We start from the raw sequence: 72,089 nt of genomic DNA, 5'->3' as shown, positions 1-72,089 counted from the left end.
TAGCTTCTTATTGTATATAAATATATATATATATATATATATATATATATATATATATATATATATATATAAATATATATATGGATAGCTTCTTGGCCTTTTGGCTAAGGTATATAGAATGGCAGATAAAAGAACATTTCTTCTGAGAAGCAAGTGCTATTATTTAGTATTATAAGAGAACCAACAAACAGACTAATTCAGAATCTGGCTCCACCACAAAAAATAAACTCTACAACCAAACAGATGTTAAAGAGCCACTTTAAAACAAACTTTGTCACACACTACACTGATGAACTGTAGTAGTGCACTGTGAACTATGAATTTGATTTGAGTCTTGATGTTGTGTCTTTCGGCTTATCCCAGTTAGGGGTCGCCACAGTGGAACTCCGGTCCGCTAATGTTTGGTAGTGGCTTTTTACGTGCCGAGTTACCACCCCTGAAGTACAACCTTCAACGAAGGCACGCCCATTCACGCATGCAAAGTAGTTAAAAACATATACATGAATATCATTTTTTCTTACTGAGTTCTTAACCTTAAAATTGAGTTGCATAGTTCAAATACAGGTCTGCAGCACCCAGAGCTTCAGCCGTTACAGCACCAGTACTTATTAGTTATGACCACCCCTCCTGGTATGATTGTGGAGCAATTTCCTGTGCTTTCTCCTGCTAACATGGTGCACTTGGGCATTCTGAGACAGTGTGGCAACTGGCTAATGTACACAGACAACCCTCTCCTCTTACCTCCCAACACTCATACATGTGAGAGATGTACTTATATCACCAAACTAAAAGCAGTGCACACTCCAACCAAGACTGGACTAGCTGGTCAAGAGGAGAAGGTCAACACCTGCAACTCACTACATAGAACACACAGCCCTCCAAAACACCAACCACCACAACCCACACATAGAAACACAAACCATACACCCACCTTCACGGAGGCTCTCAATAAAAACTTACCCAAACAACAGAGACTGCTGAGACAAAAAACGCACTCCACCACAATAGCACAACACCAACCCCAGAACACATAGCTCCCCATCACAGTGTGCCCCTCAACCTAAGCCCTTAAAGCAAAACACTTTGTCCAATGTACTAATCATAGAAGGCTCAACTGTGAGATACACTGAGGTCTCACTCACTAGGATGAACAAGAAGAAGGTGACTGTCAGTTGTCTATCAGGTGCCAGGATCTGCCACATAACACATGCACTCATGTCACTCTACAACAAGTACAAATATGACTCAGTCATTGTCCACGTGGGTGTGAATGACCTGAGACGTACCTCCCTGGACTACATGAAAAGAGAAGTGATGGAACTGTCGGATTATGTGGCTCAGGGAGGTATGTCCCTAGCCCTGAGCAGTATTCTACCATCACCCAGACTGATACCACAGTATGAGCAGAAAATGATTGAATTCAACTGGCTAAGTTTCTGATGTCATTCTAAGGGGATCCAGTATCTGTCTACCTGGGGCAACATGATCGACAGACCTCGATGCTTTGCCAGAGATGGCTTGTATCTGTTACTCCTGAGATTCCAGATACTGGCTAAGGCTCTTGCCACCCCTACAGTGCTTTTTTAGGCAGGGTTCCAACGACCAAAATGTCCCTGTAACAGCTACAAACAAATGCAATCTGAGGGTCATACTGCTCAATGCTAGAAGTCTAAATCTCCAGATGCACTCGCTCGAAGCTCTCCTCAAAATGGAGAATGTCGACATCTGTGCTGTAACAGAGACCTGGTTTAAAGAGGCAGAAAGCACCCCTGTGCTCCCAGGCTACAACTCATTCCATGCCTTTTGGCCCAAGAATACGGCCGGAAGCTCCAGAGGTGGTGGTGTCTCCATATTCTTAAAGGATAAGCACACCTCTAGACTGGTAACCCAGCATAATGCATCTGAGACACTTCAGGTAGAACTAACACTGGGTAAGATGGTGATACAAGTTATAGCCTGTTACAGAACCCCAAACGTGTCCCTAGACTCTCACTCCAAGTTCCTAAGCACCCTGGAGTAACCCAATACTCTCATACTGGGTGACATCAACTACTCTTCCATCAACTGAGAAAACTATTCAAGTACCAAGGCCCAACGCTTTCTGGAATTTATCAATTCCAATGCCCTGGACCATCTCATTCTGACCCCCACTAGGGGAAGCAACATCCTCGAACTGGTTATCACCAACATGGGAGAATGTTGCTGCACACCTATAGTCAATCCCTCCCTGGTTAAATCCGACCACAAACTGATCACCATGGAAATATCCATCTCACTTACAGCCCCTGCTAAGGTGACCACCCCAAAAAACTTCTCTAAAGCCGAATTTTGGCTCCTAAAAACAGAGGTGGCAAACTTCACGACACCCATGCCAATAGAAAATAGCTTCATAACTGCAGAATCATACACCAATGCACTGTGCGAGCACATACACAAATGCATGGACCTTGCCATACCAAATAAACTAAGACACTCTCCTCCAAAAAAAGGAAGCCAATCCGGTGGTCCCCTGTCATCAATAAACTCTACAACAGGAGGAATAAACTGTTGCAGAAAAAAATAAAGTCACAAGATTGGAAAACCTCTCTTATCAGTCTCAACAAAATGCTGAGATCCGTTATCAAATCCTCTAAAGACAGCTATGAAGCCAGAATTGCGACTGACACCAAAAACAACCACAAAGTCTTCTATAGCTATATCAAAAACCTCCAAGGCAATACCCAGATTTGCTATGAGTTATTTGCACAATGGCACCTCCTATACTGAGCCAACAGATATAACCAACATACTGGCTGACAGTTTCAGTGCCAACTTTACCCCTCTCTCCACCCACAATGGTCCTATCAGTACCAGAAGAAAGCCTAGTACCCACCATTTCTGCAGCACAGGTAAAGGATGCATTGTCCAAAGTCAAGAATACAGCATTCATGGGACCTGATAATATACCTGGCTGCGTCCTACATGAGCTACAAAACAAACTGGCACCACATCTATGTGCCCTGTTCAATCACAGCCTTACCTCAGGCTATGTCCCTAACGAATGGCGCACTGCTACAGTCATCCCACTCCATAAATCGGGAGCAACTACAGACCCTGGTAACTATCGCCCCATTTGCCTGACAAGTCTGGTATGCACAGCTATGGAGCGCATCATCAAGGACCTGCTTAACAAATATATAGGCAATCTCCAAACTCTTGAGCCCACACAGTTTGGCTTTGTCAAGAGGAGATCCTGCCTGCTGTACCCGGTTGACTTCTTCAAGGCAGTCACCAAGCCTGTGGATGAGGATAAGGCAGTGCATACAGCCTGCCTTGACCTGGCCAAGGCCTTTGATACCATTCCCCACTCAAGCATCACTGATAAACTCAGCAAACTAGGCATCAATCCTTACATCATAGGTGGGTTGCAAATTGGCTCACAGACTAGACCCACAGAGTGAAAGTTGCGGATTCCAAGTCAGACTGTTGACCAGTCACGAGTGGAGTCCCACAGGGCTCAGTCCTGGGCCCTCTCCTGTTTGGCATCTACTTCTCAGAAGTCCAGGCCAACACAGAAGGCTGACCAAGTTAATTGTTGACTACAGACTAGGAGCCATTATCAACTCCCCAAGTGATGCAGACATCCTACAAAAGGGCCTCTCTGAGACCAATGACTGGTGTTGGAACCACGGCCTGAAGTATAATGCCAAAAAATGCATTATCATCCCCTTTAGAAAAAACTCAGTTCCCACGAATTACCACACTGATGGGAGCCCACTGAACACTGAAGAGGCCATAAGACATCTGGGCACCCAGGTCGACAGCCACCTCACCTTCGACCGCCACATTGCCACTGTGATCAGAAGGTCCTTCTACGTGACACATCTTATGACCAAAGCTTTTGCATCCAGGAAGAAAAAGGTCATCATCCCTTTCTACTCATCCCTCAATAGACCAATGATCGAATATAACACCTCATTTGGCATGTACCTGACCAGACATTTACAACAGCTGGAGAGGCCACAAAAGTACCTTACTAAAAAATCCTAGGCTTTAAACACATGTCCTACACAGACAGACTCAAGAAACTTCAGCTGTTCTCAGTCTCTTATCGTCTACTTAGAGGTGACTTCTGCATGACTTACAAAGCCATGTCTGACCCAGCCCTACTTGAAATGCTACACCTAAAGAAATCCCAATCCCCCTGTGCCACATGCTCCAGAGATTACAAACTCATTACCACAATTAAGAGAACATGCTGGAGGGACAGGCTCATTTACCAAAGACTGCCCATACTCTGGAATAAGCTTCACATTCATCTCAAGAAGAGCACCTTGTTGGCCCTATTCAAGATAAATCTTTACGAGTGGATGGGTAACAAACAGAAAGTTCACCTCAGGGATCACTCCAGTTGCCCTACTGTATAGGGGCACTGTGAACTAACATCAGGTGGCACAGTGCCTGGGCAATTTATTTTGGGCTAGGCTTGTAAAGGCTCCAGGGCCATTAGACTAGTACACACCTATGAACCTATGAAGCTTGTCAGACAGAACTATTTTTGGAATTAAATGTAGTATTTCCAAAGAAATTCAAGAGTGCTATATGAATGGGTATGCAACAACAGAGGAAGCACTAAATAAAGGTTATTATTATATGCAAAACGGAAATACTGGTGAGTTACTAAACAGTAAAACACTTTGTTATCGCTATGATGGTTACAGTGATGTTCCACAAATCTGTAATTATATAGGGGCTAAATGCCATAAATGTGAAAAAGTCAGGGCACAATAAATGAGAATGCTACAATAAAGTACATTGTCAACATAAAAGTAAAAATAAAACTTTATCACAGCAAAAATACTAAATATATTTGGCAATCACATGAAATAAACACTGAATTGCTAATGTTTTCACTAAGTTCTTAAAACAGGAAGGAATCATTTGCTTTTATTGTGAATCATAAAACAGCGGGCATGGAAACTGATACAAGTACTGCACTATATATACTGCATCTGAATGAATCTCTCCTGCCCTTTTTCCTAAGAAATGTTTACAGTATTAGTTTCCAAACTGGGTGTCATGGCAAACGTGGGTTTTGCCTAATATCAAGTGGAGTAGAGCGAACAGTTAGAATAATGGTGCAAGGTGGTAGTGAACAGGACTGCCAACCATCTTAGGTTTAGGAACTGCCCATAAAAAGAAAAAATCCAAAACCTGAAAATGTCCATAAAGGCTGCAAAAAATACTAGGTGTCTGTAAAAGGAATGAAATGACATACCATGGTCAAAGGGACTGGAGTCAAAGGGGAAAGATGCACTACAGCATTAAGGATAGTTGGCAACCCTACAAATTAATGGTGTAGTCCCATCTATCATGGTCACTTATTTCAATGAAAATCATGTTTAATGGGTAAGTATTGACTCAGCGGATTTGTGACATATTAGCACCAAGTGTTTAAGGCATGAAGAAGAATTTACAAGACTTGTTTTCTAAAAGTTGCTGCTGATTGGGAATCAAAAGAAAATGAAAATGAGTCGAATAACTAAAGAGACTTCATCAGAACAAGACATATAATTGAATGACTTCAAGTAATGTTTTATGATATCATCACTTAAAACAACCCGTAACACATCACCATATTTCAGTACTCGTTACACAGAGACATGATGGTTTGCCTTAATTTTTATACAAATTGTCTGATATAAGCTGGATGGCTGATTATCATACAACAGAATCAGCCAGTATATTCCTTTACATTTGAATAATGCATCATGGTTTTGCCTCTTGGTGCCATTTTTACTCTGGCAAAAAAAAAAGTGTATTTGTGTAAGAACTTACCATAACAGTAGATGTTCAAATAGATCAATTTTACAATAATGCTAATTTATGGAACACATCTTGTCAAGGATTCTATAAATCTGACCAGTCTACAAAAGCTTAGACCCCTTAATCTCAGTCTGTATGTCCGACCTACGATCTATGTAGAATACTATGTGCTGGCATGTACATATAGGCACAAAAATCTACAGTGCTTTCTTACCCCATGAAAAAAGGCAGAGACTAAGGATCAATGAGGACAGACTCAGCCACAAATAAGAGAAAAGGATGGAAAGGTTTTGTGTTTTCTTCTTGGCCACAGAGAAATAGAGACAGAGAGAAATATGGAGTAAGGAGGGAGGGTCCATATACTGCAACAGTGACCTGTTCAATATCTCTGTTATGGTAACTTTTCACACATCATTAGATCACTGTTGCAGTAAAGCTGACTTGTGGGACAATTCTCAGAGATTTAGGGAAAAGGATGGAGGTTTGAGGAACAGAACTAGAGTCCAGCAGTCTTTGAAGGATAGGTTTTGAAATGGGTAATAAAAGTTTGAATGGAGAACCAAGTAGCTGCATCCACGATAAACTTAAGAGTCAAGACTCTTGGATAAAGCTCCAGGAGAAGCTACTGCTCTTGTAGAATGTGCTTTGACCTGTCCTTGGAGAGACTTACCATGAAAGGAACACCAGAAAGAAATGGAAAATGAAACCCATCTAGACATATTCTGTTTCAAATCATGAAGACCCACCTGCTTTCCCTCAAAGGAAATAAACAGCTGCTCAAACTTTCCAACAGTTTTTGTCTTGTCCAGGTAGAATCTTAGCTACCTTTGGATATTTAGTAAATGAAGGACTATTTTTATTTTGAGGCTTGGGAAAAAATAAAGGTAGATGGAAAGATTGATTTATATACTTTTCATTGACAACATTGGGCATAAAAGAAGTGTTAGTCCAAAGGCTCACCCTGTCTCTATGGAAAAAAAAAAAACAGAAAAGGAGGAATACACATTAGAGTTTGTATCTCAGAAACCTTTTTGCCAGATGTTAAGGCCACAAGTAATACTGTTTACAAAGTGCAGAATTGTAAAGAAGCATAGCAGCATGGTTCAAAGGGTTAACTTTTTAAGCAGAAGGTTCAGATCCCAAGGAGGAGGGAATGAGTTCTTGGGGTGCCTGTTATGAAGGATGCCTTTAAGAAACTGACCTCATAAATTTAAGAAAAAGAGAGCAAGAGATATCGAATATTTGGCAGGAAGGAAGAAATGGCTGACAGAAACACCTTTATACGGGTATATACTAGACCTGAGTTGAGCAGCTCACATATTGGAGATCAAGGAGATCCTTGCTTGGTGAAAGTTGTGTTCTCTGTTATGGCACCGTGCAAAAAAATCTCTTCCACTTAGAAGTACAGACTTTTGTTGCTGTAGGTTTTCTAGCCCCCTTTAATACCTGTAACACATCCTCAAGAGTAAAGGTGCCTAAAAGGAATTTGAAGCTCATCTAGACTATGACGTTGAATTTCTTTAGGTTTGGATGAATTAAGGGAACCCTTTTGTTATGTGAGCAAGCCCATCCTGTGTGGTAACTTATGACTGCCTCTGGCCAGAGGAAAAAGACGGTAGATTCAATGTTGTCTGGAACAAAACGCAGCGAACAGTAGTATTTTCTGACTGTCTTTCTGAATCTCCAGAAAGACCTTTGGAATGAGAGGAAATGGAAGGAAAGCACAAAGGAAGTACATTTTTTGTGGAAAGGAAAAGGTGCCAGTCTTCAAAGCTTCTTTGAATGAAGCCCTGGGTTAAAACAGATTGAGCTGACTGTTCACAGTGGAGGCAAACAGGTCTATCTGGGAAATTCCACATTGATGGATAGTTTAAAGGAAGACCCCTCTATTCAGCATCCTTCTGTGAGGGCCTACTCAAGTAATCTGCCATTTAATCGAGTTCTGAAGGTATGTATATAGCTTGGATATATAACTTTTGGTTTATTGCAATGTCCAAAACCATCACTGCAAACCTGCAAAGATGATAAAACTTTACTGCCCTCACCAACTTGTTGATATACCATATGACTTTAAAGCTATCATGCTAAAAGTATTCAAAAGACATCTGAGAAATGGCAGGGACTGACTGGACTGCAGATTGAATTTCTTGAAGTTGATAGTGAACCCTACATAGGAAAATAAGTTGATTGTGAACTGCAAGTCCTGGAGAATCTTTTGAACTGAAGTGACCTGAAGATGAAAATAATTCAAGTACAGATAATACATGGAGATAACCTGTTGCCGACAGAAAACTATGACAGCAGCTATGCACTTTTTGAAAACCCTTTATACAGTGAAAGCCCAAAAAGTCAAAGCAGTAAACTGAAAGGGATATCCTAAAGCACAGAACCTTAACAATTTTCTGTAGTATGGATGAACAGAGATATGCAGAATTGGTCTCCAAATGTCTTCTTTTATTGAAACAAGAACAGGCTGGAGTAAAAACATTTTCCTGTTTGATGAGGGGAAATAGGCTTTATAATTCCTTGAAGGAACAGGTTGGGCATAACTGGAAGGACCAGATGTTAGTGGTTTGATGGAACTTGTGGAATTCCTGAAGATACTGGAGAAATTCCAGTGGGGTCTATACCCATTCTTTACGGGATCCCAATTCGGAAGCGCCACTCATCAGAAAGCTGAACTTCATATGGTCTAGACTATATGATCAACTTTCTGAAAAGTCGAACTGCGGGCCCCCTTGCAACCCTCCATACCCCCTGCATATTATATATATACCAATTCCCAGATCACACTACAGTGGGGGAAAGGGTAAATTCCTAGGCCCCCACTGTACCTTGATCTCCATTCAAAAGCTTCTCCTTTTCGGAAAGTCGATCATATGGTCTCGACCATATGAAGCTCAACATTATGATGAGTCAAATTTCTGAATGGTGATTGTGGTACAGTGGACATCTGGGAATTTATACTTTTCCCCACTTTAATGAGATCTTGGAATTGGTATATATACAGTCTTACTGAAAAGTTTGGAAAAGTTAGACTGAGGAGGAGGGAAAGACAGAAGGAGGAAGAAAACAGACAGAAATTGGAATCTTAGTCAGAGAAGGATCCCTTGGATCTCTTGAAATCAAACATGGATTTTCTTGCCATTATTTACGCTATTTACCTCCTTTCTGCTCCGAAGATGTTTGGGTTTTTGGAAAAAAGGACCACACTTGAAGGAGAGGTTCCTCTGGAACTTGGGAATGGGGGAAAGAAAAAAAACTGCTTACAACCTTGCATTATATTTAAACTTTTCCATAGCTTTTTGGAAAATGTCAGGAGAAAGAGATCTGAATAAGTTAGACATATCTATAGCAGCATCCAATAACTTGGCCTTAAAATGACCATGTAAAGACTGAGGGTGAATACAGGAATACCCTCTCAGAAATGATCTTGCAGCAGTGGCTCTGAAGGAGGTATCAGCAGCATCATGCTCCCACTTGATGGAATGTCTTGCAACCTGTGTAGTAGAACAAAGCTTATTTAGGAAAATAAGTCTTCTTATTAAAATCAGGTAAGATTGTCATTAATTTAGTCATACTATGAAAAACAGAAAGTATGTACCTAATCACATGGGTCTGGTAATTAATGGCACGAAAAAACAAGGTGGCAGAAGTACAAACTTTCTTTCCATACCTGTCCATGGCCCTACTATCCTTGTCACTTGGTAAGGCACTGACGGAAATGAGCAATTTGGAAGCTTTCTCTGAATATCCAGAAATAAATGCTGGGTCAGAAGAGATTTTGTATAAGCACTTATGGGTGTCAGGTATTTATTGAACCTGTCTAGTTTCTTAGGTGGAGGAGGCTGGAATTCAGGAGCCAGAGAAGCAGATAAAAATATGTCTTCTAAAATCTCCAAAATGGGGAATAGAAGATGGTTTAGGAATGTGCAAATGCAATAAGTCATAATATCTTTTCCTTTGTTATTAATACTTGCTTGCCTCTCAGTAAAGTGCTGCATCATTTTATGGATAGTATCACCAAAGGAAAGTTCCTCCTGAGGTGAGTCTGAAGACATAGTACTATCTGTTTCGTACCATAACCTGTGGGAGAATTAATTTAAGAAGACTAATCAACAGATTCAGACTCAGGTTCTGAAGAGAATTCTTCTTCAGAGGAGGATTCCCTCTTTCTTTTGTGGGAAGTAGAAGCTGAGGAAAGATAAAACTGGGGCGGATGTAAGGACATAAGGGCTTTAAAAAGTCCCTGAGAAATGTTAAACCACTCTTGCAGACAATCCATAGGGAAATGTGCAGCAGGACGGTAAACAAATTACTTCATATAGTCTTATGTATAAAAGACTGACAAACTTGAAACTCCTGGAAACCTTACCCTTGCAAGGGAGATGTCAACTGCAGTCGCAGTTCCCTCTCCTTGATGGCATGAAATAATATTTCAGAAAAAATACACGGAAAACAGAAAGAGTTTCCAATGCAGTACTTAACTGCTTGCAACGAATGTAGATGGAACAGGCCATATAGCTGACAGACTGTGACTCAGATTTAAGAGTGGTGGCAAGAAAGTTCTTAGGATTTTTGCATTCTATGTCCCTCAAGTACTAGCAACTAGTCTTGGGCATAGGATGTAGGTCAGACATACACTGCAAGAGGAAGGTGTCTAGGCTTTTGACCAACAAAAAATAAGTACTCTCCGTGGTATCTCCGAAGTCTCAAAACAACCAACTAAAGTGTAGTGGGTCTAAAAACAAAACAGTGTAAGAAACTTCTCTGTGTGGAAGATTTTTAGTCCATATATTTCTAGTTAATCACTGTATATTATAATCTAAGACTTTTGCAGTTCTGGGCAGTTAGTCTTTGTAAGTACTGTTTTTACTGAAGTTGTTTGGTTTACCCTGACCTAATTGAATAATTAAATAATTCGATTATTGTTCACAAAATAGGTCAGCTGGGCACTCAAAGCATATATAAGTGTTTTAACATATTTTTGTATTTGTCTGAAGAAGTGCATGTATTTGTATGCATGACAAGCGATACAAGTAAAACAAAAATAGAGTAATAATTTTCTCACAAGCTTTCTAAATATATATATACTTTTTATCAGGCATGGGAGTGGTTTATTGTGCTGTAAAACAAAGTGTTATTGATACACATGTTAAATTCACATCCCTTCCCCCATCAGTGTGACATTCGAGCTGGACCTGCCCTACCTAGTAGCTGTCATAATAATATATATAGCCCTAATGTACTTTAATGCTACATCTTATTTAACCAAATTATTAAGTAGATTATTAAGTCTGTGATTTTATACAAGGCAATGTACTACATGGCTGGAAATATATCAACCTTAGTTCATTTTGCGATCAAAAATTATATATAAATATATACATATACATTTTGCATGTAAAAATCAGTTTCTATTTTCATAACCTATTGTTAACAAAGATTGCTTTCGTCCTTCTAGACTTCTTCAGGTCTGTGTACAAGAACCCTAAAAACCTATATAATTGTATAATTAGTTAGTATTGTTATTACCATCATTTTGAATAAAGTGGAAAAAAAGAGAACCAGAAAAAAATAAAAATAAAAAAAAATATATGTATGATGATGGAAACAAAATATACACTTAAATTTCAAATGATTTAAAATAGTATTTAAAACCAATTTGTAGAAAAAAATAAATAAATAAAATACAATTAGTCATGTAAACAATGTGTAAACCAGTGCAGGGGGTGACTGTAGCACAAAAAAAGTAATTTACAGGGCACAGTGCAATGAATGTGATGCATTCTATGTGGGCAAGACTGTAAATAAACTCAAGCGAAGGATTTCATGTCATCTGTCAGAAATCCGCTCTGGATGTAAAAATAATGCACTAGCCAAACACCTTTCTCTTCATAAAAGACACACAGGTTTTATGTTCCAGATCCGGGATCGCATAGACATGGGTGATCTTGAAGGAGACATCCCGAATATTCTGGAGAAACATGAACTCATGTGGCAATTAAAGCTGAACTCTTTTAGAAAGCCTGGACTAAACTACTACTGTTCAATTAAAAGTGCACTGGAACTTAGAAAATTGCCACATTGTTTACATGACTAACTGTATTTTATTTTATTTTTTTTCTACAAATTGGTTTTAAATACCATTTTAAATAATTTGAAATTTAAGTGTATATTTTGTTTCCATCATCATACATATATTTTTTTTATTTTTCTGGTTCTCTTTTTTTCCACTTTATTCAAAATGATGGTAATAACAATACTAACTAATTATACAATTATATAGGTTTTTAGGGTTCTGGTACACAGACCTGAAGAAATCTAGAAGGACAAAAGCGATCTTTGTTAACAATAGGTTATGAAAATAGAAACTGATTTTTACATGCAAAATGTATATGTATATATTTATATATAATTTTGATCAAAATGAACTAAGGTTGATATATTTCCAGCCATGTAGTATATTGCCTTGTATAAAATCACAGACTTAATAATCTACTTAATAATTTGGTTAAATAAGATGTAGCATTAAAGTACATTAGGGCTATATATTATTATGACAGCTACTAGGTAGGGCAGGACCAGCTCGAATGTCACACTGATGGGGGAAGGGATGTGAATTTAACATGTGTACCAATGACACTTTGTTTTACAGCACAATAAACCACTCCCATGCCTGATAAAAAGTATATAGATATTTAGAAAGCTTGTGAGGAAATTATTACTCTATTTTTGTTTTACTTGTATCGCTTGTCTGTGTACTTAATAAAGGATTTTCGACTGGAAACAGACTGCCTGTCTTGCTTGGATTACTTTCGAATACTTAGTAATGCTGTAGAATTATATATTTTCTATTATTACTTTTTGACTTGAGTTTACGTTCGCTACTTCTACTACTATTGTCTGATCTGATTAATATACAGTGATTAACTAGAAATATACACTGTTTTGTCTAGGCTTTTGGAGACTGGCCAGACATATAGTTTTCTTGATAGGAAAAGTCCCACAAGTTAGCATTATTGCAACAGTGATCAAATGATGAACATCACATATGCCCTCCAGCTAGCACAATGCTTACTGTGTTTAAAGAATGCATTATTTTCGTTTTTTTTCTTAGTGGTATATGTATGTTCATAGATGTGGCGTGACAGTTTCCACTTAGTTTTACTCATGTAAAAGCTGTCTTAGCTGGTAGAAACCCATCCCCACCCTGACACACCCTACACTTTAGAAATCATAATGCCCTTTGGTACCATACATTGCTTTGCCCACATTTTTTTTTTGCTTTTGGCCACATTAATGTTGAATTCAGTGTGTTCAAAAAAATTCTAAATTATGGCCTTTTTTATTCACAAGCATTAATGCTTGATTACCGAGTGGGTCAGATCTGTATTTTCTAATAAAATATGCAAATTATTGGCAATTTCACTTTTTGATCTAGCTATAATTATGACCATATGGTATCCACACTGATCAGGCTAAATCAACATTTTCAAAGGAAGACATATGTGAATTGAGGCCTTTTAAAATAACAGGTGAAAGAGACAGATGACTAGATTCTACTAAATCATGTGCCTTTAGACTCTCTAATAATGCATAGCAGCATCAGTAAGAAATTAAACTATACAGAACAAAACATGTTTAAATGCTGTTAGTAAGAAATTAAAAAAATAACTTTAGGAAGAATAAATATTAAAATTCACTAACTGATATAGTTAATAATAAAAATGAATTTTACAAATATTTCAATACAAAGCAACTGCATACAAATTTGGATTCTATACAATACGGATTGGCAGTAATGGATAAGTATATAATTTCAAAATTTCTTAATAAATATTTTGTTAGGATGACATGTTTAAACAGAAGAGAGAAGAGTAATTTTTAATGATTTGGAAAATAATCATCCTATCAGATCCAAAGAAGTTAAAAATTCATTAGGATAAGTAAAGAAAAATTGTTCAATGGTCCCGGATAACATACATGGACAACTTGTCCATTTATTATCTTCTAATATAGTATCTTCTCTTGTTAGTATATGAACAATTTCTTATTACAAGGACTAATACCTGAAGATAAGAAAAGGTCTTATATTGTACATATCTTTAAGGGTGGAAATAAGCAAAATATAGTTAATTATCACCCAATAAGTCATTTATAAAAACACCTTTATTAAACTAACACTTAAGACATTAGCACACATACATCAATAGAAAAGAAAACAAGCCATATTAACATTTTTCCCATTTATATATTGCATGTTTTCTTTCTTTATAACAACAGTTTTCAGTCCAACATTGCAAATATTGCACAATTTCTACCTTCCCTTAAACTTCACTCCTCCTCCTGAACATTATTCTGCATGTACTGTTCACACAAATCTCACTTATTTCTATGCCATTTCCTCCCTCCCTTTTCTAAAGTTCTGTCTTCCAATTATTGTATCTCTTTTACAATATTCAATACTTCAAATTCAGTAGGTTTAAAGTTTGATAGTAATTGCTTTTTGGCAGCCAACCAAATTAAACTTAATAAGGCCTTACTGTGGTGTGTCCCAGCTCAATAGAATAATTTCCTTAGCTACAGCCATTTGCTTCCCGATATTTATGACACAGTACTCTACAGAATTTTTAAAATCTGCCAACTCATTACATTTTCAAAAAACATGTTCCCAGTTACCTCTTTCTTCTCCATGACTCCTCTAATATTTGTTATCTACCTGAGGAAAAATTCTCTGAAGTCTGCTTCGGATACAACAATACATATGCAAAACCTTCTGGACTTTATTGCATAATCTGATGCCGTACATACATCCTCCTTTGCAAACTGCTTTTCCAGTCTCTCTTCCCAATCTTTTCTAACCTCCTCTGATTGATTCTTATAGTTACCATTCAATATTTTATATGGCTTACTAATTAAAAGCTTTTTATCAGCAGCTTCCTTTTCTGATTTGACTAAAAAGTCTAACCAGAACAAGTGTTTCACTTAGGACTCCCCTATTCCTTTCTCTTTCCGTATACTCTGATATCAATCCCTGATTGTAGGTACTCTCTAACCTGCAGTCCAAACTTCTTGGCCTCATCCCACACTATTACCTTTCTCTATCTAGTTATTTGCTCATAATACTATGGTTCCTTTTCCAGTTTTCTCCAGTAAATTAGAGCCGCCACTTGCCTATTTTCTGACCCCTACTTGCAGTCATCCCTATTTGCAAAATCGCCTTTCCACAGTACCATGATGGTTTAGTTCTATGAATGCACAAAAAAGGAAATAACAGTGCTAAAAAAATATCCAACCACAAAAACAAAAACTAGCACTGGGAGGACAGAAATGCCAAAAAATAATAAACCGAACGACCGTTTCAGTAAAATAAAGCACTTTATTAACACTTAACTTTCTCACCGCGTTTTCATCCCAATACAAGGACTTCATCACATACCAAGCCATATTACAGCTTTCCTTAAATACCATGTCAAAAACAATTAACCAATAAATACCTAATTCCCTAATTCACTAATAATCATTTATAAATCTTTAAAAATAATATGCTACATACAAAAAACACAATTCTAAACAATATAAGTCTAAATCTACCAAAAAGTGTATATATAAAAAAAAAAAAAAAAAAAAATATATATATATATATATATAAAATATATATATATATATATATATATATATATATGAAATCTGTGGGGTGCCCTGAAGAGGGTTGTGCACAGGAAATGCCCTCACAAGCTGACAGATTTGGAGTGCTTTTGCAAGGAAGAGTGGGCAAATATTGCCAAGACAAGATGTGCCATGCTGACAGACTCTTACCCCAGAAGACTGAATGCTGTAATTAAATCAAAAGGTGCTTCAACAAAGTATTAGTTTAAGGGTGTGCACACTTATGTAACCAGCTTATTGTACGTTTTTTATTTTTATATTTTTTTCCCTAACAGATTTGTTTGTTTCTCAAATTAATTGTACATGTTATAGGTCACATTAAAGGTGGGAAAAGTTTTGAAATGATTTATTGCAGTCGCTTTTTTATATCACAAAAACCTGGCATTTTAACAGGCGGTGTGTACACTTTTTATATCCACTATATATATATATATATAATATGGATTCACATTAGAAACTTGAAATACTGAAATATCAAAATTCAGTATTTCGAGCCTATGAAGTCAGAATTGTGAAATTCAAAACCTCACACACCAGAGATTTTGAATTAGCAATTCTGGTGTTTCACTGTGGTTGTGGATTCAGGCAAGTGTTTATTTGTTAAGAGTTTTGGGAAGGGGCTGTGGTGTGTGTTAGTGTGATTTGTTGCTGTGATGTGTGTGTGCGAGGAGAATGTAGCTTGTGTGGTGGTGTTTTGTGTGAGTTTGTATGTAGTGCGACCTCGGAGTTAGAATATTTAAGTAGCTGGGTGTGGGGGGGCACAGCCCTCCACATGGGGCGTGCAGGGTGTCTTGCCCCCCTGCTTTTATGTAGTAGAGAGCTTGTGTCTGTGTGTGGGGAGGAAGGTGTGTGTGTGTGTGTGTGTGTGTGTGTGTGTGTGTGTGTGTGTGTGTGTGTGTGTGTGTGTGTGTGTGTGTGTGTGTGTGTATGGAGTAGAAGCGCTAATTTAAAATTTCCTGTGTGCGAGATTTTGAATTTCATGCTTCTGAGTTTTCGTTGTTTTCAGGTTTTGACTTTATAGTCTCGAAATACTGAATTTCGATATTTCAGTATTTCGAGGATATAAAGTGAATCCATGTATATATATATATATATATATATATATATATATATATATATATATATTTTTTTTTTTTTAAAAACATTTTGGTAGATTTACACTTATATAGTTTATAATTATGTTTTTTAAATGTAGCATATTATTTTTAAAGATTTATAAATGATTATCTCTTTATCAGTTAATTAGAGAATTGGGTATTTATTGGTTAATTGTTTTTAACATAGTTTTTAAGGAAAGTTGTAATGTGGCTTGGTATGTGATAAAGTCCTTGTATTGGGATGAAAATGCTGTGAGAAAGTTAAACGTTAATAAAGTGTTTCATTTTACAGAAACAGTCATTCGGTTTATTATTTTTTGGCATTTCTTTCCTCCCAGTGCTAGTTTTTGTTTTTCTTGTTGGACGTTTTTTAGCACTGTTATTTCCTCCTTTGTGTGTTTTGGTGGTTTATATGGAGGAGATGGAAGGATCGAGACATTCTACAACTGAGGAGACCGAGGAACACAAAGGAAGCTATAAACCTGATAAATTTGCTGGTCAGGTGACACAATTAGAGCTTGATAACTCAAACATGCTCTAAACCTATGGATTTTACTGTGACTATCAGTGGCTCGTGTTCGACGATACCCAGTACCCAGGAAGCATTAACTGAACAGCTGAGAGAGTTACACAGATGGAAACCGGAAGTTTGAAATATCGCAGCAGAGGATCCACAGGAGACAAACCATGTGGATTGTTCTCAGGGGGTTAATGGCTTCCCGTGGATTTCTTTCACTCAAACTATTGAGGTTCCGCCAGAAGGAAATGGGATGAGTGCTCATAGGAAACCTATACAGAATGAACAGCAAATTCTAGTTCAAGGTGACTGTAATCATTTGCCTATCAATAATGTACAGACTTTAAACGGAAATTATGAAAGACAAAGTGTTTCAGAGGGGGAAACTGTAGGAACTTGGTTAACTGATGTTTAATTATCCCTCGGTCCCTTCTCGGAATGCAAATATATATAGACAATGTACTCCAAACAATGAAGTGAACACTTACAAAGTGAGTATTAGTAAGTTACATGGTTTTATTTTAAAATACAAACCCTTAGGACTTGAGAAGAGCTACTTGAAGGAATGCATACAGAGGGACATTGTTCCAAAGGGTCTACGTGTTTTTAAATATCTTAATAATGTGAAAGAGGATACAGAATTTCATGCTAAATTGAAAATCTCTGATACTCGTGGTTTTGAGATTATGAAGGCTATTATCAGCGAGAATGAAAGACAAACTGAGGTTATATTTAATGAAATAGATAGACTTAACAGGATTATAATTTTCAATCTTATATTTACAGTGGAGGAAGAAATTGTGAAGTATTTCAATATTAGAAAAAAAGTGGATAAAAAATATCGTTTTATTTACAAAAGGAAATGTAAGAAACTGGACAGAGACATTAATGAATATAAACATAAATACATTTCCCCAAGCCTAGAAATGTTAGTTATAACAAGGAAAATCTCAATTTGAGATTTAATGACGGGGTTGTAGACAGGGATAACAACAGTTATGAAGTAAGACATGATTATGCTGATATACTGGAAGATAAAAACAATTTGAACTTGGATGACCCTTTAGAATATCCTCAACTCAGAAGATCGGGGAGCCTGAGGCAGAAAACACCAATTCGATATTATCAATCCAACATGAACAAGAGGATGGACAGAAGGAGAATCTGACTCAGTGGGGGTCTATGTTTGAAGTTTGAAGAGATTAATTGTGAAGTCAGCAAATATAAATTTAGAAATGTTAACATTGAATTACAGCAGTTTGGAAGTTAATAAAATATTTTCTGATTTGTTTATCAAAGGTTTGAAGTACTGATAGATCTAAAGCTTTTTGTTAGAAAGAAAAATCTAGAGTTACTGTTCCCTACTGGAAAAAATATACAGGATGATAGACGTAGAAAAGAAGCATATATAATCCCCTTATACATTCTTAATTAAGAAATTTTGAATTGCAAGTGGAAAAAGAACTTAGACAGGCATTACAGGAAAATAAAAAGTACCCTAACCTTTCCAAAGAAGGAAGAGAATTGTTGAATGAGTTAAGGCATAATAGAAATGTCACAGTAATGAAGCCTGAAAAAGGGGGTGGGGTTGTTTTAATGGACACTATCCTTTCTATAAGAAAGATGATGAATTTATTAAAAGATGACAGTAGATATTCAAGGGTGTCGAAGAATGAAATACATATTGTTTATTATAAAATTGATTTTGCGCTAAAAAAATTTTTAAAAGATGGGATGACTGATGAAAAAAGTTTTCAGTATCTATGGATAGAGGAACCCTCCATCCCTTCCCTTTTTGGAATTCCTAAAATACATAAGGATATAGCAGACCCACCATTCAGACCTATAATAACAGCCAATGGCTCTAAAACTTACCCAATAGCTAAGTTTTTGGATCACAAATTAAAAGAAGTTTGGGTAGATCAAATAAGTATATTAAAAGACTCTTGGGAATTTTTGAGACATATTAAGCATAACTTATTTAAGGAAGATGTATTATTTGTAACGACAGATATACAATATTTGTTTACTCTTATTCTCCATACAGTTAAGCTTGAGTGGTTTCAGGAAGCCTTAATTGATAGTACAGCATTTACCAATGACCAGTGTAGATTATACATTGAATTAATGGAGTTGGTTCTGAACAATAATTTCTTCTATTTTGATGGAAATCTTTTAAACAGATGAAGAGGGTGAAAATGATGGCTTGCTGTGCCCCCATACATATGCTAACATTGTGCGGTCCGTATGGGACAAAAAATCCATTTTTAACTCAGTTTTTGCATATAGATGGAATTTATACAAAAGATATTTAGATTATATATGTATTATTTGGACAGGATCAGCTGAAGAATTAGATGAATTTCTTGAATACATTACTAATAAGACAACATTTTTGAAATTTATCCATAATATTATGACGGACAAATTAGACTGCCTGGATGTTACAATTCATAAAGTGATGGAAACAGGTGAATTCAAATCTACTGTTTTTTAGGAAACTTTTTCTAATTCATATTTGTTTTTAGGAGCGCACACCTTTTAGACAAAAAAAGAGTATCATTAAAGGCCAGTTCATACGTGGGTATAAAATGACCTCTGATGACTCTGATTTTTTGGAAGAATATATTAAACTTAAAATGATGTTTCAGGGCAGAAAATATCCTACTAATCTAACCGAAGAAGTGACAGAAGAGGTTCGAATAAACAGAGAAGGGAAGTATAGACCCATACTGGGGAAGGAATTAGTTTCTCACACTGACAGCAATAAGAACCTAACTTCAAGTATGTGAAAAAAAATGGGTGTGAAACTTTAAAGGAGCTTATGTTATACATTTTAATAATGATGCTTATATTATCAGAGAAGTTATTAACAACAATTAGTCTAGGTTTGCTTCTTATTCAGACTTAGAAAGAATGTTCAAGGATCGTTTGAGATTTGTATATAAAAAGGGTAGGAATCTTAAAGAACTATTGGAAAATAATAGTACCTTTGAAAGAGGGAATAATAAAAATAATAAAAAAACAGGTACTTATAAATGTGCAGCATGTAATCAATGCTCTTTTATTTTGAATGCTAAGGGTGTATATGTGGCAGCTAGAGATAGATATCTAGTGGCTGTGACTAAATCTAATTGTAACACTAGGGGTGACTTATTTAGTCCTATGTAAAAAAATACGATGTATTTTACATAGGGAAAACTATACACCAATTAAAAATAAGAATTTATGAACATTTAAATGAAATTAATAATAGGGATACAAAAAATGCACTTTAAAAGCATACTCTGGATTGTACTAATGGAAGTTTTTTTTTTTTTTTTGTATTAGAAGAAATTGATCAAGATCCAAGGGGAGGGCCATGGGAGACAAAAACAGAATATCGTGAACTTTACTGGCAGCTAGTGCTAGAAGCTAACAGAGCACCAGGACTAAATGAAAACGTCACCATGGCCCCATTTTTAAAATTAAGATCTGGTAGGTTATAAATCTTTTTATAGGCAGGATTTTTTTAGGTGGTCTTTTTTCTTTTTATTTATATTTAATAGCTTCTTTCACTGAATATGTTCTGTATTTTTTAGACTTCTTTTCCTACTGTGTTCCACAATTTAATTGCAATTCATGGATTCCTCCACTAAAGGTCAGGGTTTATCTTTCATTAAATTTTAGATTTTATATATATATATATATATATATATATATATATATATATATATATATATATATATCTCCCTCTCTCTCTCTCTCTCTGTCTCTCTCTCTATATATATATATATATATATATATATATATATATGGATTTACTTTACAATCTCAAAATACTGGAATTGCGAATTTCAGTATCTCAAGACGAAAGTACCGAAACCACAAAATCAAGAAACCCCATAAAACCGAACATCACAATGCTGAAACTTAAGAATATCGAACTTTCAGTATGAGTTGCTCTGATTTGAAATACACCCTCCACCACACAAACACACATACACCTTCCTCTCCAAAGTACAACAAGCCAACAAAACACACACACACACACACACACACATACACACACACACACACACACACACACACACACACACACACACACACACAAAATACAAATTAAACCCACCTAACCTACATATAAGAAGGGGGGCAAGCCCCCATGGATCCCCACACCCCACTACTTATATATACAAACTCCGATATTGCACTAAAAAAGAGAAAGACACTAAACTCACTGCTACACACTCTACATTCCTGTTGCACAAACACATTACATATGTACAAACACCACCACGTTAAACACTTATATACTCACTCTTATCTATATAGCCTAATCTACACCTAAAACTTCCTAACACACTCAAAAACACTCAAATCCCTACCCAAAACCCTTAAAAAATATTTTATCTGAATCTCCAGCTATAACCATCCATCGGCAGCCATCGCCCTATCCCAGAGCACACCGCACCTTACAGACACAGCAATCCAGAAGTCACATACCGCACCACCAAACCATGGACTAGACATTTCCAAGTTCGGTCATATGCAATTTTGGGCAACTGCACCTTCGACACTTTCGTCTCGAGATACTGAAATTCGAGATTTCAGTATTTTGAGATTGTGAATTGAAACCGTATATATATATATATATATATATATATATATATATATATATATATTTTTTTTTTAATACACATATATAGTTTATAATTATGTTTTTTATATGTAGCATATTATTTTTAAAGATTAATAAATGATTATCAGTTAATTAGGGAATTAGGCATTTATTGGTTACTTGTTTTTAACATAGTATTTAAGTAAAGTTGTAATGTGGCTTGGTATCTGATGGAGTCCTTGTATTGGAATAAAAATGTGGTGAGAAAGTTAAGCGCTAATAAAGAGCTTTATTTTATTGAAACCATCATTTGGTTTATTATTTTTTGGCATTTCTTTCCTCCCAGTCCTAGTTTTTGTGGTTGGACATTTTTTTTTGCACTGTTATTTCCTACTTTGTGTGCTTTTTTTGGTTTACATAGAAGAGATGGAAGGACTGAGCCATTCTACAACCGAGGAGACAGGGGTACATAAAGGAAGCCATAAACTTGATGAATTTGCTGGTCAGTTGACACAATTAGTGAGCTTGCTGACTCAGACATGGTCTAAACTCATGAATTTTACTGTGGCTATCAGTGGCTCGTGTTCGAAGATATCCCCAAACCAGGAAGCGTTAACTAAACAGCTGAGAGACTTATGTTGATGGAAACCAGTAGTTTTAAATACGGCAGCAGTGGATCCACAGGAGGCTAACCATGTGGATTGTTCCCAGGGGTTAATGGCTTCTTGTGCATTTCTTTCACTCAAACTATGGAGGTTCCGACAGAAGGAAATGGGATGAGCACTCAACGAAGACTTATAGTGAATGAACAACAAATGCTAGTTCAAGCTGACTGTAATCATTTGCCTGTTAATGTACAGAATGTAAATGGAAATTTTGAAAGACAAAGTGCTTCAGAGGGGGAAACTGTAGGAAGGAACTTGGTTAACTGACATGTTTAATTTTCCCTCGGTTCCCTCTCCGAGTGCAAATATATATATATATATATATATATATATATATATATATATATGTATGTATGTATATATATATATATATATATATATATATATATATATATATATATATATATATATACAAGGTATTCCTAACAACGAAGTGAGCACTTCCAATGTAACTGTTAATAAGTTACATGGTTTTATTTTAAAATACAAAACTTTAGGACTTGATAATAGCTACTTGAAGGAATGTATACAGAGGGCCATTGTTCCAAAGGGTCTACATGTTTTTAAATATCCTAATAATGTAAAAGAGGGTACAGAACTTCAAGCTGAATTGTTGAAAATCGTTGATACTTGTAGTTTTGAGATTATGATGTCTATTATCAGACAGAATGAAAGACAAATGGAGGCTATATTTAATGAAATAAATAGACCTAACAGGATTATTTCCGATCTTGTGTTTACAGTAGAGGAAGAAAGGGTGAAATATTTCAATATTAGAAAGAACGTGGGTGAAAAATGGGGTCTATATTACAACGTCAAACTAAAACAAGTTCAGACGTTGTAATATCGAACCCTAAAGTCCAAAAGTGGAAAATAGCAAAGCCAGGGCACATCGACTTTTTTTCCCTGGGAGAAAAAATCGGTGGGCCATTTTTGGGGCTTTGCTATCTCCTCCACGGTGGTGCGATCTCAGAGTTGGTATATTAAAGTAGGGGGGTGTGGGGGACTATTGGCGGGTATGGGTGGCAAAGGCCCCGACTTCAGTTTAAGGTTAAGTTTGTTTTTTTTTTGTCAAGGAACAGCGATTTTTTTTTCCCCTGGGAAAAAAAAAATCGCTGTTCCGTGCTTTCGTTTTTTTGGGTTTCGGACAGTAGGGTTCGATATTATAACGATCAAACTTTTGTAAGTTCGGTGTTGTGATATAGAACCTAAACAATGTGCTTTTATTTACAAAAGGAAATGTAAAAAAATGGATAGAGACATTAATAAATACAAACATAAATGTAGCTACCCCAGGCCTAGAAATGTTAGTTATAACATGGAAAATGTCAATTTGAGATTTAATGAGGGGGTTGTAGACAGGGATTACAACAGTTATGACATAAGACATGATTATGCTGGTACACTGGAAGATGAAAACAATTTGAACTTGGATGACCCTTTAGAATGTCCCCCCACTGAGAAGATCGGAGAGGCTGAGGCAGAAAATGTCAATTCAATATTATCAGCCCAACATGAACAAGAGAATGGACAGAAGAAGATATTAATCAGTGGGGGTCCAAGTTTGAAGTTTGAAGAGATTAACTGTGAAGGCAGCAAAATGTACATTTAGAAATTTTAACATATTCAATAACAGCAGTTTGGAAGTTAATAAAATATTTTTTGATTTGTTTATCAAAGGTTTGAAGTTTATTCCAACAAGTAAAAGCAATATTAGCCAAGTACACATAGATCTAAAGCTTTTTGTTAGAAAGAAAATTCTAGACTCACTGTTCCTTACTGAAATGATCATACAGGATGACAGATTTAGAAAAGAAAGCGTATATAATCCCCCTATGCATCCACAATTAATACATTTTGAATTACAAGTGGAAAAAGAACTTAGGCATTACAGGATAATAAAAAGTACCCTAAAGTTTCCAAAGAAGAAAGAGAATTGGTGAATGATTTGAGGCATAATAAAAATGCCAGAGTAATGAAGCCTGATAAAGGGGGTGGGGTTGTATTAAAGGACACTATCCTTTATATAGGAAAGATGATGGATGTATTAAATGACGATACTAGATATTCAAGAGTGTTGAAGAATTAAATAAATGTTGCTTATTATAAAACTGATTCTGCACTAAAAGAATTTTTAAAAGATGGGATGACTGATGAAAAAAGTTTTCAGTATCTATGGATAGAGAAACCCAACATCTCTTCCCTTTCTGGAATTCCAAATACACATAAGGATATAGCAGACCCACCATTTAGACCTGTAATAGCAGCCAATGGATCACAAACTAAAAGAAGTTTGGGTAGATCAAATAGGTATATTAAAAGACTATTGGGATTTTGTGAGACATATTAAGCATAACTTATTTAAAGAAGATTTATTATATGTAACGATAGATATACACGATTTGTTTACTGTTATTCCCCATACAGTTGGGCTTGAGGGTTTCAGGAAGCCTTAACTGATAGTACAGCACTTACCAATGATCAGTGTAGATTATACATTGAATTAATGGAATTGGTTCTGAACAATAACTTCTTTTATTTAGAAGGGGAATTTTTTAAACAGATGAAGAGGGTGAAAATGAGGGCTTGCTGTGCCCCCATACATATGCTAACATTGTATGGGAGAAAAAATAAAATTTTAACTCCGTTTTTTCAGATAGATGGAATTTATAGAAAAGATATTTAGATAATATATGTATTTTTGGACAGGGTCAGCTGAAAATTAGATGAACTTCTGGAATGCATTACTAATACAAAATATTTTTTAAAATTTACCCATAATATTATGATGGACAAATTAGACTACTTTGACGTTACTATTCATAAGATGATGGAAACAGGAGAATTCAAAGCTACAGTTTTTATGAAATATACTTTTTTTAATTCATATTTGTTTTTTAGTAATGCACACCCTTTTAGACAAAAGAATAGTATTGTTAAAGGCCAATTCATATGTGGGTCTAGAATGATCTCTGATGACTCCAATTTATTGGAAGAATGTATTAAACTTAAAATGATGTTTTCAGACAGAAAATATCCTACTAATCTAATTAAGGAAGTGAAGGAAGAGGTTAAAATAAAAAGACAAGGGAAGTATAGTCTGATCCAATATTGGGGAAGGAATTAGTTTCTCACACTGTCAGCAATAAGTATGTGAAAGAAAATGGGGATGAAAACTTTAAAGGAGCTTAAGTTATGAATTTTAATAATGATGCTTATATTATCAGAGAAGTTAATAACAACAATTGGTCTAAGTTTGCTTCTTATTCGAACTTGGGAAGAATTTTCAAGGATCGTTTGAGATTTGTACATAAAAAGGGTAGGAATATTAAAGAACTATTGGAAAATAATACTACCTTTGAAAGAGGGAATAATAAAAATAATAAAAAAACAGGCATTTATAAATGTGGAGCATGTAATGAATGCTTCTTTATTTTGAATGAAGAGGGTTTATATGTGGCAGATAGAGATAGATATCTAGAGACCATGACTAAATCTAAAATTAACACTGGGGGGGGGGGTGATTTATTTAGTCCTATGTAAAAAATATGATGCATTTTACATACCGAAAACTATACCCCAATTAAAAAGAAGAATGTATGAACATTTAAATGAAATTCATAATAGGGATACAAAAAAAAACACTTTATAAGCATAACATTTAAATGAAATTCATAATAGGGATACAAAAAAAAAACACTTTATAAGCATACTCTGGATTGTACTGATGGAAGTTTTTTATTTTTTTGTATTAGAAGTAATTGATCAAAATCTGAGAGGAGGGCCATGGTAGACGAAAGTAGAATACTGTGAACTTTACTGGCAGGTAGCACTGGAAGTTAATAGTGCACCAGGACTAAATGAAAACGTATCCATGGCCCCAGTTTTAAAATTAAGATCTGCTAAGTTATAAATGCTTTTATAGGAAGGATCTTTTTAGGTGGTCATTTTTTATTTATATTTAATAGCTGTCTTCACTGAATATGTTCTGTATTTTTTACACTTGTTTTCCTATTGTGTTTCACAATTTAATATTATGGATTATAATTCATGGATTCCTCCACTAGAGGTCAGGGCTTATCTTTCATTAAATTTTAGATTTTTATATATAGTTATAAATATATATATATATATATATATATATATATATATATATATACACATATATGGAATCTGTACAGATGTTCAACTGTATCTTTTGCTGAATCCCAATTTGGTGAGCATACTTGCATGAAAGTGCTGTTCACCGAAGCAGCACTTTCCCATAAGTATGCTTGTTGTTCCGGTTGTACTACGGTGCGGTAAGGGAAAATTTCCTTTTCCCCACTGTAGTGCGACCTCGGAGTGAGAATATTAAAGTAGAGGGGTGTGGGGGTGCAGCCCCCCACATCGAGGGGTGCAGGGGGGATTGCCCCCCTGCATTAAATTTTTTTTAACATACTTTAACGAAAGCACTTAGAAGTGTGTTCGGTGGTAATGGATTCAGGCTTTTGATCTTTCGATCAAAAGTCCTAGATCCATCTATAGATATATATATATATATATATATATATATATATATATATATATATATATTTTTTTTTTTTTTTTAATACGCTTTTTGGTAGATTTACACACATAGTTTATAATTGTGCTTTTATATGTAGCTTATTATTTTTAAAGACTTATAAATTATTATCAGTTAATTAGGGAATTAGGTATTTATTGGTTAATTGTTTTTAACATAGTATTTAAGGAAAGTTGTAATGTGGCTTGGTATCTGATGAAGTCCTTGTATTGGGATGAAAATGTGGTGAGAAAGTTAAGCGTTAATAAAGAACTTTATTTTACTGAAACAGTCATTTGGTTTATTATTTGTTTGGCATTTCTTTCCTCCAAGTGGCAGTTTTTGCTTTTGTAGCTCTTAGAATATTTTCTTCATCTTTACGAATACAACATTCTGCATGGCAGTTATTATTCTCCTTAACAATTTGCATCCAAAATCCCACTATCTCCTTATTTCTTGAATCCCCTCCCCGCTTCATAATCATCCCTTTCCACTTTGAATTATAACCTTCTGATTGTGTTATGTATATGAGCCTTAACTACATAGCTCTAAAATATCCGTTCAAATCAAGTAATTCTAAACTAACTTGTTCTATTGCAGACATTAACTTATCCCACTTAACTCCTGCACTTTTCCCCCTCCCAGATAAATCCTTTCAATCTTTTAATAATTATTGTCCAAAACTTCTCCTCTGGTTGATAAAACTATGCCTGGCCTTTATATAACCCTAAAGGGACTAAAAACATTTTCACTACTTGTATTTTACTATCCATATCTATAAACATGGTATCATGCCCCTACAAATATGGGTTTTGCTAACCCAAGTCATGAGTGGGTAAATAATTTATGGCTATAGCCTTTGTTTTACCTTCATTAAATTTAAATCCCGAGAAGACCTGAAACTGTCTCAAACTTTTCCACAACACCAAGATGTCATTTTACAGCCCAATAAATCTTACATGTGTGAAGAAAATGAAAATACCGTCATCTGTGTTAGCATGTCTGGCAGGAGATTTGTGTATACTCTCAGATTAACTGTACTGTATGCCAGCATATCTAATTGTAAAAATGTAAATAAGTTTTTAAAATGTTGAGTATCTCCCTGTTTATACAAAATGTTTAAAACATTTGTCAGTGTTTGATATATTTCTAATTGCAAATGCTTGTGAGGTAGATTCTAAAATGCACACTGTCTGTGGAGAATCAGCTGATCAATAGCTGATACCATTTGAATGTTCCTGGTTGCTAGGGAATTTTTTGAACAGCTGATTGACAGGAAAAATAACTTTTTCAAACAGCTGACTGATATTTTTAAAATTAGACAATTGAGACTGTTAAGCTGAGCAGTTAGTGAAGAGTTACAGTCAGTTACAGTGCTGTGCAGTATATACCCAGAAAAAAGGACTCACCAGAACTGTAAGCCTGCCTTTGCCTTGCTGCTATCTTTTAGATTCGATCAGGGACAGTATTCTCTAGTTAGATTAGGAAAGTTTAGTTATTTAGATAGTGTTTTTCTAACATAATGGGCTTCTATTCTACAGTTTAATTTTATATTTCTGGTGATTGAATTCTGGTGTTTATTGAAAGCTACTGATTTACATTCTTATAATCATTTTACTTATTAAATGTTTTTCATTACTTTACATTGTGGCTGAACAATCAGTGTGTTCTTTAGAGATTAGTTAGTGCTTATACCTGTTTGATACTCCCCAGGTCACCTGGCTGCTTCTGGTCATAGCTATCATTTATTTTGATATTTAATGTATAAGGGCATGTTGAAGGGCATGTAGACCTGTCTGACTCTGCTGGCAGCATTTACCATTTGTACTGGGGAGGGGACACAGCTTGAAATCTGTGTCAAGCTTCCCATAGGTGTTTGTGTGTGTGAGATTTCAATTTATTTCAAGTGTACGTGATTCAGAGGTCTTAAACTGATACACATTGCTCTGAAGTGTATGATAAGGGATTGCATTTGGGGTGGATAGAGGTATATAGTCCAGTCCCAGGAAAAGAATGCGTGTTCCTGTTGTGCTGTTAACGGAAACTGTGGAATTTTACTCTTGTGTGCTCTGTACTCTGGTGTTTTCTGTGACACTCCCACAATGAAGGCAGTGGTGAGGATTGAGGATCTTTAATTACTGACTCAGGTTTTAAGTGGAAGACATCACATTGTTGGCAGTCCAGTGGGATATTATCCGGATGTCACATTTAGTTGGTGGCAAAGGCGGGATTTTTAATTGGATTCAAGTAGCCTGCTGGTAGTTGTTATTAAGGTGCGCATTCTTGACAGGCACAAGGTAAACATTCAGAATTTCAGTCCACCACAGTTTTATTTGTTTTTTTTGTTTTTTTTTAGTTAGCTAGTCAGGGATAGCAGGCAAGAATATCAGCAGAAGATTTTAGCAAGCTGACAAAGATCTAGTTTGCTAAGGGGTGTGAAGCCAGAGGACTGGTGCATGCCAACCTGACCAAGGAAGCAATGATTTCAGCCTTGGTTGCAGCCACAGCTCAGACCAGCCATTCAGAGGATATCCAATTTGGTGTTGGAGATGTGTGGCCTGCCGAGATGGGACAGTCCACATTTTCTTCCGAGGACCTGAGAATCCATCTGGAGTTGGAGAGGCTGCGCCTGGAAGCTCAATGTCTGGAGGCTGAGTAGAGAATGCAATGTCTTGAACTGGAATCAGCAGAGAGACTTAGGTGTTTAGAAGTTGAGGACACAGAGACAGCGTAAGGAAAATGACACACAGCTCTGGCATGAAGTGGAGCTTCTTACCCTTTGAGACGGTCATGGAAGCAAAGAGGAAGGAAATAGCCAGACCCAAGAACCAGTAAAAGTCAGTAATTTTTTTCCTCAGTACAGGGATTGGGATGACTTTGACAGTTTTATTCATGTTTTTGAGAAGGTATGTTGACAATATGATGTTGACCATGACCTCTAGGTTCTGCTCCTGACTCCCTTACTCCATGGTAAAGCTGTTCAAACTGTAGCTAAGTTAAATGATGCAGATTGTTATGACAAAATGAAATCTTGCTTGCTTGACTGTTTCAAATTAACACCTGACGCACATAGAAAAAAGTTTTGTGAACATAGACACAAGGCAGATGAATGTGTACATGATTATATTGCTGACTTAAGTACTTACTTTCACAAATGGGTGAGTGGGTGTTAAGTCACCACTTTTGAGGGACTGGCAGACCTTTTGGTGAGGGAACAAGCCCTCAGTACTTTGCCTGATGACATGAGAGTCTGGTTAGCAAACCGTGAGTGCAACACTGCAGAGGAGTTGGAGAGAAATGAGGATCTTTACTTGGCAAGCTGAGCACCACTGTATAAGAAAGGGATATACCCATTGCTGCACATGGACATATGGGAACCCATGGGGGGCAGTCTAAACCACTCCAACAGAGTACAGCAGTAACGAGGGAAACTACTAATCCAAGTGCATGGTTAGGGATTAGATGATTCAAGTGTAACCAGAGGGGACACATAGCAGCCAAATGTCCATTAAGACAAGGTGAGAAACAGAAGGTGAGGGAGCCAGGAAGAGTGGATGACAAACTGACAGTGGTAAGTTGTTTAGAAACAACTGGGGTACCAAATTATCCCCAAAATTTATATCCTATCTTAGTAGATGGTAAAGAGATAACTGCTAAGAGGGACACAGCTTCTGATATAACAATTGTGAGGCCTGCACTGGTTAGAGAAGAGCAATACTTTCTTGGGAAGTCCACTCCAGTCAGAGCATTGGGAGAGACCCCATTCCATATACCTTTGGCTAGGGTTCATCTTGACTGGGAGGGTGGAAGAGAAAGCAAGCAAGTAGGTGTGTTTGAGGATATTCCTGCAGATGTCCTGATGGGGAATGACTTTGATTATGCAGTACCTTGTGTACATGCAGTGGCACATAATCAGGCTTGGAGACAGGCATGTAGGTTCGGTAGTCTGTGAGAGACCCAGAAAGATCGCATACCTGAAGCTGGGACTGGCATAGTAGCTGTTTCAGAGAAGGTGCTATCTGCTAGCAGTAAGTCTGGATGTGAACTGCAGCTGCTTGTGGGTACTGATGTTCCCTTGGACACAGTGACTGTGAGGACAGCGGTGAATGGTGGTACCCAGACTGACAGTGAGGTGCAGTTGTTGGAAGTGACTAAACTTCCTGCGAAGGGGGAGCTGGGGAAGGTCACGAAGGTAGAGTTGACACAGGCTCAAATTATGGATCTGATGTTACAAAGCTTGAGAGAGATGGCTAAGGAGGCACCTGAGGCTCTGTATACTGGAATACAGGTTGGTTGTATAAAGAGTGGACTCCTGGAAGTGGGCTAGAGGGTGAAGTAATACTGCAGTTGGTAGTGCCTATAGTTTACCATCTGCCACTTTTAGCCATAGCACACGACTTTCGTTTCTCAGGCCATACGGGCATAAGACATACTACGAGATGTATTATTTAAAATTTCTTTTGGCCTGCAGTTGGAGGGATGTCGTAAAATATTGTAGGGCTAGTAAACAGTGCCAAAACGTTGGTAAAGCATGGGACAAGACTAAGGCTCCATTACTGCCTTTGCCTGTTATTGAACAGCTGTTTCAGAGAGTAGCCCTGGATATTGTGGGAGCCATGAGTACTCCAAGTTCTACAGGAAAGAAATACATCTTGGTTGTAGTAGACTATGCTACCAGATATCCTGAGGCAGTGTCTCTATCATCTATTGAGGAAGAGAAGGTGGGAAATGCTTAGCTACAAATCTTCACAGAGTAGGTTTTCCACAGGAAATGCTGACTGACGAGGTGCCAATTTCATGTCAGACCTGCTGACTTGTCTGTGGAAGCTCTAAAGACCACCTCCTACCATCCCCAGATTAATGGTCTTGTGTAGAGGTTAAACTCTACATTGGAGACTATGCTACAGGCATTTGCAGACCAACATGTTAGGGAGGTCTTGGATAGATTACGTATGGCAGGATTAACCACTAAACCCAGTAAGTGTCAAGTGGATATGGCAGAGGTCACTTAGGACACAAAGTGGGAAGTGGTAAAATTAGGCCAGAACCTGTCAAGGTGGAAACTATTCAAGAGTGGCCCGTTCCTGCTACTAAGAAACAAGTGAGAGAATTTCTAGGGACAGCGAGGTACTATGGGAAATTTGTGCCCAATTACAGTACCATAGCTGCACCCCTTTCTGACCTAACTAGGAAGAATAAACCGGACAAGGTAGTGCGGACCACAGATTGTGAACAGGCATTCCATAAACTTAAGGAGATTTTGGGAGGGAGGGCCCTCCCTTGTTAGCTAGCCCAGATTACAATAAAGAATCTATTTGTAAAGGTAGATGCTTCAAATTATGGGTTGGGGGTTGCAACCCTTTAACATGGCTTAATGGGGTCAGTAAGCAAAATGCCAAGTTACTGAGGTGGAATCTAGGATTGCAAACATATAAGATGAGCAAACAACATCCCAGTGGGGTTAATAATGCTAATGCGGATGGATTGTCCAGGAGAGGAGAAGGTTATTATTCACAGGTAGACCCATCTTTCTCAAGCGTCGGTTTTCAAGGGTCACTTGAAAATTATGCTTGAGTCATAAGGGGGGGGGGGGGTTGTGAAGAAAATTAAAAAAGAAGTTTTGTACTTACCATAACGTTCTATGTGAGTTGTTCATCTCGCCTTCATTCTTACAGATGGGTTTGGAGCTGATCCTCGGCTCTGAGTCGGCCTACTACAAAGCTCGAGGTCTTCAAATAGCTCGAGGCCAAGTCCCTATCCCATGATGCACCTAGAGTTACCTCAGATCTTATTGCTGCGTATAATAATACCATATGTAGAGCATACCATACCATATACATAGCATACCATATGTACAGCAGTACAAAGAACTGCCTGCTCACACCCTTGTTCTCCCCTCCCCTTCCCTGTTTATTACCTTAAGACAATCCCAGAGTTAATAAATATTACCTGTGGCAGGCACCATTTGTAAAACTACAATCCACTCTGCTACAGGCCCCATGAAGGCTCAGTGTCTCTCCAGTAAGTGTTTTACAACTGTAAATGCCTATTTATGTTGAATTGTATTAGACATTTTACAACTGTATATGTTTATGTTGAATTTCAAGCCTGTACTCCAATCTGCTTACTTACACTATCAGACTATTTACCCCACTCATAGGACCAAAAACTGGGACTGGGTTAGCCCGCTCAGCCTCGCTACGCTCGGGCTCGCGCTCCCTCCCTGCCCCTTATCCCAAGCCCCACTGTGTCTACATTTATATCCACTAGGCCACACCCTACTTCCTCTCCAACCTACACAACTTCCTCTCCAATTCCCCCACCACTTTACTGTTTAACCACTACTATTCCTCTGAAGCACATTGACCCCACCCATTGATGACATATAACATGTCTATAAATAATTATAAACTCCTTCCTCTTATCTTACCACTCTTAATTCTGCCATACTTTCTTACTAGCTATGAAAATCTCACATTCGTAGGTTTCTCTTATCCAAAATGCCAAACCAAGACCCCCTACCTCCACTGATCATGGAACTTGCCCACTACTACACTACCCCAAAAATTATAAATTCCAACCAATTGCTTCTAAAAAACCACTCCAATCAACACCAAAATCCAAATATGAACTAAAACTACTATTCAAAGTTATTAGACTACTAGCGTATCTAAGAAAAAACATAACCAAAGATGGGGACATCCATCCAAATCCAGGCCCAACCTTAACTCAAAATCCTACCAGCCCACCACTCTCCCACCGACTGGTCAACTCCATCCTAATATGCCACTTAAACATTAGAAGCCTAAACAATAAGATACATAGCCTGCATGCTGTACTAGCCACATACCTCCCCAACATAATGTGTCTATCTGAAACATGGTTCCGGCCATCAACCAAAGACAATGAGATCCTGCCTCCTGGTTACAATATACTTAGGGCAGATAGAGTAAAGAAAAGAGGAGGTGGAATAGCCGTCTTATATAATAGCACACTTAACATCATAACTAACCCTATACAACCACCCCAGGTCTCTAACGCTGAAATACTAGCTCTAAAAATTCTACTAAATAATCATAAGGGCATTAACCTAATTGTCACCTATATTCCCCTGGGAACAATGTAGAAACACTAGAGGTCATTCTACATTGGATAGCCAACAACTACCCTCAAGAAACCATTGTCCTGGGCGATGTTAATATTGACTGGAACCAATGCACAGCACAGTCCAACCCCATCCCTGTTAACCTACATGGATTCTCTCAGATAATATCATCTACCACACGTACAGGAAACAATAACCAAAAAGAGTATACTAGACTGGATACTCACCAACAGTCATCCCCAGAACTATATGTCTGAACTCTCCCTAATGATCTTAGTGATCACCTGCTCACATACATCATGAAAGACAAAATTAATTGTACAAGCTTACCTATTTATAGGTCTATCAGATCCAAGAAAAACTTTGACCCAACTAAATTTCAACTTGAACTCAAATCATGTAACTGGACAAAACTAAAGTTCCTTCCCCTTGATGAGGCAGTGTCATCATTTAACAATTCATTCCTTACTATACTTAACTCGCATGCCCCTAAACGCTCAATAAGAATTAAAGCTCAACTAGCACCCTGGCTAACAACAGACAAAAAAAACAAAATAACAACTAGAGACAAAGCGTGGGATAAATGGCACACTACCAAACTACCCCTAGATCGTATCAAATTCCAACAACTTAGAAATGAGACTAAAAAAGCCATCATACTAGATAAGAAAAATTACTTCTACAATCTGCAACATAAACATCAGAATAACCCTCAAAAGTACTGGGCAGGCATAAATAAACTTCTCCAACCAGGCAAATCCACTACTCCGACCCCATGAACATTATCTGACAAGAGCCAAGAAGATATAGCCAATTCATTCAATACTTTCTTCACAGAAACCATCCAGTCATTAGCTAACCAACTTTCTCCTCCCACACTTCTATAAACACTATACCCGACTCACCACTCTCTTTTAACTTCCAGTCAGTGTCCACATCCTTTATCAGATCCCTTTTGAAAAAACTGAAGCCAACCACCCTTTCAGCCGATCTTCTGCCGGCTGAATACCTGCAAATTGCTGCAGATGTCGTAGCCTACCCTATCTCAATCCTAATTAACAGAACCATAACCGAGGCCTCAATCCCTCAATTTGGAAAATATCCTATGTTATTCCACTCCACAAAGGAGGTTCATCCACAGAACTATCCAACTATAGACCTATAGCCATACTATCACCACTTGCCAAAATTATGGAAAAGTGCATGCACAACCAACTAATGCTCTATCTAACCCAAAATAAACTACTCACAGACTCTCAACATGGATTCAGACCCCATCATAGTACAACCACTGCCCTCCTCTCTTTTACTGAAAACATTAATCTTAACTGGAATAATAAAAAAAATCCTCTGCTCTCTTCCTGGACCTATCAAAAGCCATCAATATGGTAAACCATCAGTTACTTCTATATACTTTAAAACCCTGTATCTAGATACTCCAGCCCTTGACTGGTTTCAAGCTTACCTCACTGGGAGACAACAAGCAGTAATGTGGCAAAACAAGCTCTCCTGCCTACTACCAAATACCATAGGAGTTCCTCAAGGTTCCATATTAGGACCTCTCCTCTTTTCAGTCTTCATAAACGACATCCAAACAGTCATCCCTGAAGCCACCTGCATTCAATATGCAGATGACTCGACTATAATATGTTCCAATGCCTCTCTTGCAAATCTACTAACTACCACCCAACATAGCTTCACCAAAGTCGAAAACTGGCTTGCCAACCATCTCCTGATCTTAAATCCAAACAAAACCAAGTTACTTCTCTTCTACCCAACCAATAGATCTCCAACTGAAAACTTCACTATAAAATCCAATAATGGGACCATCATCTCCCCAGACACCTATACAAAGCTATTAGGAGTAAACATTGACAATAAACTCAGATTTGATATACATATCAACCAAGCCATTAAGTCAGTCAACAAGAAACTTGGGACCCTATATAGAATTAAAGCCTTCCTTACCCCGAATGCCAGGGCAGCCACAGCCCGTTCCCACCTTCTCTCTACTCTACTATATGCCTCTCCTGTCCTCACTCACCTTAATAAATCTGATCTGGCCAAGCTCTCATCCTGCTATAATCACATTGCCAGGTTCGTTACAGGCCTACCCTACAGAACACACCACTGTACTAACCTGAAAAAGCTTGGATGGATAGAATTCCCACACCTTCTTCACCAGTCCCAACTCATAGAGGCCTTCAAAATCCTTAAACAACCTGAGAATACCCCAGCACTAAAAAACTTAATGACTCCCTACTCCAATCTAAGCTGCCTTCGCTCAGCAAACAGACTCCTTGTCCAAACAACTAAATCTCTCAACCTAGGTGGTGACGCTATTTGCCAACACCACTGGTAAAATATGGAACTCTCTCCCAAATAACATCATGCTTGCAACTTCTCTAAGTCAATTCAAAAATAGTCTAAAACTCCACTTCAAGTCACACTGGCTATGTCCTTGCTCAAACCCAGACTAGCTCTGTGCCATTAACTAAAACATAAACAACTAGCTAAGATGATAAGTACTTTGTATACTGTGATAAAGAAATATGTATCCTGTCTAACTCTATGTCATTATACTGCCTACCGTCCTTGCTAATATGTTATTAATGTTACATTTGTAGTAATCTCAGAAATAGTAATGGCAGTCTTGTACTTGTATGTAAATAGCCTATGTTTTTGTTAAGTTCTTTCAGCTCATTTACTGTACCTAATTATCAATGTAACTCTGTTGGAGCTTTTCTCCCAGGGCCTCCGCTGAAAAAGGACATGTATCCAGTCGGGCCATCCCGGTTAACAAATGTAAAATAAATAAAATAAATAATAAATAATGTCATTCTATCACCCCATAAGAGAAAGTACAGAAGGGTTGAGCAACCAGGAAGGATCCAGCATCTCAGTCTTCTAAATGCCCAGGAGGAGGTAGGAGGGAGGGAAGTAAGAATGAAGGCAAGATGAACAAGTCACATGGAACGTTATGGTAAGTACATAACTTCTTTATGTGAAGTTGTTCTATCTCGCTGTTCCTTCTTACAGATGGGTAGCATCCCAAGCACCATCTATCTCAGGGGGCTCACGGCAGTATGTTTTTCAGGACAGTAGACCCAAACGAGGCCCTGTCCCTGGAGGCCCTGTCAACTTTGGAATAAGTGATAAAGGTATGAGGTCTTGACCAAGTGGCTGCGACACAAATGTTATCAATAGGAAGTCTGGCAGAAAAGGCAGAGGATGTAGAAACTGCTCTGGTTGAGTGAGCCTTAATTTTGTGTTGTAAGGGCATATTGGCAGCTGAATAAGCAAATGTGATACAATCAGATACCACTTAGACAGAGTTGTTTTGGCCACTGGCATACCTTTCCTGGAGTCTGAAAAGGAAACAAAAAGCTGTTGAGAATTTCCTAAAATCTTTTCTTCTATACAAGTAAAATCTGAGCTGTCTATGAACATCAAGTTTGTGCAGCATGTATTCTAGATTGTTGGGATGATTGGGGAAGAAAACTGGCAAATCAATAATTTGATTAAGATTAGTTTCAGTGTAAACCTTAGGCAAAAAGGAGGGGTTTGTTCGAAGTGAGACTCTGTCAGCATGGAAAATCAAATAAGGAGACTTAATGGACAAGGCTTGAAGTTCTGACACTCTGTGGGCAGAAGTAATAGCTACTAAAAAGATAGTCTTCCGTGACAAAAGTTTGAGGTCACATGAGGAAGCTGATTCAAATGGAGGAAGAATAATGCGGGAAAGCATAAAATTTAGATTTCATGTGGAAAAGGGAGATTTCACAGGTGGTCTGAGATGAAAGGTCCCTTTGAGAAAGGCTTTGGATAATTTGTGTGACATAATATTCAATTCTTCAAATCCAAGATGAAAATTAGAAATGGCAGAAAGCCGAACATGAACTGTTAATGCTGCAGCTTCTTTGTTGAAAATCATAGTCAAGAACTCTAAAATGGAGACCATAGGGGCTTGGTAAGGATCAATATTGTTTTTAGAGGCCATTATACACTTTTTTTTCCCATTTGTTTGCTATAGCTTCCTCGTAGAAGATTTATGAGAGGATAAGAGAATTTGCTTTGTCTCAGTGGAGAGGTTATGGAACCTGGCTATGATGGGAATTGGAGCAGCCAAGCTGTCAGCTTCAGGGACTGCAGAGAGGGATGAAGTTCCCCCAACGAGTGCGTCAGAAGGTCCGGAACTGGGTCCAGAATCCAAGGGTCCTCCAAAAGATGAAGTCGAAGGAAGGGGAACCATATCTGATGAGGCCAATGAGGGGCTATTAGAATGACGGTCCTTCCCAGGGTTTTTGCTTTCTGTAGAACCTTGGGTATCAACAGAATTGGTGGAAATGCATAGAGGAGACCCAGAGGCCAATCATGAATGAGTGTGTCCCTAGGGGCTTCTCTCTGAGGGAGAATCAGGGCAAAATAGTTTCTGCTTCTGCTGTTTGTTCAAGTACCAGACCACTGACATGTCTGTCTGAATTACAATCGTACCCAGAGGAAGAGAGTCCTGGAAGTACTGCAACGCCAAAAGTACTGCTCTCATCTCTAGGACATTGATATGCAGGTGTGTCTCTTGATCGGTCCATGTGCCTTGGGTTGTTCTTCCCTGAAAATGCCCCCCCACCCTATCAGGGAAGTGTCCGTGGTCAATGTGGCCACTGGTGGGGGTAAAACAAAGGGGCCACCTATCGTGACATGAAGTGAGGTCAACCACCACTGAAGATCCTTTTTGCAAGAGTTTGTGATCATTATCAGGTGAGACTTGGGGAGCTCTTGGTAAGACCATTGAGTGAACAACAGCCATTGCAGTCTCCACATGTGCATGCAACCCAGTGATATGGCCAGAATTGCAGCTGCCATCATACCTAACAATTTTAGAACTTCTGAAGCTGGAGCCTTGTTTTTGGATATCAGATTGCGGACCTGCTGACGGAGTAGTAAGACTCTTTCTACTGGAAGTCGTAGCGTGGTGATGGTGGTGTCCAGTTCTGCTCCGATAAAAATGGTATGTTGCAATGGCGACATGGCAGATATTTCTAAGTTTATTGTAATGCCCAGCTGGCTGCAGAGTGACAGAGTGGAGTCCCTAGCTTGAATGAGTTGATGCCTGGTGGTGGCGGTGAGGAGCCAATCATCTAGGTATGGAAACACCTGGAATCCTAAATGTCTCAGGTGAGCTGTGACCACTGCCATACATTTGGTGAACACTCTGGGGGCTGTAGTGAGACCAAAGGGCAGGGCTCGAAACTGGTAATGATTGGCTCCCAGCTGGAAGCACAGATGATCCCTGGATGGTCTGGCCATTTTTATGTGGGAGTACGCATCCTGGAGACTATCAAGCACATCCAGTTGTCTTTCCCTAAGAAGGGAAATATCGATTGAAGTGTGACCATCCAAATCTTCTCTTTTTTTTACAGATTTGTTTAGCCTGCTGAGGTCCAATATAGGTCTCCAGTCCCCTGTCTTTTTTGGAACTAAAAAGAATCTTGAGTAAATTCCAGATCCTGTCTGGTCTGCTGGGACTGGTTGAATGACTCTCTTTTTTAACAATATTTGGACCTCTACTGTTGCCTGTTCCCTGTAACTGGGTGGAACATCCGGGATTTTCCTTGTCGGTGGAGGGGGTGTGGTGAAAGGAATGAAGTATCCTCTGGAAATTATACTTTGTGCCCAGTTGTCATTTGTTATTTTGAGCCAGGCATCTGAATACAAAGATAAGCGACCCCCGTCTGCCTCCAGAGTAGGACAGTTGGGTCTCCATTCAGGAGCGCTGGTAGGGCTTCCCAAAGAAGTGATCTCTGTCACCCTGGTTTTGCAGACCCCCTCTGCCGTGACGGCGGCATCTTCCATTGTTGCCCCTCCTCTGCCCCTGGAGGGGGATTCACCACTTGTGTCCTGAAAGGATCCTTGTACTTTTCAGAAGCACATTTTCCCTCCTCTTTGACCCTTGGGGTAGGGTCTGGTAGGGTGGAAAAACGGACTCCGACGGCAGACAGAGTCTTTCCTTCCTGGTCACACCTGGCCAAAGTTTCCTTAACTTTGGGCCTGAAAAGGGACAAGCCGTCAAAAGGAGTATTCACAAAGGATGACTTGAAGAGCTCTGTGAAGGAACACAAGTGCATCCAGGAGTGTCTCCTAAGGGCAATTCCTGTACCCGCTGCCCTGCTCATTTCATCAGCTGCATACAAAATGAGGCACATGGACAAGTTAACAATGGAGTTGTTGGGAGGCAACTTTGTCTGAAGCTCCTACAGCTACTGTACCCTGAAGAGTATCTCCCAGCTCTTTAAGGAGATCTCTTTGCAGTCTTGTGAAATGGGTTAGGTAGTTGAGCGAACAGAGTGCAAAAGTCGCTGAACTATAAGTGCGCTTCCCATATCTATCCATGATCCTGGAATCTCTATTAGGAGCATGGATAGAAGAGGAAGTTTCTGAAATTTCCTTTTTGGTGGCTGCCGCCACCACCTTGGCATCAACTGGCACACCCTTTTATCAGAAAGGGTTTGTCTTGAGGAGCAGAGACAAATTTATTAGGCCTCCTGGGGACAAGCTCCATGGTGTCCAGTGACTCCCACACCCTTTGTGAGACCAGCTGCATCAGCTCATCGAAGGGCTGAGACACCCAAGAGGTGGAGGGCTGAGACCCTAAAGCCTTCAGGAGAACCGACTCGTCTTCAGTAGGGTTTTTGGACTGCCAGTCACCCCCTCTGCCTAAGGATTTCTAGTATCTCAGCAAATGAGATATCCTCAGAGGGGGACCGTGGGGACCTTTCTGATTCATCCAAGTCAGTATCAGATGTCAGGGACTCCTGTAGGGAGTCTAGATGTTTCCTTTTACAAACTCTCTTCCTGGGAATCTCATCAGTGGAAGCTTCTGGTGAGGTCTCGGAAGAGCATGGGCCACCCAATGGGGCTTCCTGAGGCTCTGGATCTCTACGCTTTGCCAGGATCTGTGAAGCAGAAGCAGACACAGGCGTTTTACGGGAGGATAAAGCTGGACCTGAGGTCGAGGATGTCTTAGGAGACATAACTCTCCTCATGGCTTCAAAGGCACCCCTGCTCCGATGCGAAGGGACCGACGGATCCGAGGAAACCGTCGATCCCCCTGGCACCGGGACAGTGGGCTCTGAGCCAGAGGTAGCAGCCGAGCTCATCCGAGCTGAAGCCCCAAGAGGCAGTGTCAGAACCGACAAGTCGGTCTGACTATCGTCTCTGGACCCGACCAGAGAGTGTCGGCTCCTAGAGTCCTCGATCGGCACCGATGACATCAGAGTAAACGGAGCCAAAGACACTGGAGCAGGCATCGGTTCTGAAGGCTCCACGATCAACAAGTTTGCCTCCTCTGGCTCCAAAGGAACAGTATGGCTCGGAGGAAGAAGAGTTGTAACTGGCATAAGGCTCTTCATCTCCGAAACTGCTTGGGTCGAGCCAATAAAAATTTTGCAAAGGCCGGTGCCTGTAAAAGCTTCTGCACCACACGATCCACATCCAGATTGGGAAGGCTAATAGAAGACTGAGATGAATGGATCGAAGGTGGTGCCAATTGTAATAAAGGAGACTTAGGTATTTTGGACACCGGTTCCAGGACTGGGGACCAGCTCCGGAAAGATAAGACGGTCAGCTCTGATGTTTGTGGAGCCGACGTCGAAGACTTTTTGGTTTTTTTAGTCTCAGAAGTTTTAGAAGACTTTGAGGACTTGCTGGATTCATCCTGGTCACTCAAAGCTTCTTGGAAAGAGGGTTTCAGCAAACCTCTATCAATCAACTTCCTCTTTCTCTCCTGGAGAACCCTGGAAGAGAAAGAATGGCATATGGATCAGCTATCTTGTAAATGTAATGCTCCTAAACAATTCACACAGTTGACATGACTGTCAGTGACAGACATTTTTTGGCCTAATTTGGGGCACTTTTTAAATCCTGACTTAGTATGTTTGTCTTGGTCAGCCATATTGCACCAAACACAGTATCAAACAAGACTACTGTCAAACTGAACACTTTGAAACTTTGAACAGTAACACAGTCAAAAAAGCCCTTTGAAAATACAGGCTAAAGTGACACACACACACACACACACACACACACACACACACACACACACACACACACACACACACACACACACACACAAGTATTTATCTAAATACAGACAAAATATTAATTTGTGACAGAAAACACTGTCTAAAAGCACACGATATTAAATGCTAAGCAGACTCTAACTATAGTAATAAAGACAGCTGTTATTTCACACACTAAACTAAACCTTATCTAAATTTTCTAAACTGTGGCAAAAGGTCACTGATAAAACACTCTTTAAACTAGGCCTAGAAAAAAAAGAGGCCAACTAGAAATTTCTAAGAAAGCACACCAAGGGAAAGGGAAAAACACTATAACCTAAAAGAGCTTATAAAACTATCTAAAACTACTATTAATAATATTTATCAATATAATCAGAAAAATATTTGCAAAAGTAAAGTTTTACTGGCCCGAGCTAGTGAGAACCTCCAATCTGTTGCAGCGGGCAAACTAGATCTGGGGTAACTCTAGCTGCATCATGGGACAGAGACTTGGCCTTGAGCTATTTGAAGACCTCGAGCTTTGTAGTAGGCCAACTCGGAGCCAAGGATCAGCTCCGAACCCATCTGTAAGAATGAACGGCGAGACAGAACAACTTCATATACACTGTTATTTGTGTTAGCATGTCTGGCAGAAGATTTTTGTATATTCTCAGATTAACTGTATTGTATGCCAGCATGTCTAATTGTGAAAATGTAAATAAGTTTTTTTTAAATGTTGAGTATCTCCCTGTTTATACAAAATGTTTAAAGAATCTGTCAGTGTTTTGATACATTTCTAATTGCACATGTTTGTGAGGGAGATTCTAAACTACAAACTGTCTATGGAAAATCAGCTAATCAGTAGGTGATATCATTAGAATGTTCCTGGTTGCTAGGGGAGTTTTTGAACAACTGATTGACAGGAAAAAGAACCTTTTCAAACAGCTGACTGTTATTTTTAAAATAAGACAGCTGAGACTGTTAAGCTTAGCAGTTAGTTAAGAGCAGCAGTTAGTGAAGAGTTGCAGTCAGTTACAGTGCTGTGCAGTAGATACCCGGAAAAAGGATTCACCAGAACTGTAAACCTGCCTTTGCCTTGTTGTTATGTTTTAGATTAGATCAGAGACAGTATTCTCTAGGTAGATTTAGAAAGTTTAGTTATTTAGATAGAGTTTTTCTAAGATGGTGGACTTCTATCCTACAGTTTAATTTTATATTTCTGGTTATTGAATTCTGGTGCAAGGTATTGATTTAAATTCTTGTAATCATTTTACTTATTAAATGTTTTTCCATTACTTTACATTGTGGCTGAACAATCAATGTGTTCTTTAGAGATTAGTGAGTGCTTATACCAGTTTGATACTCCACATGTCACCTTGAATGGCTGACTGCTTCTGGTTATAGTTATCATTTATTTTGATATATAATTTTTACTAATTGATCACCCATTGAAGGGCGTGTAGACCTATCTGACTCTGATGACAGAGTTTACCATTTGTATTGGGGAGGGGACACAGTTGAAATCTGTGTCGGGCTTCCCATAAGTGTTTGTGTGAGATTTTAATTTATTTCGAGTGTGAGTCAGAGGTCTTAAACTGGAACACATTAAGTGTCTGATAAGGGATTACATTTAGGGTTGGGAGAGGTATACAGTCCAGTCCCAGGAACAACAGAGCATGTTCCTGTTGCGTTCTTAAGGGGAAATTGTGGAATTTTACTCTTGTGTGCTCTGTGCTCTGGTGTTTTCCATGATGCTACTACACTGGAGTCAGTGGTGAGGATTGAGGCTCCTTAATTACTTTCCCATGTTTTAAGTGGGGACGTCACATTATTGTTGGCAGTCTGGTGGGATATTAACCGGATGTCATAACATCAGTTATTGGAAAATGTTTTGAATTATTTATATTACATGTTGTAACAGAGAACATTTATTGTCCTAAATTCAATTATAGACAGAATGACTTTATTAAGGGGAGACTGTGCTTAGTTTAGTGATAAAATTTAATCTATAAGGGAAATGGGTAAATACCATTTAATTGTCTACCAGGATATCACCAAAGCACATGATTCTTTATTAAATAATCAAATAGCTTTTTGCCTTGAAAGACTATAGGTAAGTCTTTATATAATAAATATGATTACTAGCTGGTTAACTGACTGTGAACAATATGTTAAATTTAAGGGTGCAACATCTAACTGGTTGAAGGTTTCAAAGAGAGTAATCCCGGGGTCAGTATTAGTCTCCATACTGTTAATACAGTGTTCTTTGAGTTATCATATTTCTGCTACATTTTGGGTGTGTAAATATGATGAGGACTGCAACTAAAAAGATGTGAAAGGCTTGAACTTGTATTTGAATAGTTTACATGAATGGGCAGTTAAAGTAGGATTGCAGCTTAATTGTACAAAATATAAAGCTGCACTATTGGGAGAACATAGGGAACTAAAATAATGATGGCAGGAAAAGAACTTTAAATGGTAAACTAGGTTAGGGTTCTTAGTGCCATTACATGTAAGGAACCAACATTCAAGTACCATAGCTAAGATAGTAAATCTTTTTCAGTCTTTTTGTGGTGGCAGTTTCCTCCAGAGCCGAAGCAGTGTTTTTCAGTCATTTTGTGGTGGCAGAACCTTACACAAGACTGCTAAAGTTCAGTAACACAATATGTAGCACACTTGCCTTCGCTGCAGAATGTGTGGGTTATATTCCCACACCAGGTAAATGGATGGCTGATATTGTAGTGCAGCATAAGGGGGGTAATGCACTCCTGAGTGTGTCATACTTCTGATGAGAGGTTAAACCAAAGTCCCATCGGCTTGAGTTGGTGACAGCTCAAGTCGATGTAAAAAATCCCACGGTACCTGTTGAAAAGAGTTGGGAAAGTTCTCCAGTGACTGGGTAAAATTTCCCATACTAATATACATAATCACCAGGCGGCCGCAGTGGTGCAGTGTTTAGTATTGCCACTTCACAGCAAGAGGTTCTCCAGTTCGATTCTTGGCTGGGGTGCCTTCTGTGCAGAGTCTGCATATCCTCCCTGTGGTTGTGTAGGTTTCCTCCGGGTGCTCCGGTTTCCTCCCACATCCCAGAGACATGTTGTAGGTGGATTGGACACTCTAAATTGGCCCTAGGTGTGAGTGCGTGCATGTGTGTGCCTTCTGTGGAAGGTTGGGTGCCGGGCTGGCAACTCGACACTGTAAAACTCCACTGCTAATCATGAGCGGACATGTGATCCGCTGTGGTGACCCCTAACCGGGATTAGCCAAAAGAAGAAGAAGAAGGCAAGATAGTAAATCTAAATCATTGATAAATATTGGGTTAATCTTGAGCACAGTAGATACTCGGGAGCCAAAGCTCCTAAAGGCACTTTTTACATCCATAAATAGGCCCACTATTGAATATAATTTGATTTTTTCATCTATCATTGTCTAACATCTCATCTATAGAGTTAATCCAGAGACATTTTACCAAAAGAATAAAGTATGTTAATAATCTTTTGTATGAAGACTGACTTAAAGATCTAGACCTTTACAGTATATTATACAGATTAGTAAGAGGAAATTTATGTTTAGTATTTAGGGCTACTCACAAGGAATAACAATACGACTGTAATGAGAGATATATACATCGCCCAATGTGCCCCTTTATTATGAAATACGTTAACGCAAAGTGTTAGAGAAGGTCATTCTCTGGAAAAGTTTAAGACATAATTAGATGATTATGGAGGAGAAAATAAATAAATATCAACACGGAATGAATGAGTCTGCTATATTGAAGGTCTAATGGACAATCATCAGCTTGGTATTAACTATGTAACTATAAGACTACAACAAGCTGGCAGAGAGAGAAAGGACACCAAACAAATGATCATAGTAACATAGGAAATACTTGAGTCTTGTGACCTTTTATGCCTTGCCAGTACCCACCCTTAAATTGTATCCCTTTTTTCGAAGACGACTAAGCCAGTCAAGCCAGGGGTTAATTTGTGAAGAACCAGTAAATCATTAATTTGTGAAGACCCAAGGAATGATCTAGTTTCTGTCCAAATGAAAATAATGTACAACGATGCTTATTTTGCAGAGGACATCTATTCCACAGATATGGAAGGCACTGTGTAATGAATCTATCTCTCCATCTCTTTACTGTGTTTTACTTATTTGCTGGTAAATATTTAGATCCCTGGTTCTGGTACTTGTTGGGCTATGTAATTTGTGAAGTTATAAGAGATTCATGGCCACTAAGTCCCTAATGGCATGGAAGGCAAGACACAGATCACCCCTCAGAAGTCCATAAGATATTGAATGAGTGGATAGTGCTTCCACTTAGCTTAGGGTTTTAAGTCAGTGATCCTCTTAGTTGAGAACCTCTGTGGTCTATTTAGCTATGTCTAGTGAGATACGTCTCAAAGGGGACATTGTATTCAATAATTTGCCTAATCAATGCTGAGTTTAAGGGGACAATGACCTCTTTAGATCTGGGGGATAGTCCTTTGGCAATTAGCTTTGCAAAGTAGAAGGTCTTTCTGACTACTGTCATTACATGATGGAAAAGATATTAAAACTTCAAGCAACACTGAGTTTTCTGTTTACAACTTAATTAACAAGCTTTATAGAAGACCAGCTTTGAATTTTGTGTAAGTTTTTCTTTTCATTTTTTCCATCAGTAAGAGCAACTATGTTTGTTTCTTTCGGCTTTTCCCGGTTAGGAGTCACCACAGCGGAACTCTGGTCCGCTAATGATTGGCAGTTGATTTTTACGTACCGGCTTGCCAGGCCTGACGCACAACCTTCAACGAAGGTACGCCCATTCACGCATGTCTCCACGCAGAAGACACTCTAGCTGAGAATCGAACCGGACAGCGTCTTACTGTGAGGCGACAACGCTACCGCAGCACCACCACATTGAATTTAAAGTTGTGTGCATGCAGACTAAATTTAAAGTGGATATTATAAGAAGTCAGAGTTAACGAGACTGCTCCTAGTACTGTGTTTTACAAAAAGGAGCATTTACAATCCACATCAGCAGGCAAACACCAAGCTGTAAGACAGTTAAATGAATTGACTAGCAGATAAATAACAGGGGAGATGTGTACTACAAAAGTAACCTGACAACAGCTGCCACAAGGAAGCATACCTCTCAAATGTCCAAATTTTACAGAATGTCCAGATTTCTGCCTCATGTTTTTGGTTTGTTCCTCCTAAAATTTGTGATTTTTTTCTGGCAAATATTCAGCATTACAGTCCAAAAATAATGACAGCCATTTAACTTTCAGCCTTCATATCATCAAGAAAAACATGTTAATGCAAAACCCACTATTTTACCAACTTTTTATGTTTATTAGAGCAGTATTTAAAAGCATGTCCCTGATTCTGGGCCTTTGCCCCATTTATTTTTGGATTTATCTACAATTCTTGCATTAAGTGCCTGAGAGGTATGCCAAGAGATATATATTTATCTATAGACAGGGAAGGCCTAAACAACAGCCAGCCTGCCATGCGGTACTACAGACACAAGATAAAGATTAATGGCTGGGGTTGTTTATCCAGACATCCAGACCTACATATGCCTGCAGACAGAAATACATTTTGATGTCTGAGAATACCGTACATATAAAAAATTAATATGCTGCTGAAACAGAAAATTTTCAATCATGGGTGATAGGCAAAGGGAAGCCAATCCTACTCGAAGCTGTGAAATGTCAAGCAAACCAATAATGATCATCTTCCATATATGGACTCTGTACTGCTGCAGTGATACTACTGGCCAGTAAAACACACATTCAGTTTTGTCACACTCAAAACAGTGTGCAGGGAGGATTTAACCAAATGACATCCTCATCAATGTGAGCCAAACACACCTAACACGGACAGCCACTTTTCCACCTACACAGAAGAAGCCATAAAGAAATATTTCTAACATTGCATAATCATACTAATACATTTGATCTATGCTAGTATTGACAGCTGTGGTACTGGTGTCTGAAAGTTATACATTATTTTTTAATGCCTACTACTGTTACTATTAGAAGCCATATATGTTTATGAAAATATGTATACTCACTGCGGTGGTTGTGCTGCGGTAGTGTTGTCGCCTCACAGTAAGACGTTGTCCTGTTCGATTCTCAGCTAGAGCGTCTTCTGTGTGGAGACATGCACGAATGGGCGTAACTTCGTTGAAGGTTGTGCGTCAGAGCTGGCAACTCGGCACGTAAAACTCTACTGCCAATCATTAGCGGACCGGAGTTCCGCTGTGGCGACCCCTAACCGGGAAAAGCCGAAAGACACAACAACAACCCTGATGATCTATTAGGTGTTTCAGTGCATCTGTCTGTTACTTTCAATCTCTTCAAGGGCTAGAGACATAAAAACGGCATAATGAAAATTTGATGGAGGCATGAAGTCACAGGTTATCTGGGTAGCTAAAAGATGTTATAAATACAGTACAGACAGTGGTGACTATGGCTTCCTCCCATCAATGAAGGATGAAAGGTTTGTGACACCTCAAGTCACTGTAATGGTGATGCCATTTTCCTCCATGCAAGGGGATGCCAGTAGCAAGGGTGACAGCCTTGCCTAAGCTATGTCAAGCTTCAGCCTTATACTGATACCCAGTATAGCTTGTCTGCAGTTAGTCTTTGTCTGTACTCCTTATGGAGGATGTCCTAAAAAAATCTTGGCCTTCTCCTCACACAACATCTGTGCTCTAAAAGAAGCACTACCATCTCATTCTCCAGCAATGATGTCTCAACTTGAAGAGTCTCAGGAAACACAGCAGACAACTGGTGCTCAAAGCAGTTGTTGTGTGTCCTATCTTCTGCGCAAAAATGGACAACAATGGGCAACTCATTTGCATGACGGATGGCAGACTCGGAAAATATAGGCACTGTATTGTTGTTTTCAATGGTACTTTAAGGTGTCAAACATGGCAGTCCTTCTTCCCTGTGTACACTAGTGAGAATACATATTCTACATTGATTCCATCTGATGATGGTTAAATAAGGGATTACAGTTCTCTCAGCTCTAAACTAATTGCTGCCCACGTGTGTGTGTGGACCTGCCTGATGGTAATCAGCATATGTACAACCTCATGTAGAAATTACCACAATCTGTCTCAGGTTTAATCATCACACAAACTGAGTGATTCAGAAACAAAAATGATATGAGCCTTAAAGAGCATAACTATCTCACCAAGAGGGGTGAATGTACACGATCTAAGTGTGATGAGAAGCAAACAGCCTCATTGTGCTACAGAAGAAAACTTCTGTATCCAGAGTTTGAATAAAGCTAAGGATGAATTTGAAGAAGTATTCCTTTTCAAGAAGATAACTGCTTATACAAGTGCAATGTTTTAGACATCTGTTTCTTTGTACAATGGTATATTTTGGTCTGCTGTTTACTCTAAGGATTACAAGGGATGTAAATTTGTCAGTACTTACAAATGCATTGCTCAAAGTTGTATTAAATTATAGTTACGTACTCACCATAATTCTCCATCTGTGTTGTCTTTTTTTTGTACTTCCGAAAAGTGATAGTTCTTGGGTCCGATACTGGATCAATCCTTGGCCAGTTCAATAGAATTTAGACTCTGTTGCTCAAGCTGCTCCTCTTACCCATAATTCTTCTCCCTAATTAGCTCAGATTGAGTTTGCCCACTATTCAATTAACTACAAAAATACAAAATAGTAACAGCCACTAAAAATTTCTGAGGCGAAAAAACAAAGTATTACTAAAGAGTAGCAATGTTGAAGAAACAGAGAAGAGAGTTTCAGGAGCCCACACAGCAAGACATTAAGGAATATCCATCAGGACGTATTAGGAGACAAAGACAAGGACAGGGGATTGGGGTGGGTTGAGAAATGACAAAAACAGTCAACAGAGATGCAGAGTTATGGTGAGTACATAACTATAACATCTGATGTTGTCTTTTTTGCCCATTCCTCACCAGATGGGACAGAGTCCCCAGCTACAGCAGTTTTGGTTGGTCCTCAAGGAAAGATATTCTGGAGTACAGCGGAGCCAAAAACTCCTCTATTCCTAGATAAAATGTCTAACTTGTAATGTGATATGAAGGTATGAGCATTAGACCATGTAGCAGCTGCACAAATTTCATCAATGGAAGCTTTGGAGTTGAAGGCAGAAGATGAGGCCATAGCTCTGGTAGAATGAGCTTTAGGATATTTGGGTAATGATAGATCGTTAAATTTGTAAACAAACACAATGCAATGAATGAGCCATCTGGCTGAGGTTATCTTTGACAATGATCTTCCCAATTTATCTTTCGAAAATACAATAAACAGTTGTTCTGATTTCCTTTGATTTTTGGTTCTGTGAATGTAAAATTGATTTGTCTATGCACATCCAATAAATGGAGCATGTATTCACCTTTGTTAAAAACATTTTGAAAGAAAACTGGCAGGTTAACAATCTGTTAAGATTAGCTTCTGAGACCACTTTAGGCTGAAAGGAAGGGTTAGTCCAGAGGAATACTCTGTCCTTATGAAAGAGTAGGTAAGGTGGTTGGGAATAAAGTGCATGGAGCTCTGATGTCTGTCTAGCCAATGTAATAGCAACCAAGAATAGTATTTTCTGGGATAAAAACTTTAAAACTGTTCTCACTGCAGGCTAGAAATGGGGGCTGCATCAAGGCTTGAAGGATGGGTGTAAGGTCCCAAGGGGGGACAGGGTCCTTAACAGCAGGCCAAAGCAGCAGAGTGCCCTTAAGAAATGCTTTGCACAATTTCAAGGAGGCTAGAGAAGAATTCTTTTCACCCAAGTGAAAACTTGATATTGTAGCTAGCTGTGCCTTAACTGTGGAATAACTAGCCTCATTATTAAAAATGGAAGCCAGCAAATCAAGAATAGCTGGAACCAGTGCTGAAAAGTGATCAAGATGTCTCTTGGAACTAGACTGAAAATATTTTCCACTTGCTCTTGTAAGTCTTCCTGGTAGAGGCCTTCTTTGATGACATAAGGATGTGGCAAACTGGAGAAGAAAGCCTGGAATTTCTAGCCATCACTGGAAGTGGAGAAACCATGCAGTCATCTAGAGAGATTTCATGTCCAAGAGAGGGAGGCCAGACGGGTGAGACTGAAGGTCCTGAATAAGCTCCAGCACCCAGGGAGGGTGAAATAAATGAGACCACAGGAAGGGAAATCACACTTGGCAAGGCCATAAAGGAGCAATGAAGATAACCTTGCTCTTCCACCATAATGCTTTCTGAATAAACTTTGGAATAAGGGAAGTTGGAGTGAAGGCATATCATAGATCGGAGGGCCAATCGTGAACCAGGGAGTCTCTCAGTGACTCCCCCCTCTACAAGAATTATGGCAAAGTGGCTACTGCACTTGGTGTTTTAGGGGGAAGTGAATATGTTGCAGCATGGTTGACCCTATCAGCGAAATATCACTTAAACTACTGCTTTAATGAGAGATCACTTGTGAGGAAGTGCAATGAACCTGCTCAATTTATCTGATAACACATAGGGATGTGCATTGCCAAGAAAAAGCAGATGGAAGAGATTGCCTATTGCAGATTCTCACTGCCTCCCTACATAGTGGATAGGATCGAGTTCCTCTTGTTTACTGATGTATTAGACCACCAACATATTGCCTGTCTGAATAGCAATCATCCCTAGAGGGCGAACATCCTGAAAAGCCTGCAGCGCTAAAAGGACTGATCTCCTTCTAGGATGTTGATGTGAAGACTGGCCTCAGTCTGGGACCAAGTACTGTGGACTTTCCAGGTAATGCCCTGCTGTTGGGAGGCATTCATGATCACTGCGGCCTTGGTTGCAGCAGAAAAAAGGGTGGCCCTGAACTACTTCTTGTGCATGCATCCATCATGCTATGTGATGCCTGCGGACATCTGTAATACCAATAAGTGCCATCAGTGGATGGCGTCTGATGGGCCACTCTACCACTAGGGTGCACTGTAACACTCTCATGTGAAAGCGAGCTAAAGGTACTAGTACTATTGATGCTGCCAATGACCCCAGTAGTTGTAACATTAATTTTCAGGGGGGGGAATGAAGAGAAAGAACATGTAGTGCTTGTCTTAATAAGGTGCCCATTCTTGTCTATGGTAGATTTGCTATTTTAGACTGGGTATGTAGATGGGCACCAATGAACTCCAGGGTTTGCATCAGGGAGAGTTGTACTTTGCTGCAATTTACTATTGTTGAAGACATAGGTGGAGCAAGTAGTCCCTGGCTTGAATGAGTACAGGCCTGGTGGAAGCAGATAGAAGCAGTTAGGAGTCACTCATCTAAATAAGGAAACACTAGGAATCTACGTAGCCTCAGGTGAGCTGCAATCACTGCCATGTATTTGGTAAACCATCTAGGCCTGTGAGGAAGTAAAATGGACCTACTCAATTTGCCTGCTAACACACTGGTTTTCTTTGGGATGTGCACTGCCAAGAAAAAGCAGCCAGAAGAGATTGTCTATTGCCAAACTCTCACTGCTTCCCTACATAGTGGATAGGGTCAAGTTCCCCTCTTTATATTGATGCACCAGACCACAGACATGCTGTCTGTCAGACTAGCAATCATTCCTGTTGCAATTTACTACTGTTGAAGACATAGGGCTGTGGTGAGACCAAAAGGCAGTGCTCTCAACTGGTAATGACTGGCTCCCAGCCGGAAGCATAGATATCTCCTGCAGCACCTATGTATCTTGCTATAATAGTACACATCCTGAAGATCTAAGGAGCACATCCAATTGTCCTTCCTTAACAATTGTAGGAGGGACTGAACTGTGACTATATGGAACTTGAAATATTTTACATAATGATTTAAATTGTTAAGATCCAAAATTGTTCTGAGGTCGCCTGTCTTTCTGAGTACTTAAAAAGAATCTTGAGTAAGTTCCAGATCCTTGTTGGTCTTCGGAGACCAGCTGGATAACTACAGCAGCTTTTCTACTTCTATGGCCAATGCATTCCTCTGTTGCTGGAACATTGGGGATTTTTTTTTTGTATTTTGCAGGAAGAATGGAAAATGGTATGTAATAACCTCTGGATATTATACTCTGCACTCATATGCCTTTGGTAATGTCCCCCCAGGCTCCTGATGAAGAGATAAGCACTTCCTGATAGCCTTCAGAGTGCAGAAGTCAGGTAACCATTCAGGGACACTGAAAAGGCTTCTCAAAGAAGGGTCCTCTGAAGCCTTGATTTTGCATACCACCTCTGCTGTGGGGTCAGCGTCTTCCGTTAGTTCCTCCCTCTGTCACAAGGGGATCTATCTCCATAGGAGTCCTGGAGAGGCCCTTGTGCTTTTCTGAATCACAATTTTCTGCCACCTCTCTGGCTTTGGGAAAAGGTCATTTGAAGGGTAGAAAAATGGATTCCAGTGGTAGACAAAGTCTCCCCATCCTGTTCACTCCTGGAGACAGTTTCTTTTAACTTGGAGCCAAACGATGTAGATCAGTCAAAAGGAGCACAGATGAAAAAAGACTTAAGGGGTTCCATAAAATCACAAAGGTGCATCCAGGTATGCCTCCTCACAGTTATACTTGAACCCGCTGCTCTAGATGTGCAAAGGATAAGGACTTACATAGTGGATAGGGTCAAGTTCCCCTCTTTATATTGATGCACCAGACCACAGACATGCTGTCTGCCAGACTAGCAATCATTCCTGTTGTCCAGAAAATTGTGATTCAGAAAAGCACAAACACTGACTGGGGAAAGGTGGCCAATTGTGAATAAACTGTCTTTTTGTCCACCACAGACATGGACCCAGAGAGGGTATTGGAAACCTGTTTGAGCAATTCCCTCTGAAATGTTATCACATGTGCCATATAATTCACAGACCAGAGGGTGAAGGTTGCTGAGACATATATATGCTTTCCATATCTGTCCAACCCCCTAGATTTCCTGTTAGGAGGGTGGACAAAAGAACTCTGTTCCGCGAGCTTTTTTTTAATGGCTGCTGCAACCACCACAGCATCCACTAGCAGGCCCTTGCTCCAGTGAGCCCCATCCTTAGGTGATATAGAGTACTTGTCAGGGTGTTTGGGAATGGGATCCATGATATCCCGATCTATACAGGCACAGCAGAAGATAAGGTCTACCATCGCATCCACCTGGGGGACTACCCAAGTTGTAGTTGATTCAGTTCTGAAAGCATCAAGAAACACTGATTGGAAGACTGGCCACCTTTCTGTCTCAGAAATTTGAGTATTTCAGTTGGCAAGATGGCTGCACATTGAGTAACAGCTTATTTCAGAAGCTCGACAGAGAAGGCCAGCAGACTTGTGTTTATGGATAAATTTTAGTAACTGGCTACTGAGTGCACTGCCTGGATGCCAGAAATAAAGAAATACATATGACCTGGAAAAATCAGCTACAAACAGTGAGGAAGAAACACTGACTGGGGAAAGGTCTGCAGTTGTTCAGCAAAAACCAATGCAACCTTCAGCCATTCCAGTAACCAATAGGAAGATGTAAGACAACTGGATACAGACCTGGTTAAAATAAACAAAACACTGATGGAGTATATTAACACAAACAACAAAAGGATGGAAAAAATGGAAGAAGCTTTGAACAGATATTCAAATGAGATAATAAAGCTGCAAAAATCGAGTCAAAATGAAGAAAAGGCTGGCTGAAAATGAGATTGCTCGGGAAGAGATGTTTAAAAAAATAATAGAATTAGAGGACAGAGCACATAGGGAAAACCTGAGACTTTTAGCTATACCAGAGAAGCCGGAAGGAACAGACTGCATTAATTTTATGAAAGCACAAAGAAAGCAACTGGACTTGTATTCCACAGCAGGAGTTGTTCATTGAAAAGGCATATTGTATGCTCCAAACCTGGTTATAAGAAAGCAACCTAGACATTTAATAGTAAAGATGGAATCCTACCAACAGAAGGAGTTGATTCTGACAAAACTGTGGCAGAAGGACAAAGTACTAAAAGTGGGAGACAGCAGAGTGTTTGTGGAGAATGATTACTCACTGTACACCGGACAGAAGAGTTAAGACAGGCACTGGGAGGCAGTGGAGAGTTACCGAATAGCTGGGTAACTACAGCAGAACTAGCAAGGGTGACTGCTAGAAAGGTGCTTGGTGTGACATCTGGACAGAGGAAGGAGGACAAGGAGACCTGGTGGTGGAATGAGGAAGTACAGGAGAGTATACAGAGGAAGAGGCTGGCGAAGAAGAAGTGGGATTGTAAAAGAGATGAAGAAAGTAGACATGAGTATAAGGAGATGAGGCGCATGGCAAAGAGAGAGGTGGCGAAAGCTAAGGATAGGGCATATGGAGAGTTGTACAAGAGATTGGACACTAAAGAGGGAGAAAAGGACCTGTACCGATTAGCTAGACAGAGGGACAGAGCTGGGAAAGATGTGCAGCATGTAAGGGTGATAAAGGATAGTGAGGGAAAGGTACTCACAAGAGAGGAGAGTGTGTTGAGTAGATGGAAAGAGTATTTTGAGAGGCTGATGAATGAAGAGAATGAGAGAGAGAGAAGGTTGGATGATGTGGGATAGTGAATCAGGAAGTGAAACAGATTAGCAAGGAGGAAGTAAGGGCAGCTATGAAGAGGATGAAAATGGAAAGGCTGTTGGCCTTGATGACATACCAATGGAAGCATGGAGGTGCTTAGGAGAAATGGCAGTGGAATTTCTAACTAGATTGTTTAATGAAATTTTGGAAAGTCAGAGGATGCCTGAGGAGTGGAGAAAAGTGTTTTGGTACCTATCTTTAAGAATAAGGGTGATGTGCAGAGCTGCAGTAACTACAGAGGGATAAAACTGATTAGTCACAGCTTGAAGTTATGGGAAAGAGTAGTGGAAGCAAGGTTAAGAAGGGAGGTGATGATTAGTGATCAGCAGTATGGTTTCATGCCAGGAAAGAGCACTACAGATGCAATGTTTGCTCTGAGAGTGTTGATGGAGAAATACAGAGAAGGTCAGAAGGAGTTGCATTGTGTCTTTGTAGACTTGGAGAAAGCATATGACAGGGTGCCTAGAGAAGAGTTGTGGTATTGTATGAGGAAGTCGGGAGTGGCAGAGAAGTACGTAAGAGTGGTACAGGATATGTACGAGGGTAGTGTGACAGTGGTGAGGACTGCAGTGGGAGTGACAGATCCGTTTAAGGTGGAGGTGGGATTACATCAAGGATCAGCTCTGAGTCCTTTCTTATTTGCAGTGGTGATGGACAGGTTGACAGATGAGATCAGACAGGAGGCCCCGTGGACTATGATGTTTGCAGATGACATTGTGATCTGTAGTGAGAGTAGGAATCAGGTTGAGGAGACTCTGGAGAGGTGGAGATATGCTCTAGAGAGCAGAGGAATGAGGTCAGCAGGGCTAAGACAGAATATATGTGTGTAAATGAGAGGGAGGGTAGAGGAATGGTGAGGATGCAGGGAGTAGAGTTGGTAAAGGTGGACGAGTTTAAGTACTTGGGATCAACAGTTCAGAGTAATGGTGAATGTGGAAGAGAGGTGAAGAAGAGAGTACAGGCTGGGTGGAATGGGTGGAGCAGAGTGTCAGGAGTGATTTGTGACAGACGGGTATCCGTAAGAGTGAAAGGGAAGGTCTACAAGAGTGTAGTGAGACCAGCTATGTTATATGGGTTGGAGACAGTGGCATTGACAAAAAGGCAGGAGTCAGAGCTGGATGTGGCAGAGTTAAAGATGTTAAGATTTGCAATCGGTGTGACTAGGATGGATAGGATTAGGAATCGGTATATTAGAGGGTCAGCTCATGTTGGACAGTTTGGAGACAAAGCAAGAGAGACGAGATTGCGTTGGTTTGGACATGTGCTGAGGAGGAATGATGGGTATATTGGGAAAAAGATGCTAAGGATGGAGCTGCCAGGTAAGGGGAATAGAGGAAGGCCTAAGATAAGGTTTATGGACGTGGTGAGAGAGGACATGCAGGCGGTTGGTGTGACAGAGCAAGATGCAGAGGATAGGAAGAAATGGAAAGAGATGATCCGCTGTGGCGACCCCTAACGGGAAAAGCCGAAAGAGAATGATGATGACACCGGACAGAAGAGGAGCAAATTTATTCCACTATTCAGGGAATGTCAAGATGCAAGTGTGAGATTCAAACTGCTGTACCCAGCTGTCTTCAAGGTATTCTTCCCCAGAGAGGCAAAATTATTTTTTGATGGAGTTCATGCTAAGGAGGAAATACAAATGTTTGTCCAACAAAAAGTAAGCTGTGAAACAGAAGGAGGTTCTGCTTCTTGTTCTTCTGGTAATAAAAACACAGAGGAACTGTACCTGTGAAACCTTTTCAAAATTTTCAAAAGAAAATGTTGGAGAGAAGGAAGGCAGCATGAGAGTATACTAGAAGAATCAACAGTATGTTGGAAATAAAGCAGAGACAGAATTTCACAAATAAACAGTAATAAAACCAGTAACTTAATAAGAGATTAAAATGCAATAATTATATTTGTGAAATATGACAGAACAAGAAAATCTGGAAATATTGGACTTTTTCAGAATATGTTGGACTTGTGGGGGACTCCAAAGCATATGCCCTACTTCATGCCATTAAAGTTCGGAAAAGTGTTTTGGGGAGGGGAAGGGGAAGGAGAAAGTTAACTATAAGCAAAGATTTTTTTTCTTAAACAGTATCAGTTGTATGGGATGTGGTTTTCTTCACATGCTATAAAGTATTTTTTTCAGTTAGTGGTAAGTGTAATGGGGATTGTAAACATGTCCTGCTGCTCTTTTTTCTTTCTCCCTTCTTCTTGTTCAGTTTTAAGAAATGTAGGCACTGTAATATAAAAAAGCCTAGTTAGAAACCACGATAAAAGAAACGTTGGTGTGTTTTTTCTCATTCTTGCATGGGGGAATGACTGGATTAAAGACCTTGGAATGATTTGGTAACAAGTTTTAAGGGGTCTATATTATCTTGCCAAAGCAGCATAACAATGAATGGGGTCTATATTATGTGATCAAATGATTAGGTGATTGAACAGCTAAACATCGACCATGTAATATCGAAAGCAAAAAAAGTACAGTTTTGTACCTACCATAAATGTAGATGTCCGAACTGGATAGCATCTGCAGTCATTACAACTGGGTTGTCCTGTCGTCAGGCAGCCCTTCAGTCGGCCGGATTCCAAAGTCCGGGTCCGGCTTCGGCTGATGTCGCACTTCACCCGACGTCATCTCTGTTGGTCTTCGGGTATAAAAGCATCAGCCGACGCCATTTTCCTCAGTGTTTCTTGCCCCAGATGCCAGTAGCCCACTTGAAGGCTAAAATTTGGATAGATGCCAATGTTTCCAAAAAGATAGAGGTAAACACAAAAATAAGCATGTATGTACATATATACAAACAAATACACCATAAAAGACTCCCCCCCACCAGCTAGCTATTAGGAGGGTAAACACCCTAGGAGTACCACAGAGGGAAAGGAGGGAGAGTAATCCTGACTGCAGATGCTATCCAGTTCGGACATCTACATTTATGGTAGGTACAAAACTGTACTATGTCCTTCATGGATGCATCTGCAGTCATTACAACTGGGTAGAATACCATAGCCAACTAGGGGAGGAGGATAAAAGTAGATTATGGTGTGTTTAGGATCCCTTGCAGTACAGCAGTGGCAAACCCTGCTCGGGATCTGGAATATAGAGGCAAATTATAATGCTTGGCAAATGTATGCACGGAGGTCCAAGTAGCCGCCTCAATAATGTCTTTGGTTGCCACTCCTCATAAGAAGGCTGTGGTAGTGGCTGTTGCCCTTGTTGAATGAGGTCTTATGTTCTGTGGAATTGGTTTTCCATGGAAGGAGTAACAGAATCGTATGCAATTTCCTATCCATTTGGAGATTGTCTGTTTGGAAATAGCTTTTCCTTCCCTTCCTGTTGCATAGGCTACAAAAGTTGGTCAGTCTTTCTGCTATTTTTGTTCTGTCCAAGTAGTAGCGTAGCTGTCTATGTACATCCAAGGTATGCAGTATTCTTTCCCTCTGTTTTGTGGGTTGGGAAAGAAGGTAGGTAGGTGGATTGCCTGGTTTAAAGACACTCTGGATACCACCTTAGGCATAAATGTAGGATTAGTCCTCATGGACACTCTATCTTGGTGGAAGATTAGGAAGGGTTGCACTGCCATTAAGGCCTGTAGTTCTGAAACCCTCCTTGCTGAAGTAATTGCCAGTAGGAAAGCAGTTTTCCATGACAGGTGTTGTAGGTCTGCTGTTGCTGCTGGTTCAAAGGGTGATAGTGTCAACTTTTCTAGCACAAAGTTTAAGTCCCAAGCTGGTAATGGTGGTTTCCTTGGAGGTTTTACATTCTTGATTCCTCTGAGGAACTGCCTGAGCAAAGGGTGCGAAAAACAGGTGGATCAAAGCTGTATTCTGCTGAAATAGCTGATGCATGTATCTTGATGGAGGAGTAGGACAGGCCTGAATGAAGAAGTTCGCCAGATACTCCAGAATGTTAGGCATATCTATGTTTGACACATCTTTTCCTCTTTCCGTACTCCAAATGACAAACCTTTTCCATTTTCCAGCATAGTTCCTTCTTGTTGAAGGTCTGCGTGCTTCAAGAATAATGTCTTTAACTCTTTGGGAAAGTTCTGGATTAGCTGCTGCTATGTGATGTTCCATGCAGTCAGTTGCAACGTTTTTAGGTTTGGATGTATGATGCTGTAGTTGTTCTGAGTTAACATCAAAGGCATCAGGGTATTGGCCACATATTGTTCGAGACATGCTCCTCAGCAGTGGGTACCAGTGTTGTCTTGGCCAGTTTGGAGCTATCAGGATTATCCTTGGACGTTCTTCCTTGATTTTTAGTAGTACTTTGTGTATCAAGGGAAGAGGTGGGAATGCATATGCTGTTAGGCCTTTCCAGCTGAAGGAGAGCGAATCCACTTTCCATGCTAGTGGGTGGAATGTCCTTGTGCAGAACTTTTGAGCTGGTGATTGAGAGGTGATGCGAATAGATCTATCTGAGGCATTCCCCATTTCTTTGAGATGGTCTTGAAGATGTCCGGGTGCAGCTTCCATTCGTGGGCATCCGATGTGGTTCTGCTTAATATGTCTGCTAGAGTATTTTCTTTTCCGGTACAAATATTGCCTGTAACTGGATGTTGTAGCTGAGTGCCAGGGTCCACAGCTCCAAAGTCATTCTGCATAGGGGTATGAATGAGTGCCTCCCTGTTTGTTGATGTACCACATGACTGTGGTGTTGTCTGTCCTTATCATCAACTGGCCCTCTTGGAGAAATGGTTTGAATTTTGGATTGCCAGTTTTACTGCCAGCATTTCTTTTAGGTTGATGTGCAGGTGAAGTTGATCCTGTGTCCACAATCCTTGCACGCATTTGGCCAGCAAGTGGGGGCCCCATCCTAGGTCTGAAGCGTCTGTTGTGATGGTCTGGCTTGCTTGACATCTGCGAAAGGGTAGGCCTGGGTTTGACTGACATGCCTGAGCCCACCATAGGAACTCCTGCTTTAAGCATGGAATTAGTGGGATTTCTGTTTCTAGGCTGTGTCTGTGTTGGGACCATAAATTCTTTAGGTACCACTGTAGTTTTCTCATATGTAGTCTGGCAAATGGGACCAAGATTATGCATGATGCCATGAAGCCCAAGGCCTGCAGTACTTTTCTTGCTGTTAACTTGTTCAGTTTTGTTAGTGCCAAGATGTAAAGAGGAGTTCTTTTGTTTTTCTGTAGTCAGGAATGCCATTTGTTTTACTGTGTCCAATTCCGCCCAAGAATGTCCTTGTTTGGGATGGTATCAGCCTTGACTTTTGTAAATTGACTGTGTATCCCAGTGCTTGCAGCAAGTAAATGACCCTTTGTAAATCTGTTGTCAGCTTGCTTTTGTTGTCCCTTGTAGCAGGCAGTCGTCCAGGTATGGGTAAATTTGAATTCCTGTAGTCTGCAATGGGCGATTACTGATGCCAGGCATTTTGTGAATACTCTGGGCGCAGTAGATAAGCCAAAGGGCAATGCTGAGAATTGATAGTGCTCTGATCCTGCAAGAAATCTGAGGTATCTTCTGCAGATTGGTCGAATGGGGACGTGCAGGTATGCCTCCTTGAGATCTAGAATTACCAGCCAAGACTCCTTGCCCAGCATGGGAAGAAGTTGCTGTAGGGTCAGCATTTTGAATTTTGGGACAATGATGTATGTATTTAAGGTGGACAGGTCGAGAATTGGTCTCCAACTTTTTCCTTTCTTGGAACTAGGAATAGTCTGGAGTAGAACCCTTTCCTTGCTCTGCTGTTGGCACTCTTTCCACAGCTCTCATGTTTGCTAACTCCATTATCTGTTGTAGTGCCTCTGTTTTTGATTTGGAGGTAGATTTGGCATTCCTCTTTTGACTGGTAAAGTGTGGAAGTGAAACCGGTAACCTTGATCTATGGTTTGTAAAATCCACTTGTCTTTTGTTATGTAGTGCCAGTTCTTTGAAAATAAGGTTAACTTTCCGCCTAGAGGAGCCGCTATTTGTTCCCTCGTAGGCGGATTTAGGGTTAAGTCACTGTGGTTGTGCTGATGTAGTGGCAGTGGTTGTGTCTGTGCCTCTGTTGTTACCTTGCCACTGTCGTCCTCTGTAGGCACCTCCTCTGGATTGGTTTCTGCCTCTGGAACGTCTATTCCTGCCCCTTTGAAATTTTGTGGAGTCAGGAAAGGACCAATTTTGGCAGGCCAGTTCCTGCTAAACCTTGGGGTTGAACCTGCAAGAAATCTTTAACCGCTTGAACAGATTTTGCCTTTTCTTCCATTTTCTTCATAACCTGCTGGGCAGGTGTACCAAACAAACTTGTCTTATCCATAGGAGCATCTAGCAACTTAGCTTTAACATGATCCGGTAAAGCTTGCTCCTTTAGCCATGCATGCCTTCTTATCACTGTGCCAGTCATGGCTGATCTAAATGAAGCCTCCAGTGCATCATAGCCACATTTTAAGGAATGGTTGCTAACCTGTTGTATGTTATTTACCATTTCTAATACATATTTCTTATCAAGAGATTCATCAGTGGTTAGTTTTTAGGTAACTGATCAAGCATAAACTCTTGGTATTGTATCATGTGAAACTGACAGTTTAAAGCTCTAGCTGAGAGAGTAGCTGAAGTGTAGACATTTTACCCCATCTGTCTAATGACCTTGCTTCCCTTTCAGCAGGAATAGTGTTTTAGCTATGGTCGGCTACTGCCTTGGGACCCTGGGATATAGTTTCGGGTCTGCAAGTGGGGCCTTGTAAAGGTGGTGATGAGTATCTGGCACCCTGTAAAATCTGTCTGGTTTGGCAGGGGCTGGGGGTAAAGAATCTGGAGCGGAGCAGACATCATTGAAAGCATCATCCACCACAGAGAGAACAGGAGGTATAGCTAAGGGCCTGTGCTGTGGGAGGTGCAGAAAGGTCCTAAGTCTTTTCTGGAGTCTGAAAAATCCTGTTGCTGCCATTGGAACTGCTCTCATGGCATGTAAGGTTTCCCCAAAGGAGAATTCTTCTGGTGGGGAAGCAGCTGGAATGGATTCTTCAGCATCAGAATCTTCAAAATTGGAGAAAGGAGCCTCTGGCTGGTCAGTTATGTCTGATTCGTCAGCAGAATCATCAGAGGACACTGGCTCAGGGGGCTCTGCCCTAGGTCTCTTCTCTGGGGGCTGAGAGGCCCTGTCTGGGTGAGACTGAGATCCTCTAATTAATGAAATTAAATCTTCTGCCAAAGTAAGCATTTGAGAACTAGAAGAGGGCCTGGTTGTGTGGGGTTTAACAGGCACTGTCTTAGTAGTCTTGGCTGCTATAGCCCTGGCGAAGGCCTTAATGGACATGGCTGCTGGAGGCCTAGCAGCACCACGTGCTGGGGTAGAGACATCCAAGGGAATGGTGTCTGATAAGTCAGTGGCAACCACCGTAGTGGATAAAATTTCTGAGGCCGATTCAAGAGTGGTAGCAGGGGCCTCAGTTGTAGAGATAGGTTCAGCTGTACTTTGATCAGTTTTCTCGGTTTCGCCCGAAACCGAGACACTCATGTTTGCCTAACCATGGTTTCGGCGAAACCGCGGACCGCGAGTGTCGGTCTTTATCTTTGCGTTTTTTGGCGGATTGGGTAGTCTGAGGATCAGACGGCATAATGTACGCAAAATCAGAACCGAAAAACTGTTCTGCAAACTCCGACCGACGCCTAAGCGTTCGTCGGTTGAAAGAAGCACAGGCCGAACAGGCTGCTACGTCGTGGGCTGGGCCTAAACAAGGCAGACAATAAGAGTGGAAATCTTTATGAGGTATTTGTTTCCCACAGGTTAAACAATTATTAACTTTTTCTGACATCGGCTGAGGCAAGAAAGAGTCCCCAACGGGTACTTAGCTTTAGAAGTCTTCAAGTAGTATTCGGTAGAAGTAATCTCTGGATCCGACCGACCGCACTTGCGAACAGCTTCTGCTTCCGCGCCACGCCGGCAAGAAAGACTGAGGAAAATGGCGTCGGCTGATGCTTTTATACCCGAAGACCAACAGAGATGACGTCGGGTGAAGTGCGACATCAGCCGAAGCCGGACCCGGACTTTGGAATCCGGCCGACTGAAGGGCTGCCTGACGACAGGACAACCCAGTTGTAATGACTGCAGATGCATCCATGAAGGACATCAGTGAACAGCCAATTTAACAGAGGGAAAGATTTCCCTTGGCCGTTCGCTGGATTTTGCCATTTTCTCCAGTGTGGAGCAATCTTGGAGTTGGTATTTTTAGTTTGGGGGGTGGGGGGGGCAAGTAATGTTTGCTGAAAATTATTATTTATTTATTTATTTTTTTGTGGCCAATGCTAACGTTTCCCAGCGGCATTCGCTATTTTGCAGTTCGGTATTACATGGTCGATGTTTAGGTGTTTGATCACTTAGTCATTCGATCATGTAATATAGATCCCAGCGAATGCCGTTTTGGCAACAAATAAACTGAGATCTGCAAATAAATTGAAAGCTCAGGTCACCGATTTTTTTCCTAGGGAAAAGAATCGGTAGACCAACAAGACACAACACACCACTTAAAACATTTCAAAGTGTGGGACTTCAGCCCAACCCCCCCTAACTAAATATACCAACTTCGAGATCACACTACAGTGGGATAAAGGGCAATGTCAAGGCGACAGCTAAGCAATTTTTTTCCATAGGAAAAAAATCGCTGACCTAGGCTTTTGCATTATTTGCAGTTCATTGTTTGTCATCAAAACAGCATTCGCTGTTATGCCATTTTGGCAAGATAATATAGACCCGTTTTAAGACAGTGCAAGTAAAAATGAAAAAGAACATTGAATATTGTGAGGCTTTTTTTAAATAAATACATGTATGCACAGTAACAGTTCTGCAGCTGGTCTTTATATTTACATGGAAACAATCTAATAAAGAGAAACTGGCTACCTGGTTCTCATGTCTCCATGCAAACAATCTGATAAAGACAAATTGGCTACAGTCTGGTGGAGAGTGATTGGCTGGGGGAAAAAAGAAAAGAGAAATGGCTAGGAGATAACGTTCTCAGAAAGCATTCAGGCATTTTCCCAAGGTAGATAATGCTCTCTGAAAGCATTCAGGGGCTTTCCCAAGGTAGTTAATGTTCTCTGAAAACATTCAGGGTTTTTCTCAGCTGTGAGAGCTATAAAGATAAGACAACACCAATCAGCACTTAGTAGATGCACAGGCTGCACTATGTGTCTTAGCATGTATAACCTTTCTTTTAGGCTAACTCAAGTCTTTGAGTGTGGCTGTCATTCTGGGACTTTAATTGCTATTAGGAGGATAAAACTTGGGTTTTAGGGTGGTACAGGGTGTGTGTGTGTGTGTGTTTGACGGCTTTCAATAAAACAAAAAGTTTTATAAGATGTGACATAGGCTCAAATGGATATGACAAGAAACAACTGTATAAAAGTTCAACCTGCCAAACAGTGTATGCATGTAACACAAAAGCTGGAAATGGACATTTAACAAAAAAGGTGTTATACAGAACAGGAGGGAATAATAACCAATACAATGATGCTTTCATTAATGTCTTTAAATGTAAATGGTTTCACAGATGAACACAAACAAGAAAGAATAGTGAACTGTATTAAAAATGTAGAGTGCAAATAGCTATGTTACAGAAGATACACTTAGAAAGAAAGTACAGTTGAGTATACTTACCATAAATGTAGATGTTCGAGTGTATTCACTGTTGCAGTCATCACACTTGGGTGCTGGGTTATCTGCCTGCAGGTAGCCCTTAGTCGGTCCGAATACCAGAAACTTAGTATTTCTGCATCGGATGCTGTGACTCCAGGACTGACGTCAGGTTGTCAGGGGTATAAAAACAGGCAGCCAACACCATTACATCAGTTTTTCTTGCCCCAAATGTCAGGAGCCCCCCAAATAGGGAGCTAAGTTATGGTGGGGAAAAAACTCCACCAGTAAGAAGTAAATACCAATACCCCAGAAGGGGTGAGTAATAGCCATAGAGAGGGGAGAGAGAGAGAACAGAGGGCTGGAGGGAGAGAAACCAGGACTACAACAGTGAATACACTCAAACATCTACATTTATGGTAAGTGCACACAACTGTACTATATTCTTCATGTTTCACTGTTGCAGTCATCACACTTGGGTTGATTCCCAAAGCTGAAGAAGGGTGGAGGCAGTCAAGAAGAGTTAGGGCTGGCTAGTATGCCTTGCAGCACTGCTGTTGCAAAACCTGCCCTGGATTCGGAAAAGATTGGCAGGTGGTAATGCTTGGTGAAGGTGTGTACTGAACTCCAGGTAGCAGCTTCCAGGATGTCCCTGGTAGGGACTCCCCTGAGAAATGCTGTAGAGGTAGATGTTGCCCTAGTGGAGAAGAAATTAGAAGTTATGTACCTACCATAACGTTCCATGTTAGTTGTCTTCTCTCGCCTTCTTTCTTGCTGGATGGGTTCGGAGCCGATCCTCGGCTCCGACTCGGCACTTGCTTTAGCTCGAGAACTCCTTTTACCAGCTCGAGGCAACCCTATATCCCATGATGCAAGGCGGAACTACCTCAGATCTCGTTTGGCAGCTAACTAACCTTGCTAAAGACTATCCTAACAGAAACAGGAACAATGGTTCCTAAAAGAAATCCTCTAACAACGTGCGGAGGAAACAATCTAATAGGAACTCTCAAGATCTGTCCAGGCCAGGGGAAGGAGGGACGCAAGAAAGAAGAGAGAAGAGAACTAACATGGAGCGTTATGGTAGGTACATAACTTCTAAATGTTAAGTTGTCAATTTCGCCTTCATTCTGCTGGATGGGACCGTCCCTAGCACCTGTATCCCGGGTGGCTCAATGGAACAGACTCTTGAGAACTGTGGAACCAAAACTGGCCCTATCTCTAGAGGCCAAGTCCAACTTGTAATGAGAGACAAAGGTATGAGGTGTGGCCCAAGTAGCTGCTGCACAAATGGTATCAATGGGTAGTCTATCCTGAAAAGCTGCAGAAGTGGATAGACTCCTGGTTGAGTGTGCTTTTGGCTTAGAAGATAGCTGTTTGCCCCTGAGAGAGTACACGTAGGAAATAGTGGAAGTCAACCATCTGGATAAGGTCACTTTAGATACTGGAAGACCTATCCTGTTTTCTGCATAGGAGACAAATAGTTGGTCCGAATTTCTGAATTGTTTAGTTCTATGCAAATAGTACCTGAGCTGACGATAGACATCCAAAAATGCAGTTTTGTTCAGCTCTGTCGGAATAGTTTGGGAAAAAGACTGGTAGATCTATAGATTGGTTAATGTTGGTTTGAGATACGACTTTGGGAAGAAAGGAAGGGTTAGTTCTTAATGATACCCTGTCCTTATGAAAAACCAAATAAGGGGAACGGATGCAGAGAGCTTGAATCTCAGAAACCCTTCTTGCAGAAGTGACAGCCAGTAAAATATAGTTTTCCAGGTCAATAACTTCAAAGAACATGAAGCAGACGGTTCAAGGGAGGTAGTATCAAGGATGCCAACATTAAGTTTAGATCCCATTGCGGAGGAGGATGCTTTATAGGTGGTTTTAGGAGGAAAACTCCTCTGAGAAAGGCCTTGCATAACCTATGAGACATAATGTTATTGTCATGCAGGCCAACATGATACTTAGAAATAGCAGCCAGTTGTACTTTGACTGTAGATGACGAGGATCCTGAATGAAAAACCTCCGCCAGGAAATCTAAAACCGAATGTACAGGAGCAGTAAAGGGTCAATATTTCTGGAATTGCCCAAATAGAAAAACGCCGCCACTTGCTAGCATAAACAGTCCTAGTGGACGACTTCAAGGAAGAGACTAAAATGTCTCTGACTGAGTCCGAAATCATCGGTAGCCTGGCTAGGGTAGGAAGTGGAGCAACCAAGTAGTGAGGTTGAGAGAATGAATGGCCCGGTGCTGCTGACCCGATTGGTGGATCAAGAGATCCGAACTGGGTCCAGATGCCAGGGCTGCACCAGAAGGTGACGATGCAGAGACGGAAACCAAATTTGTCGAGGCCAATATGGGGCAATGAGGATCAACTTGGCTCTCAAAGCGGTGGCTTTCTGAATGACTTGTGGAATCAAGGGAAAGGAGGAAAAGCGTACAGAAGTCCCGGGCCAATCCTGGGTTAGAGAGTCTCTCAGAGGTTGGCCTGGAAGGGGAAAGAGTGAAGAAATCGGGCACTTGTTGTTTTGAGGAGTAACAAAAGATCGCAACAAGGAGTGCCACACTTCAGAAAAATCTGATCCACTACAGATTGATTGAGAGACCACCGTGAGGCATCAGAATGGATCTGCTCAGCCTGTCCGCTAATAGGTTGGACCTGCCGGGGATGTGCGTTGCTATCAGAAACCGCTGAAAAGAGATCGCCCACTGCCAAAGTCTGAGAGCTTCTCGACATAACGGATAGGACCTGGTCCCGCCCTGCTTGTTGATGTACCAGACTACGGACATGTTGTCCGTCTGTACTGCAATAGTCCCCGTGGGAAGAAAGTCGTTGAGGGCTTGCAACGTTAAAAGCACTGCTCTCATCTCCAGGACATTTATGTGCAGATGGTATTCTATGGGTTGCCACGTCCCGTGGACCATCCTGCCCTGATAATGCCCCCCCACCCGATCAGAGAGGCATCCGTAGTGACTGTGGCAACTGGAGGAGGGGGAATAAAGGGTCGGCCCTGATGAAGAAGAGGGGAAGATATCCACCAGTTCAGATGAGCTCGGCATGACTGTGTTACCAAGATTTCGTGCCTCATCTGGAGACTGTGGTACGACCACTGCATGAATAGCATCCACTGCAGAAGACGCATGTGGAAGCGAGCCAGTGGTATAAGAACAATGGCCGCAGCCATAAGACCTAGAACCTTCAGAATAAATCTGGATTTGATCTTGTTGCTTTGCAAAAGAAGCCGAACAAATTTTTGGATGTCCAGAATTCTTTGATCTGTTAGTCTGACTAACATTTTGGCGGTGTTTAACTCTGCGCCTATAAAGGTGATAGATTGGCAAGGCAGCAGATTTTTCGAAGTTTACTGAAATTCCCAAACTCCTGCAAAGCTGTAGAGTGTAGTCTCTGGACTGAAGAAGCTGACACTTGGTGGTGGTGGAGAGGAGCCAGTCGTGCAAATAGGGAAACACCTGGAATCCTCGACATCTCAGATGAGCTGTGACCACTGCCATGCATTTGGTAAACACTCTGGGGGCTGAAGTGAGGCCAAAGGGCAGGGCTCTGAATTGGTAATGACTGGTCCCTAGCCGAAAGCGGAGAAACCTTCTGGAGCGTCTGTGAATCTTTATGTGATAGTACGCATCCTGAAGGTCTATAGAGCACATCCAGTTGTCCTTGCCCAGAAAGGGCAGAATGGACTGAAGCGTGACCATCCGGAATCTTGCCTTCTTGACAAATCTGTTCAGATTGCTCAGGTCTAATATTGGTCTCCAATCTCCCGTCCTTTTGGGGACCAAAAGAATCTGAGTAGACGCCGGATCCTACCTGGTCTGCTGGCACAGTCTGGACGGCTCTTTTTTCTAGGAGCTTTGAAACCTCCTGTTCTGCCAAATCCCTTTGACCGGGTGAGATGTCTGGAAGGGATTAAAGAGGTACGGGAAACCTTTGAAGGGGATTTTGTAACCCTCGGATATAATCGACTGTACCCACATCTCTTGAGATAGGGATTGCCAGGCTACTGGGTACAGCTAAATCCTTCCCCCGACTGCCTCCAAGGGTGGGCAGTCGGGCAACACCTCAGGGATGCTGAAAGGGCTTCTCAGGAAGAGACTCCCTGTTGCCCTGGTTCTGAGGACCCCCCCTGCCTCTAGGGTGGCGTCTCTTATTGTTAGCCCCTCTGCCTCTGGGGGTAAACTGACCACGTGTGTCCGGTGTAGCTCCTTGGGCTTTACGGAACCACATCTTCCCCCCTTCTGACCCTTGGGGTATGGTCTAGAAGGAGTGGAAAACTGGACTCCAACGGCAGAAAGAGTTTTACCATCCTGCTCACACCTGGTCAAGGTATCCTTCACCTGAGGGCCGAACAAAGGCGAACCAGCATAGGGGTATTAGTGAAGGACACCTTAAAGGGGTCCAAAATTACAAAGCCGCATCCAGGCTTGGCGTCTAAGAGCAACTCCTGTGCCTGCGGCCTCGCTCCATCGGCCGCATAGGATATGAGCCGCATGGAGGAGTTAGATATGGAATTCAGGATAGCGAGCTGCGAGGCAATCTTTTCCTGAGCCCCAGCAGCAGAAGGATCCTGGACTACTTCTCCCAGTTCCTTGAGAACATCTCGTTGAAGCCTGGTGAAGTGACAAAGATAATTCAGCGAACGCATAGCAAAGGTCGCTGAAGAAAACATCCGCTTTCCATACCTGTCCATGGTCCTAGAGTCCTTATTAGGAGGACGGATAGGTACTGAAGGATCCGCCAATTCCTTCTTAGTGGCAGCCGCCACCACCATAGCATCCACCGGAACACCCTTGGAAATGAACTGTTTGTCCGAAGGGGCCGTAATGAATTTGGATGGTCTTCTGGGGACAGGTTCCACAGAATCTGGAGCCGCCCACGCCTTAAGAGCCACTACCTGCATGAGTGGGTCGAAAGGCGGAGACACCCAGGAGGTGGAGGGTCGGGATCCAAAAGCCTCCAGGTATACCGACTCATCCTCGGAGGGGTCAATGGAGGGCCAATTCCCCCTCTGTTTGAGGAGCTCAAGGATGTCTGAAAAAGAGACATCCTCAGGGGGGACCGTGGGGAACCCTCCGACTCATCTAAGTCGGTATCAGATGTAGTAGACTCAGGGGAGTCTGTGTGTTTCCTCTTACACGTCCTCTTCCGAGGGGGTTCCCCTGCAGGATCAGGAGAAACCTCGGAAGAGGAGGAAATTCCCAGTGGGGAAACCTGGGGCGATGGATCCCTGGGCCTGTGAGCAAGAGGTTGGCAAGAGGCATCTGCAGGCACTGAAGAGGGAGGAGCTAGAGGGATGGACCATTGACCAGGCTCAGAGGCCAGGACACTCCTCATCACCCAAAGGCTCCTCTCCCCGGGATGCCGGAACACACCCGCTCCCAAGAAACAGGAATGGCCGGCTCCAAAGAGAGAGAAGGCTCCGAGGCCGATGTCGGCGCCGAGCTTACCAAAGCCGAAGCCCCGAGAGGGAGAGCAGGGTCGGACAAGGGTCCGATGCCACTAGCCCCCTCGGAGCCGACAGTGGAAACCCGACGACCGGATCCCTCCAAGGAAGGTCTCAAGGAGGAGATCGGAGCCGAGGGGACGGAGCCGAAGGATGTATCGGCTCCGGCATCAAACAGTCGCTGTCCCTAGAAGCTCCGGCTCCAACTGCGGTGTGGAGTCGGAGGAGGAAGTTCAAGGATTGGGGCTATAGCCAAGTCTGTTGAGACGGGCTATGGAGCATTTGGGCCAGTGCCTGAGACTTCAACAGCCTGCTTACCACCCTCTAAATCGTGGTCAGACAGCCTGGAAGATCTCGAAGATCGGCTCCGATGGCTCCGCTCCGACAAAAGAGGAGACCCCGGAGCAGTGGATACTCAGTATAGAAGGGGACCGAGATCTCTTACGGTCGGCCATCGGAGCCGAAGTCCCTTGAACCCCAGATGGAGCCGAGGATATCTCGCCCGATGCTGATAAAGTGTCGGCTCCAGCCGGAGCCGACAAGGCCACAGTAGTCAGGGTATCGGAGCCGGTCGGCGCCGAACCCACTACTCGAACAGCAGATGTATCGGCTCCAGCCGGAGCCGGAGCCACCGGAGGAGGCTTGGACACTGTAGCCTGAGCCTTTGGTGGTTTAGAAGGTTTTCCTGACCCTAATTTAGGAGGAGAACCTTCTGGCTTAAGTAAGCCTCGGAGGATGAGTTTATTCCTCCTTTTCTGCAGGACTCTCTGGCTAAAAGCATGACATAAAGCACAGGAGTCCTGCAGGTGCAAAGGCCCCAGGCAATAAACACAAGAAGTGTGACCGTCTGTCAGAGACATTTTCTGACAGCACTGGTCACACTTCTTGAAGCCTGAGACCTTGCCTTCCTTTGACATCCTCGGAGGATGGAAACACAAACAATCCCAACAAACACACAAATTAATCCCTTACACAAACACACAGGAAGGGAATAACCAATAGGGAAGTAGGCCTGACTAAAAAACTTTAGACTAAAGATTATAAAAAAGTTTGAAAACAAGGGTATAGGGTGGGCTGTAACTAACTACAGACTAAACTGACACTAAAAGGGAAAAATAAACCCCTAACTACTCTTTTTCTTATTTTACAAAGAAAACTTACCTCAGCTGGCAAAGGAGACCTCTTTCGCTAAGCGGCAAACGAGATCTGGGGTAGTTCCGCCTTGCATCATGGGATATAGGGTTGCCTCGAGCTGGTAAAAGGAGTTCTCGAGCTAAAGCAGTGCAGTCGAGCCGAGGATCGGCTCCGAACCCATCCAGCAAGAATGAAGGCGAGATTGACAACTTAACATGTATAATTTAAACAAAAAGGAATGGGAGGCAGTGCAATATTTACGTAGTAAAAATGATATTTATGTTTACACGCAGGCCGACAAGGGAGGCAACTGGGTCATTATGACAAAAGAAAAATATATCCAAATGGCCCAGGTTTTGTTGCTGGATGAA

This window comes from Protopterus annectens, chromosome 2.part0 (assembly GCF_019279795.1).
Source record: "Protopterus annectens isolate FY-2018-M chromosome 2.part0, PAN1.0, whole genome shotgun sequence".
Classification (NCBI taxonomy): domain Eukaryota; kingdom Metazoa; phylum Chordata; order Ceratodontiformes; family Protopteridae; genus Protopterus; species Protopterus annectens.
Note: the sequence above shows the minus strand (reverse complement) of the source record.